At 40.1% G+C, this 72089-nt stretch overlaps 1 protein-coding gene across 1 annotated transcript; it reads left to right on the top strand.

Moving 5' to 3' along the window:
* Window positions 1-39258: 39258 nt before the first annotated feature.
* On the top strand, window positions 39259-43941 carry LOC148013656 (pentatricopeptide repeat-containing protein At2g39620-like). Its single transcript, XM_087668042.1, has one exon. The coding sequence runs from the start codon at window positions 39424-39426 to the stop codon at window positions 42505-42507; it is 3084 nt and encodes a 1027-aa protein (XP_087524168.1). The 5' UTR covers window positions 39259-39423; the 3' UTR covers window positions 42508-43941.
* The last annotated feature ends 28148 nt before the right edge of the window (window positions 43942-72089 follow it).

Raw genomic sequence — 72089 nt, 5'->3', positions numbered from 1 at the left:
AATGTATGGTGGATGCTTTTTAATGAAAAACTCTCTTTTTGGAGGAGTCATTCAGATGGTTGTGTTGTGTATTCGTGTTTGTGTTGTGAGTTCATTTATGTCAAACGAGCGTGGTGGTTTTCTATTGGATTGGATTTCGTGTGCGAGCTACATTTTGGAGAATTGTGGTGTTGAGGTCGTGGTTGCGGAGTTGAAGCTGATGCCGATGAAGAAGACGAAAAAACTTATATCCTTTACAAATTTGTTGTGATTTTCTAGTTTGATAACAGGTGTTAATGTATCAAGGGTTTTCCTTTCTTTGTATTTTTATATTAGAAACAGGTTCTAAGTTGGGGTCGTAAGGGATGGATTCTTTTTTAAGAGATATTGAAGATTACAGTTGAGCTTTTCCTTGACCTTGTATTCCCTTTTTCCTGGGTCGTGAGGACGCTTCCTTCTTAAGTGTGGGGATATGTTGAGTGTTGAAATGACTTGTTTTTTTTGGCTGATTTTTGTTGTTTTTGAGAGCTGAATGGTTGATTTTATGAGATGATTGATTGGTTTGGAAGTGGTTTGAGAGTGTTTTGGATTATATTGATTGTGTTTTGGAAGTTCATAATGTTTATTAGTGGTTCTGTGATGTTCTGATAGGTTCTGATTGGTTCTGTATACCTTCTGTTTTGCTCTGTTTTGCTCTGTTTTGTTCTGATTGTCTTCTGTAAGGAGGGATGGAGTATTGATTGATGAAGATTGAGATCTTGAGAAATCTTATTGAATGGTTTGTGAGAGTTTGGCATGGTTTGAGAATGAGTTATGTGGTTTTGATGATCTTCTGTAACCTTCTGTAGGTCTTCTGTAGAGCCTCTGTCTCTGTTCTGTTCTGTACTGTAGTTGTTCTGGTACTGTTGTGTGACTGTTTTGTATGCTTCTGTATGTGTTCTGATGGATGAGAGTGTAGCTTGGGAAATTTTTCTAGCCTTGGAAAGAGGTGAATACAAGTGCAAAAGAGCTGGAAGAAGTAGCTGCTGAAGACTCAAGTGAAGACTAGAGTGAAGTGACAGTAGTGAGCTATGAAAGGACATTGTAGTGGCTCTGGTGACTCTTCATATCAGACATACCTCTTGGGAGGGGTATCCACGACTTAAGAGGGATTATTGAGAGTGATTTTTGAGAGATTGTAGTGAGGATATGATGTATTATTGATGGAGAGAGAGAGAGAGAGAGTCAGAGATAACCAATTCTACTGAAACAGAGTGATTGTATATGAGAGATTGAGAGAGAAGACTATGAAGATATTGAAGATGAATACTATGTGAGGTATTTCCATTCAAAGATGGTGTATTCCTTTGCTTTCTTTGTTCTATTGATGGATTTTGTGAAGATATTGAAGAATATGGTTGATTCTATCAAATCCGTGGAAGGTCTACATGATGCTGCATGAAGATTTGTTGTGCTTGGTGTTCTTTTCTTCATTGTGATCATATGAAACATGATAAACAAGCTTGTTGATGTTATAAGATAGATTTTCTTGCAAGAGAATTCCCTCCAGACGATGACCCCCTTGTGTTATGTAGGCCCATATAATGTGAGGGCCGGGCCTCAAGATTTTTCAGAAGCCCTCTATCACATTGTGCTATCTAAATCCTATATAGTGGGAGGGCATGGGCTTTAGCTTTTGCAAAACCCTCCCCCCCTCCCCCATGTGCAGCATGCGGATCGAAGACCCACATAGCATGAGGGCAAGGCCTCAAGATTTTCCACCCCCCCATGTTGTGTTGGTCCAAGTCCTACACAATATGTGAAGGTAGGGCCTTCAAATTTTGTAATGGTGCCCCCCGCCCCTCATATTGTGCTAGTCCATGATCCCCACACAACATGAGCACAAAGCCTCAAGGTTTTGCACTAGGACCCTCGTAGGTGTAGGTCCCATACAGTGCAAGGTTAGGGCCTTTAGATTTTCAATAGTCCCCCCTTGCATTGTGCCAATCCAAGACCCACACAATGAGCACGGGACCTCAAGATTTTACAATGCCCCTATGTTGTGTCAGTCTAGGTCCCACACAATGCAAGAGTGAGCCCTAGATTTTGCATTGGCCTCTGTTGTGTTGTGCTGGTGGTCTAAGTCTTGCATAATGCAAGGAAAGGGGATTCCAAAACGTTGAAGCCCTTTCTTGCATTGTGCTAGGTTTGTACATTGAAGACTCACTCTTTTGACACCTTGTTAAGAATATGTGGGCCAAGATGACATGCAATATGTGAAATAAAAATTTGACTCTTGCATGTGGGCTTTATAAGGTGATTACATGTGCTCATGTTAGTCAATACCGTATGATCATTACACATGAAGGCCCACACGTCAAAAACTTTTGCACATTCTTGAGGCTATAAAGGCCTTAGCTATTGTTAAATAGACCTCCCATTTTTCCACACACACACACTCTTAGCACTGATGTATGTAGCAGCTATATGGGGGCCAGGCCTTGCCGATTATGTATGGACATTGATGGAGAGACCTCAGGTGATCATGATATCTAGATTGATTCGCAGCAAGGCCTCAGTCCCACATGACATTGTGCGAGCAGAGCTTGTCACACCGCCCATGCTAGTTGAGGCATTATTTCAGACAGTCTGCTTTCTACACAGATTTCAGGATATGGACAGAGATCGCATTGCATACAGAGCATATATGGCATCTCAAGAGATGGCTCGAGCGGGGGATACCACATCATGGTATGCACAGACTAGAGCTTGGTTTGACAGACATGGGCTGGACATTGATAGACTCCCACCTCTTCTATATGATACTCAGGCTCCCACTTACACCCTCTCTCTCTCTGAGAGGAACAGAGTCATCAGACAGGAGATATGGCATATTTATATACAGAGGACATGGGTCAGCCCTGCACAGCCACTGCCATCGAAGATGGAACATTATTATACACAGTTCTTGAGCATATCAGAGCAGGGATTCATAGAGATTCCGAGATATATGCAGATCTATATGCCACATCGATTGAGAGTTCTTATTGGACAGCTCAGGGTATCATCACATCAGCTTATGATTGAGAGTGGCAGAGCCAGTGGCATCCCACGGGAGGAGAGGATATGCCCCCTTTGCAGATCAGAGGTGGAGAGTGAGGAGCATTTTGTTCTCAAATGCCCGGCATACTCAGAGTTGAGATCTAGATATACATTGAGCAGCTCACTTCAGGGATGTATGACTGATATGGATCAGAGATCATTTGGCCGTTTTCTGGGAGAGGCATGGCACATCAGAGAGCAGAGCACACAACGGGTCCCAGTCAGAGAGGGGCCCACTCAGACGACTATTACACAGTTCTTTCAGACAGACAGAGTGAGAGCTACTATACCAGCCTGCAGCCAGACCTCCGGGCTCACACTACAGCAGGCTGAGGACCAGCGTACCCGACGCCGCATGAGGATCCGTGGGTTTTGGACCCCACAGCCACACCGACAGGAGATCCGGAGGATTCTTGATCTACATCGATAGCAGACTGAGATCCGACGACACTCGACACATTGGATCTCAGATCTCCAGTTTGCTCTTTCTCCATCGCCGATGTACCACATCCTGCATCCAAGAGAGATCACCTACTATTAGCGACTTCGACGACTGCTACTACATCCCAGGATAGTATATCTCCCTGCATCTGTTACATATACACATCGCACCACTTTATCACAGTCGACAGGTGTTCCCCTATCACAACCGACATTTGTTCCCCTTTTGTAGCCATTATCTGGAGTACCAGAGCTACATACACACATACACATACACGACACTTATCACACTCACAGCACCGTATTTTTAGTTTCCAGATTTTAGCTTTTCATTCAGCACTTTTATTTTGGATAGCTGGACCTCATCAGTTGTATCATAGTTTGTCTCATAGGCCAGTTTTGGTCTTTAGAAGACGTTAATATAACTCTCTCTCTCTCTCTCTCTCTCTCTCTCTCTCTCTCTCTCTCTCTCTCTCTCTCTCTCTCTCTCTCTCTCTCTCTCTCTCTCTCTCTCATTGCATAGGAGGATTGAAGCTCCCTCTATCTTAAGGTGCATCCCTCAATTTAGTTCTTTTTCTATCCTCCCATATATTCAATTGGGCCACAACAATGCGAGGGTCAAGCTCTAACGATCTTTCTATTCTATGCCATATTCTATATTTGCTGGTATTCTATGTTGCAAATTTGAGATGTTCATTTTTAATTTCCTACTATTTTCCATGTTCATGCATTCTTTGATGTGTTGGTAGTTTCAAGTGTGTGTGTTGCGGGCATCTATATAATGGGGCCAAAAACTCCTAGTGATCCTACCTTGTTCTATTCCATTGAAGAGATGTAGTTCAAACTTGGACATTGTTGTCGTAATTATGCAGCTATGATGCAATTGCATGTGGTGCAACATAACACCTATCCTAGACTAAGGGTTATGGTAGTTATAGCCTACATGAGTGTATACTAGAGTGCATGTATGATAGAGTAGTTTCCTTTCATGGAAATTGTAATAATTACATGCTCCAATGCTAGGTGTTTGTAAGAGCATGTCAGCAGAAGTTGGGATAAACTCAAGCATGTGTGTGGATCCACTATAATTCAAAAGTGTCAATGTCAACAAATCGATCCTTAGGCACAAACTGAAGGTTCATCAGGGTAGGCTTTAGGCTCTGATACATCTATAAATTATTTTTTGCAAATGGCATTTGATTTTTTGCAACCAAAATAACTTTTTTTAGGTAGTCATATTCTTAATCAAAATTTTCAGACTAGGAGACAATTACATTTTAATCCCTTGCCACCTAAACCACCTAAAAGGCTTGCTACCATGCCTCAACCTCCACCTAATCATGTAGTTAAGTAGACTGAGTTTTGTAGTGGGAAAAAGCAAGATCCTAACTTGCATGTAGCTTAGTTTGAAACTCAATGGATTGCAAGTGGTCATGATGCATTATATCATGACCAAATAAAGATGACTCAATTTGTTGCTAATTTGCATCGGTAAGGTGATGGACTAGTTCAATGCCTACGAGCTAGCTAGGTTTGCTATTTAAAATGATCTGAGGAATGCTTTCTTGCTGAGGTTCCAGGAATTTAAAAACCTATTAAGCACGTTGGACCAAAATCATCAATTGTCTTTGGATATGCAAACTTACTATTTCCTAAAGGGATTAAATTAAAAGATTCGAGAAGCCAATTGCAAATGTGAAAATAGGAGCGCAGCAAACATTGGACACTTTAATTGAATCTCTTGTACATCAAGATGGGAGATTAGTGTAGATTACAACCGTTGGGCATTCTGAAGAATCAATTAATTTGTGTGACTGAAGTTCAGGTGAGCTTTGGAGTTTTTCGTATGGATGATTTTGAGGATTTTTACCATATTCTGTTTGGAGGACCTTGGTTTAAGATGGTCAAGATGAAGCAAGATTGGGGTTTATCCACTTAGAAAAGAGTTTCAAGACATTCTTTAGAGTCTTTTTCTTTGATAAAGTTCACTTTTTGGCTCCAACATTCTTCCTTAGTGTGTCCAACTTGTTGCAATTCTTGCACTTTTATTTTCCTTTGTTCCAACATTCTTGTTCATTATGTCCATTTTTCCCACAGATTTTGCAAATATTTCTTGAATAACTTTTGTTGTAAATTCCAGAGGTTACAGGGTCTCATGTCATCTCTTGGGCCTTCTCTTTTATGTTGCTCTCTTGCTCATACAAGGCACCTTCCAGTAAGTTGAGTTTTCTATTTGGTACATTCCTCAAGGTTGCTCTACCACCTGCTCACATAACCTTTGTTAGGTTTATCTACACTATTGAGAGTAGCATGGTGATGGCTTCATCTTTTTCAATAACTTTACCAATGGAAGATCTTTACGCTTTCAAGCTTTTGAATTTATTATCAGTGAGATCAGGGAGCCATAACTGTTTAGATCCAACCTAAAAAATTCCATTAGAAGATTTATCTTTGAGTTCTTTGCTTGGGAGGTAAAAGTCTTATCTGATTTTTCCCAAACTTCTTTTGATTTTGTAATCCCCAATGTATGGTGAAGAACATCATTTGACAACCCCCATGCTATTATCCAAAGTGCTTTATTGTTTTTTCATTTTTCAATTTGGATCATCAGGCTCCTTAGGTTTGTCAAATATTTCCCAAAGGTCTTTTTACATTACGTGATACATGATTTTCATTTTCCAAGTATAAAAGCCATTTCCATTGAAATTTTTCATTACTTCAATTTCAAACATTTTAGGAATGGAGAGGTCTTACCCATGACTCACGCACTAGTGTCTAGCTTTCATTTACAAGGAAGGGAGGTACATGAAGATTACAATCATATATATCAATGCATTAAAAAATCCATTTTACAATATCCAATTTTGGATCCACAAATGGTGTGAATATGGCTTAGAGAAAACAATTTGGTAAGCCCAATGTGAACAAGATTTATGTTGAATCTATTTGGAGAATTGCAAGTGTGAAACAAGAGTTAGAGGGGGGATGTTTTAACCTTAGTGAAAAGGTTTAGGAAAATAAAAATAAAGGAAATGGAGTCATGGTACCCGCCATGAACAAAAATGGTGCAAACATGGCATGCCTCTTACATGATGTGATTTGGTGCAGTACATCCTCACAGAGTAGCAAGTCAACCGATTTGAACCACATAAGGAAATAATCAATCTTCTTCTCTTCTCTATCTATGTTGAACAAAGAGTAAGTCTCCTTGCTTGACTAATAAGTAGCCCCTCTACTTGTGGCACAAGCTACCCCTTAGCTTGCACCAGGCCCCTACTTAGGTTGCCCCTCTAAGAAGGGTAAGTTGGTCCCTTGCTTTGGAAAACGACCATAAGAACTTGGCAAATTAAGCTTTAAAAGATGCTTCAATGGCTTCCCTTCTTCCTCATTTTGATTATGAAAGCCTTCAAACAAAACTAGAATATAAGCACAATAGAAAGGTATATCTTGCTTGGAAAGATATACTTGGAAAAGCCTCTTCCACACCTCCAATGTACTTGATGTACTTGAGAATCTTCAATCTCAAGCTTTAAGCTTATTTGGGTAGCACCTTCTTTTGGGAAAGTCTCTTCCACACCTCCAATGTACTTGATGTACTTGAGAATCTTAGCTTAAAGCTTATTTGGGCAGCACTTTCTTCCTTGTCTTGAGCTTCTCCGAGCACATGCTGCTATGGATGCCTCCCTACCTCACAAGCCTTGAGGATGAGGCTCTAATACCATGTTGAAAAACATGGTTGAGCAAGAAGATAGGGTAATGTATGGAGCAAGAAGAAGAACAAGTAGGAAACCATGTTGGCATGAAATAGACTTGATTGAGCAAGTACATTTTTTAATAGCTTTTTAGCTAGAACACACTTTCCTCTTTACTTATGGGATACAATTTCTTACATGTGTTTGTAGCACAACTTTTAGCACCATACATTTTAACATAAGTTGGTGTATACAATTTGCATATCTCACCTCCCATTGATTAAGGACTTGTCTCTCACCCCACCCTTTAAATTGCTTATTGATGATACAAAGTGAAGGATGTGAGCCTTGAAGTGGAATCATGGAGCAAAAGCAAGAGCTATGGTGGAAGGAGAGAGAGAGAGAGAAAGAGAGAGAGAGAGAGAGAGAGAGAAGATGTGGAAACTCCAATAGTCACAATGTGTGACCAGCCTTTCCTTTATTCAAATGTCATTGAAAGAATAAAGAATAAAGTGACATTGATGGGTGCTTACCACCTACAGTGTACAAATGTGTGGGTAACTAGTACAATATGCAAATACTGTCAGTGTAACTAATACATAGGTAGCTAGGCACATGCGCCTTTACCCCCAACAACTTCCCACTTAAAGATGTATGTGCCCCTCGTGAGAAGAGAATAAGAAAAAAGTGACAAAGTACAAATGTACATAAGTACAATAGGATGATGAAAAATGTCATCTCATCCAATGCCCCCATCAACTTCCTAAGGAAGGCAAAGTGCTCCACTGAGAGAGTTTTACTGAGAAAATCTACAAGATTTTGGTCAGTTTTGAGATTTTGACATGCTCAATGGACTTGTCCTTAATGACCTCTCGAATAAAATGGTAATGCACCTCAATGTGTTTCATCTTCATATGGAGGACCAAAATCTTGGTCAAATGAATAGCATTCATAGAATCTGAATGCAATATAGGGACCACATCAGCAATGCCAAGGTTTGCAAATAGGTTAACCAGATAGCCTCCTTGCTAGTCCCAGTGAGTGCAACATAATCTGCCTATGTAGTAGAGAGGGCCGTGCATTTTTACACCTTGGATATCCAAGAAACACCACCTCCAGCAAAGGTGAAGACATAGCCAAAGGTGAACTTCCTATTGTCTACATGTCCTGCATAATCAGAGTTAATGTATCCCATGACTCATGTATCCTCGCCACTATAACATATGCACATAGTTGTTGTGCCCTTCAGGCACCACATGATATCTTTGACATCATCCCAATGCCATCAACCAAGTGTAGCCATATAGCATGCCATAACTCCCATTGCAAATGCTATATTGGGGCGAGTGGCTATCATGGCATACATCAGACTACCCACTATAAATGCATAAGGAATATTGGCCATCTTGGCCTTTTTCTCATTAGACTACGCACAATCAACTTGACTAATCTTCATGTGAGAAGGTAAAGGACAACCAATAGGCTTAACATCCTATAGATGAAACTGCTCAAGGAGCTTCTAGTTGTACTCCTTCTTTAACAAGTAAAGGAGCCCCTTAGAGCGACCGCATCGTGTAATGCACATCCCAAGAATATGTGAGGCTTGTCCCATGTCCTTCATCTCAAAACTCTTCTTGAGCTGACCTTTCAAGGCATCCAACTCATCATGAGCACTCCCAGTAATTAACATGTCATCTGTGTAGAGGATCAAAACCATAAGGTTGCCATCACAAGCCTTCTTTATGTATAAACACAAATTCATATCACTATGGGAATATCCATGTGAATACATAAAAGTATCAAACTTGTGGTACTATTCCCTGGGTGCATGCTTAATGCCATAAAAGCTCTTCCTCAATCTGCACACTAGGTGGTCCCCTACCAGGTTTTGCAAAGCCCTTAGGCTACTCCATGTAAATCTCATCATGCAAGTCCCCATGAAGAAAAGTTATCTTGGCATCCATCTCATAAAGATCCAAGTCAAGTTGAGCAACCAAAGCCAATACCAAACGTAGGATAGTCATCTTCACAATAGGAGAAAAGACTTCATCAAAGCCCACACCATGCTCCTAGTTGAAACCCTTAGCAACCAATCTGGCCTTGTATGATGCCAGGAGGCATATTCCACGGTGGATTCCGTGCCACGGTGGATTCCGTGCCACGGTGGATTCCGTGAGGGTTTACGGTGGATTCCGTAAACTTAGATGACCGGGGCTCATACACAAAGAGGATTCTTTGTGCAAGAAGTTGATAGGGACGCCTGTCCTTTTCGGGCGTTTCATTAATTTAGTGTGTACATGGGTGATTCCATAGTGGGTGATTCCACAAAATGCATATTAAATTAATAAACGTTTATGAATTTAGAGTGTGCACTCGTAATAAATTAAGGTTAGGATTTATTTCTAACCATTTGATTTATTTATGTAGCTGAAGACTGCTAGGTATTCACTTTTGTCGGTTTAATTGTATTATTTTACTAACGATTGTGAATGCTTCAGTTGATGTGTAGAGATAACAGCAGTGGCGGAGGAAAGCATTGGAGTTTAGCGGGTATTCGACATTTGGACTATATCTTGATAGGCGCCACGCCTATATTTTGTTATGTCTATAGAGACATTGATTATTGATTATTATTTTGTATGCGCTTATGCGCCCGGATATGTTATTTCTATTTGGACATTGAGATTGGGCGTGCCAGACTCTATGGGCACCGTCCATTAGCTTTATTTTCCTAATTTTGTAGAAAGCAAACTCAAAAGCTAAAAGCTTGTCATATTTTTGTAATTGGGCTATTATTGAGCATGAAGATTGGAAATATACATTAAATACATGCTTTATGAAGCGCTCACACAAGGCATGGGGAAGATTGAACCCAATTTGTCTCTTGCCTCTTGTCGTGCATTCTTTTACATTGTTATTTGTGCAAAAAGGTAGAGTTCTTTGTTCTTGGGGACCTTCCAGGATTCACCACGTGAGCTATTTGCGACCGATCTGCACACCAGTGGTATCAGAGCGGAGCAGAGATCAAGAGCTTCCAATCGCTACCAATCTCGGGCGAAGGCGGAGCTCCAGGAACAAACAGGCTCTACAGTCAATCTCGTCGCAAACTGTCGATACAGGCAGACTTCTGGCGATCAAGAATCTCTGTTTCCACTGTCAGATCGCGAAGGACCAAGCTCTGCAGGCGGAGGACCATGCATACACTTCCATCAACAAGTCGTTGAAAACCAGTGAGAAAATTCTTAATCTTCTCAATTAAAAGCTTAATTACAAAGCTTTAAAAGCTTCAAGGAAGCTTAAGACTCCTTCAAATCATCTCGACGTGTGAGAGAGTGGCCCGAAATTTCCGCGTGAAAAAAAAAACGGACCCCCCCCTCACGAAATCTGACGACGGCCTGTTAGTCCTTCCTTAAGCTTCATAAGCTTAAGCTTAATCACTTAAGCTTAAGGCTTTCTGCAAGTTACACAGGTCAGACAAGTCGGCAAACTCCGGGTCTCGCACTTCTGAAGTTAAGTTCCGCAAGTCGACAGTAATCAAGTTCTGTAAGTTCTGCAAGTCGGCTTAAGTTCAGCAAGTCAACAACTCTGCAAGTCTGCTAAGTCTGCAACTCTGCAAGTCATACTAAATCAGAACTGACTAGTGCTTAAAACTCCTAGAAGACTTGTTCGTATGCAAAAACTCTGAACTGGAAAGTTGTTCGCAGCAAGCTGTTCTACCTATCTACAAGTTCGTTGAAGTACTTTCAGCAAACGGATACAGAAATATTGCAGAATTTCTGAAAATTGAAGAAGAAATACCCAAAAATACATAGCCTTGTAACCCCAAATTTGAGCTACGCTCATCCCGCTAACCTAATTTTGAGTGAGAAAGGTTTGTTGAGTTTTACAGGATGACTACCCCACACATGGATGATCCTATGACTGAAGACGACCTACCTGAGCCTACCATGGAACAAAAGTTGGATCTAATCATGCTACAATTGGAAGAAGAGCGAAGGGCTAGGCAAGCATTGCAAGCGCAATTGACAAAACTTCAAAGAGCATCCACCGACAAAGAAGAACCACAAGCTGAAGATTTGATTCGACGTACCATCGACGCCACTCTTGAAGCACAAACTATTCGCAAGGAATCCAAGATAAGTAAACGAAGTTTCAAGTTCCGCACTTTCAATGGCATAAGAGAAGGAAAGACTGTTTTATCATTCATTAGCCAGTTTGATGACTATTTCCATGAGGAAACTTATCCCGAAAAAGATAAAATCAAGTGTGTTACTAATCATCTGATAGACAGAGCATCACTTTGGTGGACTGTAGTCCGCAAGAGCATAGAATGTCCTACTACTTGGGAAAATTTCAAGAAGAAGTTCATGCAAAATTTCCTTCCACCGCAATTTCATGAGAAGGCTATCAAGCAATGGGATTTACTTCAACAGCGAGATCGTGAGCCTATTCCACAGTATACAGAGCGTTTTTGGAATGCACTCCTACAGCTACGCATGCTTGAAGACGTACCAGAGACGACACATAAGCGGAAGTATATGTCTGGACTTCTTGGGCATTACTACGCTGAAGTGAACATGTTCAAGCCTGCTACCCTTGAAGACGCCATCTCCTTAGCTCACGACACTGAAGATAAGTTACGCGGAAGAGATCGACGACCACAACCATTCCAAGCTAACGGTAATTATGGAACTAAACAATTCAATTCCAATTTTAGAAGGTTTAATCCAGGTCGTTTCTCATCACCATCTTTCCGCAAGAATTGGCCTAAACCACCTGCATTACCATCCACTGTCAATCCAAATCCAAAGCCTATTCCACAAGCAAATCCAAATGTACCCAGACTCCCAGCCATTGCAAATAATGTGACCAAAGCCAAGCCAATAGTATGCTACAAGTGTCACCAGCCAGGGCATCTCGCAGCAAATTGTCATTCAAAGAAGCCACCAGGACATATCAACTACCTTGGAGCTATGGATGAAGACGAGCATGAGGATATGCCGGATTTTACTGAAGAAGAGGATGATATTACTACTACTTCCGACACTTTACCAGGTATGCCTACTTCACATTCATTGTTGACTATGAAATGTATGGTGCATGGAAAAGAAAGAACTATATTGCATGATGACGGTAGTACCCATGACTTTATTTCAGCAAAATTGGTAAAGGAATTGAAATTGCATACAGTACCTACGCATTATCGCATAAAAGCTGCATTTTTAGGCACTAGGTACAATGGCACACAAGAAGTACAAGATTTAGAAATTCAAATTGGTCCATATATTGAAAGAAGAAATTTCTTAGTTGTCCCATTACAGTCAAGCGACATTATTCTAGGAATGCCATGGAGACACCAGCATAATCCAAATATAGATTATTCTACGCACACAATGAATATTAATTTTCAAGGAAAATCTATTACATTATATGGTATGCATGCATCTCATATTTTTCCACTGCTTTCGCATACTCAAGCAAAACGTGCACTACGCAAGAATACTAAATCATATCTCATTTGGGTGAATGAATTGCAAGCAAAGGAAAATCATATGCACCCTAGGCATAAGGAATTTCTTGCATATTTTAAGGACTGTTTTGCAGAAGACCTACCACCAGGTTTACCACCATCACGTCCAGAAGACCATAAGATTGATCTAATACCTGGCACACAACCACCTTGCAAAGCACCATATAGGCACAATCAAATAGAGCAAAAAGAAATCCAGAGTCAAGTTGAAGAATTACTAAATAGAGGCCTAATTTGACCTAGCAGTTCTCCATTCGTTGCACCTATGCTCTTAGTCAAGAAAAAGAATAATACCTATCGTATGTGTATTGACTACCGAGCATTAAATAAGATCACTGTTAAGAATAGGTATCCTATACCTAGAGTTGATGACCTTATGGACAAACTGCAAGGATCTTCTATATTTAGTAAAATTGACCTTAAGTCTGGATATCATCAGGTGAGGCTAGATAGATCTGACATATTTAAGACTGCATTCAGGACACAGTTTGGCCATTACGAATTCTTAGTCATGCCATTCGGATTAACTAATGCACCTGCTACTTTGAGTAGAATGATGAACCGTATTTTTCTGAAATATCAATATTGTGTGATTGTTTTCTTTGATGATATTTTGGTGTTCAGTCAAAGTGAAAAAGACCATTATGAGCATTTATCATTAGTTTTTCAATTACTGAAAGAAAATCAATTGTTTGCAAATCCTGAAAAGAGTGAATTCTTTAAGACAGAAATAGAATATTTAGGTCATATTGTATCAAAAGAAGGAATTAAAGTTGATCCTAAGAAAATTGATGCAATATTGCATTGGCCTGTTCCTAAAAATGTACATGAAATACGCTCATTCCTTGGTCTTGCTAGTTTCTATAAGAAGTTTGTACGTAATTTCTCATTACTTGCTTTACCATTAACCAAACTTCTTAAGAAAGGAATTGTTTATCAATGGACTGAAACTCAGCAGAAATCCTTTGATTTACTAAAACGTGCATTAACCAATGCCCCTGTTTTACAATTGCCTGACTTTAATAGACCATTCTTTCTAGTTGTGACCGATGCTAGCGGATCAGGAATAGGAGCCGTATTAATGCAAGACAACCATCCAATAGCATATTCTAGTTCTAAGCTAAAACCCTCTGAGCTTAAATATTCCACTTATGACAAAGAACTATTAGCAGTTGTACAAGCATTAAAACAATGGAAGCATTATTTAATGGGTTCAGAATTCATGATAAAGACCGACCAGCAAAGCATTAGACATCTACTTAGCCAACCCCAAATTTCTGACCGTCATATCAAATGGGCTTCCTTCATTCAAAGTTTTCATCCTATCATTCAATACCAACCTGGAAAAGAAAATGTAGTTGCTGATGCATTGAGTAGAAGACCTGCAATTCATAATATTTCTATCATATCTTTTGATTCTTTGATTGCTATGAAAGACACATATCACCAGGATATTACTTTTCATTCTAATTGGCAAAAATTAGTTCAAAATAATTTCATTCCTGTTGATTCATTATCATATAATGATGGATTTATGTTCTTTGAAAAGAGACAGTCTGTTACTATTCCATTCCAATCTTTTGTTTTGAATGAAATTCATTGTCCCCCATATCAAGGTCATAGAGGTATCATATCTACATTACGCATGTTAACTGAAGATTTTTATTGGCCGCATATGGATGCAGATGTATCTAATTTCGTTTCTGAATGTTTGATTTGTCAAAGAATAAAGAGACATCATGGTAAACAGTATGGATTATTAATGCCTTTATCTATTCCATCTAAACCTTGGAAACATATATCTATGGATTTCATTACTGGTTTACCAAATACTAAATCTAACCATGACATGATTTGGACAATTGTAGATAGATTTAGTAAGCAAGCATATTTCATTGCATGTAAGAAAACTTTAACAGCATCACAAGCAGCACAGTTATTTTTGAAAATTGTTTTTACTAACCATGGATTGCCAAAAGTGATTATTTCAGATCGAGATTCTAGATTTTGTAATAATTTTTGGATTACACTGTTTGCAAATCTAGGCACAAAGATTGATTTCTCATCTGCATTTCATCCAAAAACAAATGGACAAACAGAAGCCACAAATAGCACCATTTTAGATCTTTTACGTGCATATACTATCTCTAAACCTCAGACATGGGATACTCATTTACATTTATTACAGTTTGCATACAACAATACACCGCACACATCTACAAAGAAAGCACCTTTTGAAGTCATTTATGGATATAGATTATCTACACCTGTTGCATCTTTGTCTAATAGAATTCAGAGTGCTGATGATATTGCTGTTATGCATAATAGTATTTTTGATGAGGTTAAGGATATGATTGCTAAAGCCCAACAATCATATACCAAACAAGCCAACAAGAAAAGACAAGCTATGAATTTCAAAGTTGATGATTATGTTTGGCTTAGAATAGAAAAGCGTAGACTGCAAAGTGTAGATAGACACCCAGTTGTCAAGTTAGCTCCTAGATTCTATGGACCATTTAGAATCATTTATAAGATTAATGATAATGCATTCAAGTTAGAATTGTCATCTCATTGGAAAATTCATAATACAATTCATATTAGTTTATTGAGACCATTTAGAGGCCAATTACCTATCCACCCTGTCTATGAAAATCCACCTTTACTAGAAGAAGAGACTGAAATACTTGAACCAGAAGCCATCATAGACACTGACTACATGACCACTAGAACTGGCCGAAGGTATTCTAGATATCTAGTGAAATTTAAGAACCATCCTGTAGAGGAAGCACAATGGATGCACGCTAGAGACTTAAATGCTTTCCCCACTCTGTTACCTCCACATTGAGCTAATAGCAATTGAGATCAATTGCTATCCCACCCGGGGGTATGATGCCAGGAGGCATATTCCACGGTGGATTCCGTGCCACGGTGGATTCCGTGAGGGTTTACAGTGGATTCCGTAAACTTAGATGACCGGGGCTCATACACAAAGAGGATTCTTTGTACGAGAAGTTGATGGGGACGCCTGTCCTTTTCGGGTGTTTCATTAATTTAGTGTGTACATGGGTGATTCCATGGCGGGTGATTCCGCAAAATGCATATTAAATTAATAAACGTTTATGAGTTTAGAGTGCGCACTCGTAATAAATTAAGGTTAGGATTTATTTCTAACCATTTGATTTATTTATGTAGCTGAAGACTGCTAGGTATTCACTTTTGTCGGTTTAATTGTATTATTTTACTAACGATTGTGAATGCTTCAGTTGATGTGTAGAGATAACAGCAGTGGCGGAGGAAAGCATTGGAGTTTAGCGGGTATTCGACATTTGGACTATATCTTGATAGGCGCCACGCCTATATTTTGTTATGTCTATAGAGACATTGATTATTGATTATTATTTTGTATGCGCTTATGCGCCCGGATATGTTATTTCTATTTGGACATTGACATTGGGCGTGCCAGACTCTATGGGCACCGTCCATTAGCTTTATTTTCCTAATTTTGCAGAAAGCAAACTCAAAAGCTAAAAGCTTGTCATATTTTTGTAATTGGGCTATTATTGAGCATGAAGATTGGAAATATACATTAAATACATGCTTTGTGAAGCGCTCACACAAGGCATGGGGGAGATTGAACCCAATTTGTCTCTTGCCTCTTGTCGTGCATGCTTTTACATTGTTATTTGTGCAAAAAGGTAGAGTTCTTTGTTCTTGGGGACCTTCCGGGATTCACCACGTGAGCTATCTGCGACCGATCTGCGCACCATTGTAGGCCAACTTGGGGCATCCAGGGGTACTTTTCAACTTGTATACCCACTTACATGGCAAAGCACACTTTAGTAGGCAAAGAAACCAAATCCCACGTATTGATTTTTTTACAGTGAGTCATACTCTGACTATATGGCCCTCTCCCAAGAGTGACTATCATCTCTACACATGGCCTTATCATAAGTAAGAGACTCACTAGCATCTGTCACCATAACATAATCCATAGAGGGATCAAATCGCGCAGGTTGTCGTCTATCTCTAGTAGACAATTGTGGGGCTAGGATATTTGATTGAGCATCAGGGATCTAGGCCACTAGAGCATCAGCCACACTATTGCAGGCTATCTAGCTATCTATACAGTAGCATGATGCTCCTCTTGAAATATCACCCTACATACCTAAATGGCACGCTTATGTTGCTTATGCATTTTCTCCTCACTTGGTATGGCAGTAGTAAGTGCCTCAAGCCAAAATTGCTATGGTTAGCCTAGTTGGTTATGAACTTGCTCCTAAATTGTCCTATTCATGTGCTAAGCCATACCATTCTGGGGTGGGATGTACAGGGTGGTCAATTGATGCTTAATACCCCTTTCATCACAAAATTGCTCAAAGACTTTAGAGACATACTCACCCCCATTATCTAACCTTAGGTATTTCAACATGTACCTAGACTGGTTCCCAACTAAAGTAAGCCAATGCTTAAATGTAGCCAAGACTTTTGATTTCTACTTAATAGGGTATGCCCATACTTTATGCATATAGTCATCAATGAAGGTAACAAAGCCACCTAATGCCTTACATGGCATGGGACTATATACATCTAAATGAATGAGAGCCAATGGCTCACCCATGTGTGTCATACTAGACTTTTTATATGTGGTATGTGTAGGCCTACCATATAAACAATATCATAAGACTCAAAGCACTTATAATCAAGGGGTAAAAGATACTACAAATAGGTAAGAATTTTTGTTTATTTCAAAAATATATGCCCAAGGCGATGATGCCAAAGAGATACATGTAGAACTGCATCCACTGCCAAAATATGGTCAATTGTCCCAAATATAAGCAAGGGGTAGAGAGTATTGGACTTAGCACCACATGCAATGTCAAGATTCCCATGGGTAATCTTCCATGAGGAATCACCAAAAGAAACTACATAACCTACATCATCCAAATGCCAGTAGAGATAAGGCTCTTTGCTTGTGAGAGCCAATATATGATGTACATCATGAAGAGTAAACATGCAACCTGAATCAAAGTGGACACACATCACCAATACCAACTATCTCTAGTGCTAGCTCATTACCCAAATGGACAGATCTAGTCAAATTAAAAAGGAGTGAAACCACTCTCTATAAGGGGTCACATGAAAGGAAGCCCCTGAGTCTATCACAACCACCACTGAGCATACCTTGACAAAGTATCAATTAGCTATGAAGCATCAAGAGAGGAAGTTGCAAGTATAAAATCATGATTAGAATCAGTCTAGAAGACATTAGTCTCTTTAATATTAATGCCTAACTTACTAAGGACAACGTTGTGATCATCATTTTTGCCTGTACTTTACCCTTGCCCTTATCTTTGCGCTTGTTCTTATGCATTTTATGGCACTATGGCTAAATATGCCCTACTTTCCCATAGTAATGACAAGCTAATGAGGACTTACAGTCGTGGGATTTACTACGAGACTATCCACATGACTACTAAGAGTCTCTCCCACAACTGTCATTATCGCTCCTACCATTATTGCCTCTAACTGTCAAAGCATGTGAGGTGAGGAGCATCGACATTTTGTCCGTTAACTTCTTCATTCAAGCATGCACCTTCTACACCCAACAAATCTAGCCCATCTCAATAGGCATGGTAACATAGATAGCAATATGAAATGTATCCCATGATTCAGGCAGTGTAACCAAGAGGAACAAAGCGGGGAGATTGCCCTTGAATTCAGTCCCCTGTGAAGACAAATGGATGAGAATCAAATGAAACTCATTTAAGTGGGCTATCATGAAAGTTCCCTCCTTCATGCAAAGGTCCATGAGTTGCTTTAGCCAATACATCTAAGAAGCAGGGCTCTCCTTATTGTCATAGACATTGCGAGTCTTTTCCCATAAGTCCCATGCGGACTATCCATCAAAGACAACATTATAGAACACATGCTTAGAGAGGGACAATATGATGGTGGACTTCCACAGCTCATCTAATTCAGCCCAATCATATGGATCAATATATTTGGGCTTGATAGCCTCATATTTCAAAGGCTTAACCTGCATTTTTTGCACTAAAACTTGCCAGATTTGGGCCTTCCAATAGCTATAGTTCTTGCCATCCAACTTATTGATGTTAGAGATAACACTATCATTGGAACCATAAGCCATACTGAGACCAAGTAAATGCACAGAAAGGGAAAAATAGGTTGTTGTAACAAATTGCAAATTAGCCCCAAAACCATTGCCAGATCAAGCTAAAAACAAGGGGTGCTGACCAAGTAATTAATTGTACATATACTTAATGCAAAGAAATATCAAATGGAGGTGACTGTTCACATAAAGAGTAATAATCTACAATTACAACATGCTAAAAATGAAGTACATTAGTACGAAATCAATGCCAAATAGGGGTAATCATTGGTATAAGTCAAACTGTAACTACCGAGGAATAGCTCCAACTAGCAATGAGTGAATATGCAACGGGCACTGAGAACTATCAAAGAATCAATGTGTCAGAGACTTAGATACATCCCATAGGCATAACCATCATGCATAGAGTGGGTCCCACCTGTAACAAAAGAGACCAACCAAAGGCACAATGGACTGAGCAATGTAATGGAAGCTCAATACATAACCAACCGAGATGCATACATCACTAACAACATCGTGATAGAGATACGTGCCAGCCTAAAAATAATGTCAAATTAGCCCACTAAGCATCAACTACATACATAAAGCATGACAAGAGCATGTACATGTCACCAAGTCCCACAGTCTCACTAGAAGGCCCTCAAGCTCAATTGCATAACTGAATGCTCAATGTAATATCCAAGTGTCAAGTAGCAGCTCCCATTGAAACAAAAGTCAAATGCCAAACAAGTAAACAAAGCTTAAAACATCATGTGGAAGACATCCATACATCCAAGATCCAAGTAGCATATATCCGGGAGTATTTAACCCAAGTAACTTGCAAAGCTCTTACTAGAGCATCAAATAGCCATACATAATAGTTAATGATAGCCAATGTCAAGATTCAAAGATCCAATCTCAGATCAAAAGCATTTTGAAAACATAACCAAGCATGTATGTTCAATGGTATATCCTAGTGTAGCATCCAAAATGCTCAGGAAGCATCTTAGAGCAATGTGCATACAAGGTCTCTGATAAAATAGTATGTTGCCCTGTTATTCTAGCAATGAAACAACTTTTGTAAACTAATCCAAATGAGCTCAATAGAAGCCCAAGAAGTATTCCAAGCATCAAACTAACATATCGGCATCCATGTCAAGCCTCAGGGGAGCATCAAATAGATAGAGATAAGCACAATACTTGCTATCCCTAGGAAGTATACATAGTAGACCACTGTAAATACACAGTCAAAAATGAAATAGGAAGGCTCAAGTCCAATTCTAGGAGATATTAACCAATGTTGGGGTGCCAAAGGGTGAATGTCCAAGAGTTTGCCAAGGAGTAGAGGCCAAATGGGAGGCGAGAGAAGTGCCAGATGAGGCAGGAAGAGAGGAAAGGATGCCAAGTGCAAACACACTACTTGCAACCCCTCTTGTTGTAGCTACTACTACTGCCCACAATGGACCCCAAGGCAATGATTACTAGGGCCAAGGGCAGGCTTGGAGCAAGCCTCAACAAGTTTTCTATCACCGGGAAGAAGAAGAGCCCTAAATCATGCCTCTCCAAGTTGAGCCATGGTTGCCATAAAAAATTTGTGAACTAAAGCTTTTCTCCACACAAACTGAGGCAATGTCAAGTTGCTCCTCAATGCTAGTGCAATGGCTCTAATACCGGTAGAAGGGAGTGATCCCTGAAGTGGAAGCATGGAGCAGAAGCAAGAGCCATGATGGAGAGAGAGAGAGAGAGAGAGAGAGAGAGAGAGAGAGAGAGAGAGAGAGAGAGAGAGAGAGAGAGAGAGAGAGAGAGAGAGAGAGAGAGAGAGAAGATGTGGGAACTCCAACAGTCACAATGTGTGATAGGCCTTCCCCTTATTCAAATGTCATTGAAAGAATAAAGAATAAAGTGACAGTGATGGGCACTCGCCACCTGCAGTGTACATGTGTAATACATAGGCGGCTACACACAGGAACCTTTACCTCCAACACAAAGGAAAATCCATAACTCTTTCCTCATCCCATTATTAGGATGAAATATTATGTCAATTAGTTGGTTATTGATGCAAACATTGTCACGGACAAGAGAAAGTAATCAAGGGAAACATACCTATGGAGCTAAACTAGGAATTAGGGAGTTCAAGGTATTACTTTCCAAAGCCCTTTGTAGGGTAGTAGTCCATGGAAGATGTATAGTGTAGTAAGGGAGATATAGAAGGATTCAATCGGTGACAATAATATTAAGTGCACCAAGAGAGGCGGCTAAGGGGTCATATTTGATGTTACTACTAAAATATAGTAACACTAGGAAAGTGAACCATATATTTAATAGGAAAAGACATCATGGGAAATTGTGTAAGGGTTTGAACTAAGGGACATTACCACTTTTTCTTAGTTAGCTTTTCATATTTAAAAATTTTAAATGTTGGATTGGTTGAAACTAAATGGGGTGGTCAAAGCTTGTCTCCCCCATAAATATTTATTTTGCCTTATCATTTGTCTTTTTTGCAACACAACCATTAAAGCCATATGTGCCATGATTGAAACATTGAGGGAGAGGCACTGGGACTAAGAAGGGTGCTAAAGGTGACATACTAAAGGTATCGTGAGGCTCTACTTCCTAATCTCAAAGACACCATACGAACCATCATAAGGATTAGCAAACATGCCTGTGGATTAGGGATACAAATGACTATGATTGTCAAGAATTTGAGGGGTATATTACCTCTTCAAGTGACATTTGTTGATTAAGAATGGGTCCTTAGAGGCATCTAATACTTGGACTTTGATAGAAGAATTAGGTTTAGCTTTTAGAATTCCATCAACCTATGGTGTGGCTATGCAACTTTTCTCATTCCAAGATGGTCTCTTAAAGAAAAATATCAAGGTTGCTTTCCATTTGCTTGTGGATTCATAGCACAATGAATCTTCATCATCATGTCTAGGAAATGGTTCAATAGGACAACAAAAATCATTATTGAAATTATGCTTAGTTGGATCAACAAGTGCTTATACATCCAATGCATGCTATGAGGGCTATTGATCATATCAAATGGGACTGTCATTATTTTATTAATGGGTTTTGGATCATACTCTTGGATCTTTGTGGTTGTTGCTGTAGGCTTTGCAATATCTAACTCAGTATATAGTCTCCAATTGGATCATACTCTTGGGTATTTGTGGTTGTTGCTATAGGCTTTGCAATATCTAACTCACTATATAGTCTCTAATTGGAAATGATACCTCACATCATGTTCTGCATCTAGTAATTCCTCTTCATGACTTTGTGGGTCATCATTATCATTATCCCATGTTACTTCATCCTTTGGTTGGGCTTTGTAAGAGAAGCATAGGCTCTCTAGTTTTGGATCTTCCTCAATCCCTACATCTAGGATAATAGGGAGAGCAATGCAACCATGCCTCACTTACAATGTGGAAATTGATCTTAGAGGTAACCAAGTAATATGACTATTGATCACCATCACCATCATCATCCAATGTTACTTCATCTTTTGGTTGGGTCTTGTAAGAGAAGAATAGGCTGTCTATGGTGCGCAAATCGGATGCTGGATGTGTACATAGAGAGCACCAAAAGGTCCCCAAGAACAAAGAGCAAGGAAGAAGATTTGCACAACGTGAGGGAAAAAGACAAATTGGGTACAATCTTCCCCCATGCCTTGTGTGAGCACTTCACAAGGCGTGTATTTATAAATTTTATTCATCTCAAAACTAAAAAATAGTCCAATTTTACAATAAGCATGCTTTAGCTTTTGTGTTTACTTTTGTCCAATTAAATAATAAGGCAATTGGGCACCCCAAAAGTTGGACTATGCCCAAATACAATGTCCAATAATGAAATATTTAAACTGTGCGCCCATGCGCATACAAAATAATAAATATTTGTCAAGTGCTTCAATAAATAAGCATGCCTAAATAAATATTAGCGCAACGCCTTTAATGATAAGATGTGCGTTCATAAAAAATGATAATTTCTTCTAGGTAATTTGAATACACGCTATCTCCCAGTGCTTCCCAACGCCACCGCTGCTTGCTCTACACATCAAACTGAAGCATTCACAATTGTTAGAAAATAATAAAATTAAACCGACAAAAGTGAATACCTAGCAGTCTTCAGCTACAAAATAAATAAATAGGTTGGAACTTTGTCCTAACCTTAATTTAATACGAGTGCACTCTAAACTCATAAACGTCCATTAATTTAAATATGTATTTTGCGAAAACACTCGCTATGGAATCACCCATGTACACATTAGATTAACATGATGCTTGAAAAGGACAGGCGTCCCCATCAACTTCTCACACAAGGAATCCACCTTGTGTACAAGCCCAGGTAAATAAATATAGTTTTACGGAATCCACCGCAAAACCTCACAAAATCCACCGTGGAATAAAAAACTCACAAAATCCACCATGGAATATGCCTCATGGCATCAATCTAGTTTGGTTAGCTCTAGGATGAAAGGGAGAGCACTGCAGCCATGCCTTACTTTCAATGTGGAAATTGATTTTAGAGGTGAATGAGGAATATGGCTACTATTGATTCATTATCTAATGTTACTTCATCTTTGGGTTGGGCCTTGTAAGAGATGAATAGACTCTCTAGTTTTAGATTTTCCTTGGTCCCTAACTGTAGGATGATATGGAGAGTAGTGTAACCATGCCTCACTTTCAATGTGCAAGTTTGTCTATCCCAAAGTTAGGGTTCTTTGGAGCTAATTTACATCAATAATCCTTTTAGTGAATATATATCTTAATTATGTTTTTTCTTATGTAATACAAACATAAGGCACTTGGTAATGTTGAATTTTGGAGATGCGAAGTAGCTAAATGTTCTACTCGATGATATTTTCCACACAACATATTTTACCTTAAAGCATCTCAAGGTAATCTTGTCACATTTGTTGTATTGATAGTGTTCACTTTAGGATTCTTTCACTATATTGTTAACGCACACATCAACTTTTTCTTGATATTTGCCATTAGATTAGAAAAATAGTCTTCCAGAATTTCATGACCTAATCCACTTTTTGAAAGGGAGCGACGGATCGAAGGTTGGACTCGAGAGCTATGGCGGGAGAGCAAGAGCAAGAAAGGGAGAGACTAGAAATGGGAACTCCAACAGTCACAATGTGTGACCGGGCCTTCCTTTATTCAAACTATCACTAAAAGAATAAAGAATAAAGTGACAGTGATGGGCGCCCGCCACCTGTAGTGTGCAATGGCGGTGACTGTGAGTGTAGTAATACGCGGGTGGCTAGGCAGAGATGCCTTTACCCCCAACAACCTCCCACTTAAAGGAGAATCTGCCCCAGTGAGGAGTGAAAAGAAAAAGAAAAAAGACAGTACAACATGTACACATGTACAACAGGATGAGGAAAGGCATCATCTCATCCCACACCCATCAACCTCCTGAGGAAGGCAAAGCACTCTGTAGAGAGGCTTTTTGTGAGCAGATCTGCAGGATTCTTGTCAGTCGAGATCTTGACAAGATCAACAGACTTGTCCTCAACGACCCCACGTATGAAGTGATACCTCACCTCAATGTGTTTCGTCTTTGCATGGAAGACCGGATTCTTGGCTAACTGAATAGCACTCATAGAATCCAAATGCAATGTAGGGATAGCATCAATACCAAGGTCAGTAACTAAATGACCCAACCAAATGGCCTCCTTGCAAGCCTCAGTGGTTGCAACATACTCGGCCTCTGTAGTAGAAAGGGTCGTGCATTTCTGCACCCTGGACATCCAAGAAACAGCACCTCCAGCATAGGTGAATGCATAGCCAGAAGTGGACTTCCTACTATCTGCATGTCCTGCATAATCAGAGTTAGTGTACCCTATGACTCTTGTATCCTGGCTGCCATAGCATATGCACATATCTGCAGTGCCCTTCAGGTAGCTCATGATACCCTTCACGACATCCCAATGCTTCTTGCCAGGTGTAGCCATATCGCGTGCCACAACACCACAATATCTAGACGAGTGGCTATCATGGCGTACATAAGACTGCCCACTGTGGATGCATAGGGAATCTTGGCCATCTCGGCCCTCTGCTCATCTATCTGCGGACAATCAGCCTGTGATACCTTCACATAAGAAGGCAATGGATAGCCAATAGGCTTTACGTCCTGCATGCGAAAGCGCTCAAGGACTTTATGAATGTACTTCCTCTGTGACAAGTAGAGGAGTCCCTGATGCCTATCGCGTCTAATGCGCATACCAAGTATGTGAGCGGCTTGTCCTAGATCTTTCATCTCAAAGCTCTTCTTGAGCTGAGCCTTAAGAGCATCTAGCTCATCATGAGCTTTCCTTGCTATCAGCATATCATCCACATAGAATACCAAAATCAATAAAAAACCATCACAGGCTTTCTTCGTGTAAAGACAAGAATCCATAGCACTCTGGTTGTAGCCCTGTGACTACATAAAGGCATCAAACTTATAATACCACTCCCTAGGTGCCTGCTTCAAGCCATAAAGACTTTTCTTCAATTTGCACACTAGGTGCTACCTGCTAGGTTCTGTAAAGCCCTTAGGCTACTCCATATAAATCTCATAATGCAAGTCCCCATGTAAGAAAGCAGTCTTGACATCCATTTGGTATAAATCCAAGTCAAGCTGAGCAACCAAAGCCAAGACTAAGCACAGGGTGGTCATCTTAACCACAGGAGAAAAGACCTTGTCAAAGTCCACACCATGCTCCTGCTTAAAACCCTTTGCTACCAATCTAGCCTTGTATGCCGACTTGGGGTGTCCAGGGGTACTTTTTAGCTTGTACACCCACTTGCATGGCAAAGCCTTTTTGCCCATAGGCAAGGAAACCAAATCCCAAGTATCATTCTTATGCAGGGAGTCTATCTCAGACTGCATAGCCCTCTCCCAGGAGTGAGTGTCACCTCTGCACATAGCCTCATCATAGGTGAAAGGCTCTCTTGCATCTGTAACCAAGACATAATGCATCGAGGGCTAAAATCTATCAGGTGGATGTCTGTCTCTAGTAAACCATCTCACGGCAGGCTCTGCTGTCTGCCCAGCTGCATGTCCAACACCCTGGCCATGAGCATCTGCTCTACAGTTGTAGGCTGTCCAACTGGCTGTGCGGGAGCTCTCGGCTCCTCTTGAAATATGACCCTGCAGATCTCAACAACTCTCTCAGGCTACCTATGCATTTTGTCTTCATAGAAGACTACATCATGACTGCGGATGACTTTTTGTGCCTGCGAATCCCAAAGATGGTAACCCATCTTGCTTGCGAATCTTAGAGACGGTAACCCATCTCGCATGCATCCCCATAACCAAGGAAAATGCATTTGACACTCTTGGGATCCAGCTTACTTCTCTTGTCCTTGGGCACATGGCAAAATGCCTCACATCCAAAGACACGAAGATGTGCATAAGAGGGAGGTTTTCTAGTCCATACCTCCTCTGCAACCTGGAAATCCAAACCACTAGAGGGTGATCTGTTTATGACATGCACAGCTGTACTAACTGCCTCAGCCCAAAAGCTCTGTGGTAGGCCTGCATGGCTAAGCATACTGCGTACACACTCCTGGATGGTTCTATTCATCCGCTCAACCAAACCATTTTGGGGGGGGGGGGGTGTAGGGGGCAGTCAATTGACACTTAATACCCCTCTCATCACATAACTGCTCAAAAGCACGTGAGACATACTCACCCCCATTATCTGTCCTTAGGCATTTTAGCCTATACCCAGACTGGTTCTCAACCAATGCAAGCCATCTCTGAAACACAGCCAAGACATCGGATTTCAGCTTAATGGGATAAGCCCAAATTTTCCGTGAAAAATCATCTATGAACGTAACAAAATACTTTGCACCACCCATAGACTGACAAGGCATGGGCCCACAGACATCCGAATGTACCAATGCCAAGGGCTCACTCATGCGTGGCCTACCAGACTTCTTATGCGTAGACCTAGTCTGCCTACAATAAAGACAATGCTCACATAAATCAAAACATGCATAATCAAGGGGTGGTAAGTACTGCAAACCAGAAAGCATTTTCATTCCCTTCAAAGACATATGGCCCAAATGGGTATGCCAAAGAGATACATATGGGATAGAACCCACAGACAAAACATGATCAAGGGAAGACGCTGATACAATCAAGGGGTAGAGACTGCCAGCCTTGGCACCTCTTGCAATCACAAGTCTGTCCACGAGTGATCTTCCATGCAGAGTCTGTTAGAAGTCAAGCTCTCTCGTCTGTCTGTCTTTATATATGACCGACATCTGTGACAGCTAGTGTGCAGCTGTCTGCATATGACTATATTGAATAAGTCGGCTTAGCTAGTCGGTGACCTGACTAGAGTTAGTCAGTGAGTTAGTCAGTCTAGTTACACTTACACTAGGTTATCCTTTTGTAGTGTGAGTATTGCTTTAGTATTGAATAATGGAAGAGATTAATCTCGGTCTCTCTCTCTTCTCCTTCAACATGGTATCAGAGCCTCATCCATGAGGCTGTGGGAGAATGGGGATGACTATTTGCATTGCAAAGAGATAAAGTAAGGAATGAAGAAGAAGCTGGACACTTGCAAATGAAGCCATAGTCAAAGGGAAGGTATGTATCAATGTCTGTATGCATACTGACAGGAGGTCATCAAGGCTTGAAGGAAGGGTTGAAGAGCTTGATTTGAATCATGCTATGCAACAGTTTATGACCAGCATTGGAAGCATTAAATAGTGAAATATATATCAAAAAAATCAGCGCCTGGAAATTAGTGTGGACTGTCTGAAAATCTGCACCTCTTTGTCTGAAAATCTGCGCGCCTGTTCTTGATGGTCAACGTGATGAAGCATTCACTTATATGCTTGACATCAATGATGGCATTTCACTTGGTAGCTGAAGAATAGTGAGCACTGATGAGTGCTTGGCATCTCCCATACCTGAGACAGCAGTAAAAACGTGAGTACATTCAGCATGTAGTCCACACGATTCCCAGGAAAATGCACCTGATGTATGGACAAATAGGTAGTACCATACCTCCTCAAGACAATACACAAGGGCATGTTAGTTGAAGGTTATTGAGATTATGCAATAAGTCAGTGCTATGGGCAGCATTAGCAGCTCCATGTTCAGCCTGCATACAGACATGGACTGTATGTAAGGTTGTGACAGATCTGTAATATACCAACAGACAGTTCTTATCATTAGATAGTAGAGTTGGCATACACAAACTTCATGGGATGCCTTATATTCATCATGGCTGGAATGAAATGCCTTTGAAGAGTTAAACTCTCAGACTTGTAGAGAGTTAACTGGCTGAAAATAGTTTTTTAATCTTATGACAGTTTACATTTCGAAGTTGAGAGCCTACAGATGCTTACTTGGTCACAGTAAATGCTAGGAGGGTCTTCATAAATGCAAAGTACTTGTGAAGTACAGAGAGCATTGGATGCTCAAATCTGGACTAATTTAAAGCCGAATAGAAACTGTCATTTGTGCTCATTGACTGTGGGGGCTGGTTACAAATAGTTGATGCAACTCTCGACTTGCCTCTCCCAGGATGGGTTTGACTCCTTGAAGAGGGTTGTCTTTGGTTGACCGAATGCTCATGTATTAAGTTTGTCATCAAGCAGTGAATGGATGGAATGTATTTGCAGTTCTTGGACTGAAATACACTGTGATTGAATGTCTTTGGTGGCTGATTGAGATCTGTAGCCAGATTACTATGTTTTGGTACTTGCAGTACATGCATAAAGTGTCAGATTGACTTGTTTGGAACCTCGTATGCAGAGGTCAACATCTGGACTGCTGTAGGTGCATTTTTGGACTACAAAGAAGCTACTAGTCACTCAAGTTTTATGCCTACAGATTGCATGTCTGATCATAAATAGGTTGCTTGAATACATGCTGGCTTTGCATTGATTACAGTCCATACACACAGGTTGAAATATCTTAGTGATTGCCCAGTGTCAGGGGGAGCATGTACCAATGTTTTTTTTAGACTGAAATACTGCGTATCTGAGCATAGAATAACCAGCAAACTGTCATAAACAGCCAAGGGCTGAAGTCAGTCAAGTGACTTATTGACTTGCAGGGAGTCAGGCATTTGACATACAGTCTGTTGCATCATGGCTAATGCACATGGGACTGATAATATCACTCAAATAGTTGGAGAAAAGCTAGACAACAAAAACTTTGCATTATGGAAATTCAGAATGAAAAATTTTCTGGTTGGCAGAGGATATTGGGACTTATGCACAGGAGATGAAGTAGCTCCTGAATTACCAGAAGTAAATGCAACAAATGACAAAAGAGAGCTCACAGGTTATGGAGTGAAAGAGCATGTAAGGTATTGCATTGGTTTTCACTATGTATATCCGATGCTATGGCTATTCAAATCACTGGTTGTGAGTCTCCAAAGGATGCTTGGGATATACTGATGAGAAATTATGGAACCATGACACATGCACGGAAGATTCAGTTGAAACAGCAGTTCAATAATATGTCTAGAAATGGCAGGAGCATCCAGGTGTATACCACGGAGATCAAGACCATAGCTGATCAGTTAGCTACCATTGGTTCAAGGGTATTAGAAGATGATATGATTGCTGTTGCATTGAATGGTTTAGGGAAAGAATACAAAGCATTTGACACTTCCATCTCAGTCAGAGCAGATCTCCCTGACTAGGAAGAACTGGTTGCATTGTTGCTGCATGAGGAGGTCAAACTTGGTCTAAGTACAGGTTCCAGTGCCTCTCAGAGCAGAGACACTATGCTATACTCTAGCCAGCGTGGCAGAGGAGGCAGAGGCCGTGGTTCATATCGAGGTTGTGGCGACACTCGTAATGCCTATGGACAGCAGCAACAGCAAGGAAATTGGCATGGTGCCAATACACAAGGCCAGCGAGGATCTGGTGGTTTTAGAGGTAGGGGGAGATCACCTCGAGGAAGAGGAGGTGGATCTGGATCTTGGCAGTCTACTGATCAGTCCAACAAGGACAAAGATTGTCATTATTGTGGTAAGTATGGGCACATAGCGAAGGAATGTTACAAAAAGCAGAATGACATGAAGACAAAAGGGAAACAACATGGGCATTATGCATCCTCTAGTGGTGGTCAAGATGATCAGGTTAATAGACTCTTTGCCATCCAGCATGTGTCCAAGACTGCGTCAAGGCAGAACAGAGATGACAGGTGGTACATTGACTCTGGTGCGTCAAACCACATGACTCCATGTGGAGAGTGGTTTGATGAGATGGTTGCAAGTACACATGATCATGTATGTACTGGGGAAGACACCCAACATGACATAAAGCATAAAGGGATTGTTCCATTGATGATGCCTAATGGCAAGAAGAAAGGCATGCATGATGTCTTACATGTACAACCATAACGAAGAATTTGTTGTCTGTGGGTCAAATGGCAGAATAGAATCTGCAAGTGAGGTTTAACAAGGATGGATGTTTCATTGAGGAGTATGGAAATGGCTGCAAGCTAATTGCCAAGGGCAGAAGGGATGGCAAGATGTTTACTTTGGAAGCGACCATTCCTGAACTTAAAGCAGCTATGTTTTCTCATGATGAGAGTGCCATCAGAGATGTAGAGATCTGGCACAAGAGAATCGGACATGTAAATATACAAAAGCTGAAATCCATGCAGCAGAAGGCAGTCGTAGTTGGATTACCAAAATTCAAGTATAATGACTTTGGGCATGTGTGTCCTGAATGTCAGTTTGGGAAGCAGGCACGATTTCCTTTCATGAGACATGTACAAAACAGCACTAGGCCTTTGCAGTTGGTGCACTTCGATGTCTGGGTACCGTCGCATAATGCGTCTTTTGGAGGTGCACGGTACTATGTCTCATTTATTGATGATTTTAGCAGGTACACTTCATTGTACATTTTGAAGCATAAAGATGAGGTGTTTGAAGTCTTTAGAGACTTTAAAAAACATGCTGAAAATGAACTTGGTTGCTACATATCATGTTTGAGATCAGATGGAGGAGGTGAATATGTATCCAAAGAATTTGACAGATATCTTGCCAAGTATGGGATCAAAAGGCAGCTCACGTGTAGCTATACACCGCAGCAGAACGGTGTTGCAGAACGGAAGAACAGAGTCTTAATGGAGTCAGCAAGAGCTATGCTAAATGAGAAGTGTTTGCCTAATGCCTATTGGGCTGAAGCAGTAGTGACTGCAGTTTATGTGCTGAATCGCACTCCTATAGCAGGAATACATGCAGTCACCCCTTATGAGAAACTGTATGGTCATAGACCTGATATCAGGCACTTGAAAGTCTTTGGATGCATTGCGTATGTGCATATACCGGATGAGAAGAGGAAGAAATTGGATCCTAAGCCAGTGAAGAGTGTGTTTTTGGGATATGCACAGGAACGGAAAGCATACAAGTATTATGTACCTTCTAAGCATGAGACACTCATCAGCAGAGATGTAGTCTTTGATGAGTTAGCATCGTGGTATGGGAATCCTGTTGCAGTGCCTACTGATGGCTCACCTAGTATGAATCATGCTGAAAATACTCCTGCAGAGAGTACTTCTATGAGTGGTCAAACAACAGATGTATCTTCCATAGTGAGTCCTTGGTCCAGACGCTTACGAAACCATAATTCTATGTCCATTGACACGGACATGTTAGTGAGGGGGAGAAATGACAAGGGAAAAGGAAAAGAAAAGGTTTTTGAGGATGTGACAGGACCACTCACAGCAGGCTATGAGTCATCGAGCAGTGACAGCATAGACAGCGAATTGGGGATTCCGTCTGTTATGACGCCAGGTGCTAGGCAGAGCCGTTATGTGCTGCCTCATGAGAGGCAAGCTCAGAGTGAGCCACCGCTCAGGAGATTAGAGAGGATTAGGAGACCTGTTGACAAGTTTACGTACACTGGTTATGCTGCAAAGCACTATGCTTACATGACAAAAGTGATGGAGATCAAAGAACCAAGTACTTATGCTGAAGTAGTAAATGATGAAAATTGGTGCAATGCTATGGATGAAGAGATGAATGCCTTGGCTAAAAATCAGACTTGGGATCTGATGCCACTGCCTGATGGGAAAAAGACCATTGGCTGCAAATGGGTCTATAAAATCAAATGTAAGTCTGATGGTAGTGTGGAAAGATACAAAGCTAGACTGGTTGCTAAAGGATATGCTCAACAATATGGATTGGATTATGATGAAACATTCAGCCCGGTTGCAAAGATGGCAACCATACGTACAGTAATTGCCTTGGCTGCTACAAAAGGCTGGAAATTGCAGCAGATGGATGTCAAGAATGCATTCCTCAATGGTGATTTAACAGAGGATGTATACATGATTCAGCCGGAAGGGTATGAGCACCCTGACTTTCAGCATTATGTGTGCAGGCTGAAAAAGGCACTATATGGGCTGAAGCAGGCTCCGAGAGCCTGGCATGCTAGGATCAACAGCTACTTGCAGAGCCTTGGATTTGTTGTTGGCAGGGCTGATCACAGCCTTTTCACAAAGAAGACTGACAGTGGCTTGGTAGTGCTGGTCATATATGTTGATGACCTAATAATTACTGGAGATGATGACATGGGAATTCAGCATGCAATGAAGATGCTGAAATTTGAATTTGACATGAAAGATCTAGGAGATCTGAAGTATTTCTTGGGTATTGAGGTTGTACCAGCTGAAAATGGTTTATGGCTGATGCAGAAGCACTACGCCATGGAAATGCTTATGAAGTATGGCATGGCTGAATGCAAACCACTCGATATACCTCTGGATCAGAATGTAAAGCTAGACATGAACACTGGGGCTGAAGTTGAAGATGTGACTATGTACAGGCAGATGGTGGGCAGTCTGATTTACTTAACCATCACTAGGCCTGACTTGAGCTATGCTGTAGGGCTGATAAGCCAGTTTATATAGAAGCCGAGGAAGCCACACTTAGATGTAGTTAGACGCATCATGAGATATGTTAAGTCCACTGTAGACTATGAGCTGTTCTATGTCAGAGATAAGCCCTTGACACTGATTGGATACACAGATGCAGATTGGGCAGGATGCTCATTCGACAGACGGTCTACGAGTGGCTATGCTTTTGGCTTTGGTAGCAGCTTGATCAGCTGGAGCAGCAAGAAGCAGCCTACAATTGCTTTATCCAGTACTGAGGCTGAGTACAGAGGAGCTGCATTGGCAGCATGTGAGATTGCATGACTGCTCAAGCTTATGGCTGACTTGGATATACAGGTTGATACTCCAATGACACTGTTATGCGACAATCTCAGTAGTGTACTCCTGGCCATGAATCCAGTTTACCATGCCAGGACAAAACACATACAGGTACACTACCACTTCATTCGAGAGATGGTCCTTGCAGGAAAGGTTGATTTCATGCATGTGAGGACTGATGAGCAAGTTGTAGATATCTTTACCAAGTCTCTAGGTAAAGATAAGTTTTGTGGTTTTAGACAGCTACTTGGTGTGCAGATGCTGTCTTGAGCTTGAGGGGGAGTGTTAGAAGTCAAGCTCTCTCGTCTGTCTGTCTTTATGTATGACCGAAATCTGTGACAGCTAGTGTGCAGCTGTCTGCATATGACTATATTGAATAAGTCGGTTTAGCTAGTCGGCGACCTGACTAGAGTTAGCCAGTGAGTTAGTCAGTCTAGTTACACTTACACTAGGTTATCCTTTTGTAGTGTGAGTATTGCTTTAGCATTGAATAATGGAAGAGATCAATCTCGGTCTCTCTCTCTTCTCCTTCAACAGAGTCTCCAAAACATACATGATATCCTGCAACATCAAGCTGTCCAGGTGACATGAGACTGCATGTCAAAGCAGGTACATGACGTACATCTTGCATAATAAAACTACTGCCAGAAGAAAATTGCAGCCTAACATCACCAATGCCCACAATATCAAGAGAGCTGTCATCACCCAAGCGCACAGAACCCGAAACAGTATGGTATGAATGAAACCACTCTCGGCAAGGTGTCACATGAAAGGACGCACCTAAGTCCAAGAGCCAACACTGTGCATACATAGAGTGTATCTCTGTCATCTGCGAAGCACTAGAAGAAGCTGCTAGGATATAATCATCATCATCAACATTCTCAGGCTGCATAACATTGATCTCTTCAATTTTAACACTGGACTTTGCAGATACTATACTGCGTTCAGAAGACTTATCCTGCACTTTGTCTTTCCCCTTATCTTTGCGCCTTTCATTGCACAATTCATGGCATTGTGGCCTAATATGGCCCTTTTTCTCACAATGGTGACAAGTAACATTTGCATTCCTACCATGGGATTTGCTACGTGACTTCCCATGAGACTTGGACTGAGATTTTTGAGAATCCCATCCACGGCCACTGGCACTGCCATGCTTTCCATATCCATCATTCCTGCCTCTAACTGTCATAGAATGTGACACACAAGAGGCATCCAAATTCTTACGGTTAACCTCTTCTTACAGAAGAGCACTCTCAACATCAAATAATTTCAAGGTAGCAATAGAGGCACATAATGCAGTGCGGAATACATCCCATGACTCATTAAGAGTACCAAGCAAGAAAAGAGGAGTGACATCCTCTGCAAAAGTGATGTCTTGCGATGTCAAGTTCTTGAGTATAGCATGGAACTGGCTCAAGTAAACAGACATAGTCACATTCTCCTTCATGTGCAGATCCATAAGCTACTTCAGCCAATACATTTGACTCGCTGGACTTTTCTTATCATAGAGATTCTTGATTTTATCCCACAACTACCATGCACTCTATTCTTCCTCAAATACATTGTAGTGAACCTATTTTGTGAGAGACAATATAATGGTGGACTTGCATAACTCATCAAGCTCAAGCCATTCCTCATCTAGTATAGTTGCAGGCAGATGTCCGCTTAACCTAAAAGGTTTGATCTGCGATTTCTGCACCAACACCTGCCAAATTTGGCTCTTCCAATAAGAGTAATTCGTATCATCAAGCTTAGTGATGTTGAAAATAGCATGATCAGTGGATGAACTCGCCATAATGCAAGCTGGAAGACTATAGAATGTTCAAAAATGCTTGCTGTTTACTGCAGAAAATGACAAAAAGAATCACTAAAATCGAGGAAAAATGGCAAAGAAAGTGGAACCAAAGCTGCTATCCACCAAGTACCAGTGAAAGTACATCATTTCAGAGTGTTTCAGCATGAAAAATCCATGTCAGTCCATACATATATGCTTGTTGTAATAAATTTTAGATTTCAGTAAAAGAGAGCTAACAGTACCAAAATCGGATCCCAAGGCAATCAGATACTGTCAAGACCAAAGCTGGCATCATGCGGGCATAGCATAAGCATATGACAATAAATAAGCATGAATCCAACACCCAAGTATGTCATACAAACATTTGCCAATAAGTAGGCACACCCCCCATGCAACGGGGCAAAGTGTTTCTACCACTACCAAAACTTGACACAAGTAGGTGTCAGTTCACAAAGATACGGATCCAAAACTGAGACTTAGCTCATAAGCATACAGTGAACGAAGACATATGATGTATCATCCCAAAAGGTAAGAAGTCCCAAAGTCTCAAGTGTCTGTAACTACTCAATGGCATGTAACGGCTCAATGCATAAAAGTATTGCCTGCTCAATGTCTGATAAGCATTCAAGAATGCTCCCACTGGCACAAAAGTTGTATGTACGAGCTCAAGAGCTCAAGCCAAGGCAAGACACAGTGCCAATAACATAAGTCCAAGACAATACATCAATAGTACATCCCGAACATGTAGGCGGTAGAGCATCCGTATGTAGCATCCGTAAGCATGTAAGACATCAAATACATCCCAATCCAAACTCTGACAGGCCAAGTAATATCGAAGACTACTCCAAATAATCCAAAATGCATCCAAGGTGGAGCTTCAATGAGCACTCAAGCTCAACGTATGCATAGGGTAATCAACCGTGACATGAGCATCAAGCTGTAGGCAACGGGTATGCATAAACCCAAGAAGCATCATTGTCAAAGCATATACCAATGTCAATACGTGCAAGCTGAAATAAGCTCAAGCTTCCAAAAGCATCCGGATTCAATGACAAGCTCAAAGTCACCCCTCGATGATCAATACATCATAGCATAACCCAAGTCATACATCCGGAACCAATAGGCATATGTCAAAGCATGAAAGATAGCTTCAGTCCAAGAGTATTCGGCATGCATTTACTATTATAAACTATGTATTTCTAGCTCCAAAATCAGGTCAAAATCATAGCATTACATGTAGCTTCAATCTCCCAATCAATCGGGATGCAATAGGCATCAAATCGGTTATGTAGTCATGCCCAAACAAGCATAGGCATACAAATACATACTGTCTCAAACCTGGAATCTGTTGCAGAAGATTCTATCATCAGAATTTGGAAAATCCAACATCACCATCGCGTCCGAGCATGCAAAAACCCCAACTTAGACTCTTACCTTGCTTGAATCAAGTTCCGAATGCCCAATATATGACAAAAAGAGTGATTTTTGGGCCAGATTTTGAAACAGGCGTAAAAAAAAACGTGAGCTGGCTGGAAGGGGGTCTGCTGTCCCACGTGTCAACAATGGGGCCCAAAGGGAGCACAAATGAGGGCCAAAGAAGGCCTACACCAAGCCTCAACAAGCCTTGATAGGCTGGAAGCAAGATCCAGGTGAAGGAAGCTCCAAGAGGTGTGAGCTATGGCTGCCCACAACTTATTTACAGCCTATGAGACCTGAGAACTGAAGTAAACCCTAAAGAAAATGATCAAATACCTCTGATGTAATGCCCTGAAGGTGCCCAATAATGCCAGGAAGGTGCTCGAGAAGCCGGGGAGTGACAGGAGCTCAGAGTTGGATATGGCTATCGGGAAGGAGACCTAGTGCAAGTAGGGAGTCGATGGGATGTTGAGAATGCCACGAACCAAGCTCAACAGTCGGAAAGCAAAGCTCTGATACCAGTTGAAAGGGAGCGATGGATCGAAGGTTGGACTCGAGAGCTATGGCGGGAGAGCAAGAGCAAGAAAGGGAGAGACTAGAAATGGGAACTCCAACAGTCATAATGTGTGACCGGGCCTTCCTTTATTCAAACTGTCACTAAAAGAATAAAGAATAAAGTGATGGTGACGGGCGCTCGCCACCTGCAATGTGCAGTGGTCGTGACTGTCAGTATAGTAATACACATGCTAGATGCGCTTTTACCCCCAACACTTTTGAGGGGATTTCTAGAGCATCTCAATTACGATAGCATACATAAGTTGAGTCCTAGGAAGAGGGGCTTTACTCTTGTTTAGGTGTCCAAGTTGAAATATTCTTTAATTTGGTTTCCATTGCTACTTTGCTTGTTCATGACTAGTGGTATTGATTAAGGCCACTATTGCTGTTAATGATTCATCATTGGTGGCATTACTTGAGACCCTATTGGATTATACCATTGTATTGAGGTACTATTGGTATCTATTGGTAAGAGCAGGAGACTACCTAAAAAGGGACTTGTTTGTTGTATTCCTCCTAGAAATGAGGAGAAAAGGCTCCTCTTCCTTATTCCCTATTAAGTTTAACTTCCACTTTATTGTACAATTGGGCACAATCTATTGCTTCTAGAAATTCGTAGTTCTCCTCAATTCACAAACTTCCTTACCTTTGAGGAATACTTTGTTCTAGAATCCATTATCTAGGTTATGGGTTGACCACTTCAAAGGAGGATTCACTCTAAAAATAAAGGAGTAAACTCTTTCTCCAATCAACAAACTTACATTTGTGAGCTCCTCTTGCATTCACTCTTCAAATCTTTTCCACTTGAACTTGGTGAGGAAGGCCTACTTTAGTTCATCCCATATGATTGATAGTCTACTTGTTTGTCTTTCATACCATTGGAACACATGTTACCATGAATAGATGGTTGGCTATGTGATGTTTTTTACCATTCGTACTACAACAAGATAATCAAAATTGAGCAACAAAAGCCAATTCGTCTCATCACACACAAGGCTTGTTGACAAGGAAGAGTAGTGATATTCAATGGGAAATGTGAATGGTGTAGCCAATCGGTAGTGGCAAAACTTTCTTAGGCCTTCCTTCTCATTGGTTGAATAGTGCATTTTTCATTACGTAAGCAATGAGTACAAGTGATGTCTACACTAGTATTGAGCTTGGATGTGTTCAATGTTGGGCTTTTGGAAAAGCTTAATGTGGATGCCATCAATAGCACCACAAATAATGGGAAACAAAGTGATGGTCTAAAAGTAAGCAATGAAGTTTCTTAGATGCTTATTCAAAGGAATGGAGATGTAGGGTGACTTAAGATTAGTGGCCAAAATGCCAATAGCAATGTGACAATATTTGCACAATGTGGACTCACCAATGCCAAAAGTGTCAAAATGTGGTTGGTGGAGTCATTGTGAGAAAGTTGAATTAGGGCACCATTCAATGCTCTCTCAGTCTTAATGGGTTTGCGAATGAAATATCTGTCGCATTTTGTGGGCCTTTGAGGATGTAATTGTTGCAAAAACTATTGGATGGTAATGTAATGAAATTTGAATCTTATGGGTGTGCCCTTCTATAGCCATTGAGGATGTAATTGTTGTAAAAAATGTTGGATGGTACTGTGATTAAGGCTCAATCTTTTGTAGTTGCTCTCCTAGTCCCACGGGTCAGTGCAAGGAAACTCGCACAAGAAACATGGTTCGCGGGCACGCAGCACCCCGTCGCGTCTTGAACATGCATCAGAAGCCAACTAGCAAGACATGTCAAGTTGACGCTGTTGTATCACAGCATGACCGCGGCGCGTCACGGGCCGTTATGCCCTTGATATCCTTCCCGTGTCGCGGCTCGCTCACAACACGCATAACATGTTTGTCTAGCTCGCACAAGGGTAACTTGGCGCTTGGAGTTGTCGGATCACGCCACGGAAGAGTTTGGGCTCACAAGGATCCACAATCAACCATCTTGGACCACGTCGTACAGGGGTGATACGGGTCGAATCCCACCTATTCTAAAAAAAGTCATTTCGACTTGAACTCGAAGCAAGGGGCCTGTGCCTTGCTCCAAATGAGAACCCTGCACATCGGGAGGCAAAAATGATGGTTGCTCCATGAGGCAGGGCTTACATGGAGGGCCTACATGGAGGGGAGGAGACATGGGGTTGCCCAATTGCCCAAGCCTCACACTCCCTTCCCTTTTAACTCTTGTAGCTCCCTTACCCCATGGTGTCAAGTCGTGTTGATGCACTCTGATAGCTCTACCCTCCACCTTTGGCAAGGTCTCTTGTTGTGCCTTCGACGATCATGTACATACATTCTTGATATGAATATGACTTTTTACCCTCAAGATGAGCCATTCTCCAAACACGTGAGGATGTTCTGAACCATATCACGTTCCGCGTCGTGTTAGGGTGTCCCGTGACGGGTTGAGTTGGTGTTATCCTTGGGTTGGGGAATGGGTCTAGTGCTTCTCTAGAACGTACACGGCGTCAAGGGAGGGCCCCGCGTGGGTATCCGACTCCCGAGGGCCGTGGACCATTACATCTGCAATCCATGGCAAGGGCAGGACAAAATCGAAACAGTAAAATGATATCTATCATGGTTCTCGTTTTCTCGCCCCTGGCCTTCTTGCCCGCTCATGCCTCATGGCAGCGCCTGTGGTTTCCATACCTGTCGACGTTTCTCCTTATGAGAGTGCATGCGGCCATTCTGTTATAGAAGGCCCACACTTCAAGCACACCTTAAGGGGGGCGTCCCTGTGTAGCATCCATGGCTGGCACATTCCATGCTCGGTCCAAGAAGAGTTGAGAAGAAAGGGAGTGCAACCTCTCAGGAGACCAGCAGAACCAGAGAATGGAGTAGCTGATCAACAGCTTCATGAAGAAAATGGAGAGCTTGGTCAAGGTAAGACGCAGACGACTGGAAAATTCCATCACAAAGCATACGAAGATCGGGAAGAAGAGTTGAGAAGAAAGGGAGTGCAACCTCTCAGGAGACCATCAGAAGCAGAGAATGGAGTTGCTGATCATCAGCTTCATGAAGGAAATGGAGAGCTTGGTGACGGTAAGACGTGGAAAACAAGAAAATTCCATCACAAAGCATACAAAGATGAGGAAGAAGAGGAGGAGGAGGAGAAGGAAGAGGAGGAGATATTGACTATCAGCATTAGTAGCCGCAATCAAACGCAACAGGAAGCTAGTCAGCCTCGCACTCTTGTGGCTTTATTGAAGCATTGTGCCAAGCAAAAGGATCTGCAGAGAGGTAGTATTATACATGCTGATATTGCCAGGATGGGATTGCTGGACAAGAATCTCTTTGTTGGTAACGCTTTAGTCCATATGTATGCCAAATGTGGCTTTCTTGCAAAAGCACAAGACGTGTGTGAAAAGCTTCCCGTTCGGGATGTAGTATCATGGAATGGTCTTATTGCAGGATATGTTGAATGTGGCCATGGTGAGCAAGCTTTGAATTGCTTTGAACGACTGAAACTTGAGGGCATCTCTCCAAATGCAGTCACCTTCCTTAGCGTCTTGAAAGCATGTGGCCAACTAGGGGCCATAGACAAGGGCCAGGTGATACATGCTGAGATCCTTAGAGAAGGTTTACTGGAAAAGGATGTTGTTGTTGGTACTGCTTTGGTAGACATGTATGCTAAATGTGGTTTTCTTGGAGAAGCACAAGAAGTATTTGACCAGCTTCCAGCCCGAGATGTAGTGTCATGGAATGTACTAATCACTAGTTATGCTCAACGTGGACATGGTGAGCAGGCACTAAATTTGTTTAAACAGATGCAACTCAAGGGCCCCTCGCCAGATGAGGTAACCTTTCTTTGCATTTTGAAAGCATGTGGTAACATGAAGGCTGCAGATCAGGGACGAAGTATACATGCTGAGATCGTCAAAGAGGGACTGCTAGAAAAGCATGCCAATCTCGGCAATGCACTCATAGACATGTATCTAAAATGCAGCCTGCTAGCAGAAGCGTGGGATGTGTTTCACATGCTTCCAGCACGGGATGAAGTCTCCTGGAACACGCTCATCTCAGGGTATGCCCAACATGGGGATAATGAGAGAGCACTGCAGTGTTTTGAATGGATGCAATCAGAAGGATTCCCTCCAGACACTGTTACCTTTGGCTGCATCCTAAAGGCCTGCAGCAGCCTAGGAGCCAAAGCTAAGGGCCAAGCAATACATGCTGATATTATCAGAGCAGGCTTGCTGGGAAAAGATATCATTGCTGGCAATGCTTTGGTGGATATGTATGCCAAATGTGGCCTCCTTGAACAAGCACAAGAAGTGTTTGAAAATCTTGCAACAAGGGATGTTGTCACATGGAATATACTTATCACAGGGTTTTTGCAACATGGGTATGTGAAGCAAGCAATGAAGTGCGTGGAATCAATGCAACTAGAGGGTTTTTCTCCTGACACAGTCACACTACTTGGCATCTTGAAAGCCTGTGGAAGCATGAGAGCTTTAGGAATGATTGGGAAAGTGCAGATGGAAATAATTAGAAAAGGGTTTTTTGAAGAGGATTTTGTTGTTGCCACTGCACTGATTGATTCATTTGTGCAATGTGGCCTGCTTGCAAAGGCACAAGAACTGTTTGACAAGCTTGCAGTAAGGAATGTATTTTCATGGAATGCATTAATTGCAGGGTATGCCCAACAAGGGTACAGTGAGCAAGCATTGGACCTTTTTGGGCAGATGAAACTGGAGGGCCTTTCTCCTGATGCTGTTACGTTTCTGTATGCCTTGAAAGCCTGTGGTAGCATCAGAGATATAGACAAGGGCCAAGAAATACATGCTGAAATTGTCAACAAAGGCCTATTGGAAAATGATATCACTATTGGCACTACATTAATAGATATGTATGCCAAATGTGGCCACCTTTCAAAAGCACAAGAAGTTTTTGATAAGCTTTCAGTTAGGGATGCAATCTCATGGAGTGTACTAATAGCAGGTTATGCTGAGCATGGGCCTGCTGTCCAAGCATTGCATTGTTTTGAATGCATGCAGCTTGAGGGTTTCTCACTGGATGCAGCATTGGCTGTTTGCATCTTGAAAGCTTGTGGCACCATGGGAGCTGCAGACAAGGGCCAAGAAATACATACTATGATTGCTCGAGAAGGTTATATTGAAAATGATACTGTTGTTGGCACTGCATTGGTAGATATGTATGTCAAGTGTGGCCTGCTTGTGAAAGCAAAGGAGGTATTTGACAAACTTTGTGGGCAGGATTTAGTGTCGTGGAATGTGCTACTGACTGGGCATGCCTTGCATGGAAAGGCTGAACATGTTTTTGAGACATTCGATAAAATGGTAGGAGAAGGTATACAGCCAGATGTGGCTACATTCACTATTATGCTTAATGCCTGCAGTCATGCAGGTCTGCTGGAAAAGGGTCAATATTACTTTGACATCATGAGTGCACAACATGGCCTTGCCCCAACTTTGGAGCACCACGCTTGTCTGGTTGATCTCTTAGCCCGTGCAGGGCATTTAGAAAAGGCTGTAGCTATGATCAAGCAGATGCCATTTTCTGCCACTACAACAGTGTGGCATACTGTGTTAGCTGCTTGTCAAAAATGGGGCAATGTGAAGGTTGGAAGGCTGGCATATGAAGCACTAGTTCAACTGGATGAAAATAATGCTTCAGCTCATGTCTGTATGAGTAATATATATGTAGATTCTGGCAGGCAAGAGGATGTGAATAAGGAGCTATTATAAATTTTGGAGAGCAAGTCTGGAAGAAGTGAGCACATTTCCAAAGATGCCAAAAAGAATTGGGTACAGAATGAATCTATGTAGTAGTACATGGATGCCAAAGAAATCCTCTGGCCTAGATTTGGTGTCATGGCAATGCTTGAAACGATGTGTACTAAAAAGTCACATTTGTTTGTGCCCTTGAGCACATTCAACAGACCTCTGATGCATGCTGAAAACACCCATTAATGGTAACTAAGATTCCCTACATTCCTATTACCTAAAATAGAATGACACAGACTACTTATCAAGGATGATTACAAGAATGGATCCTAAAAAAATGAAAGTATAGTCATTATCACTAAAGTGGATGAGATACGTGGTAGTAAGATGCGAAAAACTCGATACAAAACCATGATGATGTTGAAGCAAGAATAGCTCTGACAGTGGACAATGTGGAAGTTGTCCAGCAGGCACAGTATGCTCAGTGCTATAAAAAATGATGACCGGGCTGGTAGTAAAGATGCTAGCTTTGAGAAGTGAGCTTAGTGTCTTCATGGTTTTCAATGTTAGTGGAACATGAGTGATACCAATCACAAGGAATTGAATGTCATCTCTCTGGCTGGGAGTATGGCAGCTACTACCAATCACAAGGAATTGAACGTCATCTATCTGGCTGGGAGTGTGGCAGCTACTAGCAACCTTTCGATTGGTCCATAAAATTTCAACATGCGCAAAAGATCTCATCTCTACCCTTATCACTCCAATACGAGGAACACTAAGTGAGTTTGATCAAATTGTGATGCTGTATGAGTTGTCGGAAGATGGATTTGTGAATGCAGAAAATTGCCTGTGAAGCGGGGCAGCAGGCGAGGATACAGAAGGAAATGCTTGCGAGGCCCCCTGCCGAGTTCCGACCAATGTGCAAATGGCATGGTATGTTGGTCACAACCGCTTCACCCACAGATCTGCCATAGAAGTGTGTTCCCTTGGCAATAAGGAAATGCGACATTATGGGGGCAGCCTTCTTATACTTACATTTGAGTGTTTGGCCTACCGAAGGCAAGTGCCAAGGCCATTGCATGCATTCTTGGGGTTTGCGATTTTTCATCACATGCAAGGTATTGTTAAAATGAAAGTAGCAAAAAGCTCTATTGGTTGGATATACAGCATATACAAGTGTTTGTTAATGACGTTCTCCCATTTATCAGTGGAAGCTCTCGTTTCTTCATTTATGTGTAACTCCTTGGTTCTTGTGTACACTCTTACACTTGGCAAACACTTCCTTTCCCCTTCATAACTTGTACTGCCTGCACCAGATATCCTTATCACAATGCTTTGATCATCCTATTAAGTGATGCACTAGGGATATTGGTCTCTAAATGGTCTCATGGCCATGCTAGATCATCATCAACACTTAAAGACATGTGAGTCATTAATTTATTGACATAAATTTACTAAATAGAGAATGCATAATAAGCAATCAATTTAGTAATACCCACACATAAATAGCTATAGAGTTCAATCCAACAAATGATGAAACTACTAGTGGGTTATTGGCAAAAAGCTAGGTGCTAAAAATTGTAACTAAAATTTAATTTTCATGCTAGTGGAAATACCAATGCTATGCTATATATGATTATGAAATACTATTATGGCGATCAATAATTCCTTCAAAATTCTATGAACCTTTAGACACTAGATTATGATGACAGTGAAGTGCAAGTTCAATCTAAAGAGTGCTTGTGTGATGTGTACATTCATGTTCTATAAGAATTAAAAGCATCGATGATGAAGAGCACCCATTCAATATGTAGAGAACCATGGTGAGTTTAACAATGAAGAGTATCCTATTAACATTTAGAGAAACATCAAAAGCATCAATGACTAAGACTAATTTAACATGTAGAGAAGTATGATGAGCTTATTAATGCATTCAACAAAGGTTGGATAAATTAAACTTTGATATTTGAGGTATCCAGCCCTACTTAACATGAATTTGTGAAAGCGTGTGATTGTGTTGCACAATATATATTAATATGAAACGTATTTGTTACTTATTTTGCATGACTTCGAGGAGATAAGAGTTTCTAATATACAAGAGGTAATGTGGATATAACACCACATCTAAGGGTACAAAGAAAAATTATGCAATGAGTGAAAATATGAGAAATAAAGAGGGCTAATTTGAGTGAAGAGAATGTAATTGATCAATTTTTATTAAGAAAATACTGATCATGGTCATGAGGAAGTGCTACTTTTTGAGGAGGCTATGGATGAGAGTAATGGATGCATCAGTCCACTATTGTTATGTATGATCTAGTTGATGCACACCACTTAAGGGAGGGATATATAGAGGGTAATGAAGAAAGATCATATTTATTGTTAATTGAAAGGGACTTTGTAGAATGATGCTCATGTTTGCAAGCTCAAAGTACTTCTAAGCTTATTGGCCTTGCAACATCATTTGGATGGAACATGTCATCTATGCTAAATGCCCCACACTTGTAAGATGCTACCAATGATCCATGTTTGCAAAATTGTAGGGCCCCCATTATGAGTAGAAACCATGTGTGATCTTGGATATTGGTAGGGGTTAGATTGAATAGTTAAGTTGGTATTGGGGGTTATACTTTACTATGGAATAATAAAGGGAAGCTAGGCCACACATTGTCATTGTTGAAGTTCGCACATACGAATATTGCTCTCTTATTTCTTCTTGTGCTTCTTTATCACTCTCACTCATGCTCACCTTTTCAACTGGTATTAGAGTGGACACTCGAGGAGCTTAATGATTCTACTTTGAGCCCAAGAAGGAAAACTTCAATCGAGATTCTATGGTAGCCATTCCTTCTTTTGTTTGAGGTACACATCAGTTACCCCACCTTCTTGGCTTTCTCGTCAACTTCCAAGGGACCATTGATTAGTGCAAGAGCATACAAGGGCATCAACTACCACAATGGGAAAGAACCCAAGAGTAGTCTCATAGTTTTTGATGCATTTTGAGGGGGCTACCTTGCTATTTATACATTTCACAGCTGCTCTGGCCTGTGTCTCCTCTACTTTTTCTAACATTTGGGAATCTTTTTTGGCCTATTCAACTTTGTCTCGGGCATTATTTGGGAAGATAATGATTAGCCTTTGATTCATTGTTGTGGATAGACCTATTGTTCACAATTTGGGGCATCAAAATTTTGAATATTTATGCTTCTTTAATACTCATTCCCCAAAGGTTCAATGTTGGGATGATGTATTAATGCTTAGGAATACTCTATGGATCGATTAGAGCTTGTTTTGCTCAGCCACCATTGGAAGGTTTATTTCTATCATAAAATGTGGACGTGAAGCTTATGTATTAAAGATTAGTGAAAAACATGATTTTATGCTAGTTGGGAATGCTCTTGGATTATATGCATGCTTACCACTGTTAGTTATGTTGGATATGCTCTTGTTTGAGCTTTGAGCTTTCATTTTTAAGCTCCTTTACATTCATCTTTAGTAGAGGTGGCATTGGTAATAAGTACTTTATCACTTATGTGCTTGGATATTTATGTCATTTATATGCTCTCAGACGTATTACTTGGCATTATTGGGCTTTTAGATGTGATGCATATGCATTGAGCTTGCTTTTCTCTCAGATACTCCAGTTTTCTTCCAATGGGGGTATTTTTCAATTTTGTATAAGAGGGCTCGGCCTTTGGAGCATGTGGAATCTCTCTACATGCTCATTGGTTTATGCATAGCTTTGTCCTTGCAATCATTGATCATCACTATGGGATGATCTTTGTTTGGTATTTGGATACCCGATACTTCCTCCTGTTAGATGTGTTGTCACTCATGGATACATGCTTCATTATGTATTGAGCTTCATTGTTCATGAGCAATAAGCTAGTTGTAGTTTGGTAGATCTCACTATTGCTTGGAGATCTCTTATGCACACAGCTTATGTACTTGGTTATCCCATGCTTGGGATACATATGTATTTGACACTTTTGGATTCTTTGATAGTATTTGGTACTTGGAGTTGTATGCTCTTTATTGGACATTGCTAGTTGTATTTTAAGTCAAGTTGCTATCCAAACTTTCCTAGTATTGGGAGCATATTCTCTTGGACATTTGCTCATAGTTGACCTCTCATTTATTGTAGTTTTATGGACGACATTACTCAAATACAATTTTGAGCTATTTTACCGATATCAAATATTTGGATTAGGCATTATAGTGCTTCTACTTTGTTTATGGAGATGTTCTTCTCATGTTGCATTTATTTTTGGCTCAATTTTGGGCCGTTTTACTATTATTGCATAGCTCATGCTCTCTTTATTTGGCATTCATAATGATAGGTGCTTTTAGTGCCTTTGGGGATAGTACCATATTTAATATTTATAAGTTGGATGGAAATAACTTTAACTATTGGAAGACCTAGATATGGCAAGCTTTGGTGCAAAAGAAGTAGGCCAAGCCATTGAGATACAAAGCCATAAAGCTAGAAGATATAGATGGTGGCACTTGGGATGACCTTGGTGAGCTATGCAAGTCCACTATCATTTTGTATTTGTTTAAACATGCATATTCCAATGTCAGTGAGTTTGAAGGTGGCACTTGGGATGACCTTGATGAGTTATGTAAGTCCACGATCATTTTATTTTTATCTAAATAGGCATATTTCAATGTCAGTGAGATTGAAGGTGGAACATGGTAGTTATGAGAGAAAGTATATAATCTTTATGATAAGCAAAGCCTTGCTTCATAGTTGCACTAGCTCAAGAAACTTGTGGACCTTTGTATGAAGGAAGGCACTCCTATGTCTACTCATTTGAATGAGTTTCACTCTATTCACAGCTAGCTTACATCATAGAATGTTGATGTAGTTAGTGCCTCTCATGCTCTTACAATTAGAGGCATGAATAATACTAGAGTAGTTATGACTGTCATGGTAGAGACTCATAGCAAGATAGGTCTTAAGTCTAGACCTCGTGGTAGGCAAGGTCGTAGTAAATCCTATGGTTCTAACTCTTCTCTTGTTATTATTGTGGGTAGTAATAGGGACATATATGATCACAATGCCATAAGATGCACTAGAATAAGGATGGGAAAGGCAACAAGAAAGTGTAGGATAATGATGAGACATCTGATGATTAGCATATTACCAAGTCCACTATCAAGATCAAGGAGATTAATGCATCCGAGTATAATGTAGATAATTATATTTTGGCTACTTCTTTAGTTGATGCCATGCAATTGACTGATGGTCACTCTTCGTTCTTTCAGCGCTGTGGTTACTTGATTTGGGTGCTTCCTTTCATGTGACCCCGCATTGCAGTTAATTCTATACTTACTGTACTATTTTTGATTTAGTACACCTATGAGATGATCATGTATGTGATATTGTTGGCATTAGTGATATACATTTGTAGTCTCCTATTGGTACTTCCCTTATTCTCCATGATGTATATCATGTAGTGGCTTTGACCAAAAGCCTCATATTTGGTGGATGATTGGGTGACCTTAAATATCATGTTTCTCTTGGTGATTCTATATGGAAAATCACTCTTAGCCACCACATTTTTGGTATAGGTGCCAAGATTAGTAGTATTGTCTGTGGATCCACTAATCAAGTATTGGTTGTTATTGATCTCCCTTATGTATCTTTGTTACATCACCACCTTCGGCATGCGTCACTCAAAGGAGTGAGTTTTGAATTGTTTAAAGCATCTCTCACTCCTAGTCTATTCATGTTTTGATTCTTGTGAATATTTTTCATATGGTAAGAAGACACATAACACTCATAATAAGTCTAGTTCTACATTCATTAGTGAGTCCCTAGCTCTTATTCATTTGGATGTTTATGGTTCCATGCCTTATTAGTATTTGGGTAGTGCCAAGTACTTTGTCATGCTTATTGATGAATTTTCACATAATGTTTGGGGCTATCCTATAAAGTGAAAGATGGAAGTAAGAGTAGAAGTAAGTAGAATCAGGGGAGAAGCAAAAGCCATGGAAGTTTAAGCAAGGGAGCAAAAGAGAGAGACACATTATGTGAGAACTCCAACAATCACAATGTATGACTAGCCTCCCCTTATTCTATTGTTATGTGAAGAATAAAGAATAAAGTGATAGTGATGAGTGCTTGTCACCTACAATATATAGGTGTGCAAGTACATTGTATAGAGTAAATATAGGGCAACCAAGGCATAGACCCCTTTACTCCCAAAAATCTCCCACTTAAAGGGAAATGCACCTAAGTGAGGAGTAAAAGAATAAAAAGAAAAGTACAACATGTACATAGAGTATAATAGGATGAGGAAAGACGTCGTCTCATCCTATGCCCATCAGAAAGGCATATTATTCCATTGGGATACTTTTAGTGAGCATATTTTTAGGATTCTTGTCAATCCAAGCTTTATCTAATTATCCACTGGATAGTATTCATAGAGTCTGAATACAATTTAGGAGTTATACTAGTGATGCCAAGGATCTGCCACCAAAAAACCTACCTATAGGGCCCCCTTATTACAAGCCTCAATGGCCAAAATATAAGCCTTGGAAGTAGACAAGGCCATGTAATTCTACACCCTAGACATCCAAGAAACATTATCTTCAACAAAAGTGAAGCCATAGCTAGAGATGGACTTCTTATTATCTGTAGCCCACGGCTCTAATATCTTGGCCACCATATCAAATACACATATATGCAATGCTCTTAAGATATCTCATGGTACTCTTTATAGCATCCCAATGTCAATGGCCATGTGTCACCATATAACGAGCCACAACTCCCATTGCAAATGCTATGTTAGGTCGAGTGGCTATCATTGCATTTATCAAATTTCCCATTGCTAATGCATATATCCACTAGTAGATCTTTTGTCTGACGTGCTACCAGCCCAATCTGCATCTAACACAATATTAGTGAGTTTGGGAATCTCCTAATTCCCATTTTTTGAATACTAAAACGTGGCACCTGGATAACATCCCTATAAGTTTCTCAAAACCCTATGATGTGACCTATCATTGGAAAGCGTTTGAAAAATGGAATCTATTGAGCTATAGAGCACTCGATTTGGAGTTATAATGTTCAAGTTATGAAAAATCCAAAGATTTGACCATGTGTCCCAAACTTATGGGAAATTTCCATATTCCCCAATATGGTGTTATCTATGTATCCAAACACATGTACATCCTTACTCTGCCTCATAAAAAGTCTATAATGTAAAGTGGATTGCACATACCTCAATATGCATTTAATTGCATCCAAACGAGGCTTTCTAGGCATATGCATAAACTGACTGACAAGGCCAACATCATAGCTCAAGTATGATACTCATGTAAATGAGACTCTCTAATATCGTCTTGAACATAGTAGAATCTTCTATCTCATTTCTAACATCAGCACTCAACTTCACATTTTGCTCCAATGGTACTAAAAGAGGTTTATATGCTGTCATACCATACTTGGATAACATATCTAATCTATACTGCCTTTACTTGGGATAGCTATATACCATCATTACATCTGATCACCTCAATACCAAGAAAGTATCTTAGCTTACCCAAATCCTTTGGGATAGCTATATACCATCATCATATCTAATCACCTCAATACCAAGAAAGTATCTCAGTTTACCCAAATCCTTCATCTCAAACTTCTTCTTCAAAAAGTCCTTAACTTTAGCAATCCCATTGTCACTGTCACCTGTAATAATCAAGTCATCCACGTAGATGACTATGATGACCAAACCTGCATCTTCCTTTCTCACATAAATTGAGTGATTAGCATAAGAAATATAAAAGCCAATATTGACAAGATACTCTCCAATCTTATTAGATTATGCTCTAGGTGCTTGCTTTAGCCCATAGAGCCATGCTGGATGTACGAAACATGTGATTTATGTGGAGGATAAGCGAAAAGTGTCTAAGAAAATTTTAAGGTATGGTTTGCCCTTGTAAGTCCTGTCGATACCTGTGAGCACTACACTTTGGACATGTCTCCATAGTCTCGTATTCTCCTCGAAACAATACACAATCATTGATACATGCATGAATGCAATTGTAATCCATGCCAAGCTTTCGTAAAACATGTCGCACATCATCACAAGACTCAAAAATGGTATTTGCAAGTTGTAATATATGAGACTTTAGAGGTACCTAAACAACTTGGTCACAATCGCATCGCTCCATTCGTATTTTACTTGCACACTTAGGAGTGCAAGCAATACCTTTAGGTGAGATGCTCGGCACCCATCATATAATGGTATGGATGCTTTCTCTCTAAGCAAATTAGATGTCTCGACATCCATGGGTATCAATGCATCAATCATTGCCTCCATCTCAAGCTCCAAGATTGTAGGAAAGTCTGGAAGGCTGCCTGTCTTCTCTGGTATTGACGGTATAGATTGGGTAGTACCTGAGATTGGCTGAGGTACTCGATCCATCGCATGCCCACGAACTCTTCTAACTCGCCACAAAGGGTGCACTCCTCCTTGGGATGAGACATCACCTCCTTGTAATAAATTTACCAACCACATCCAATGTTTTTGTATATGATATTTAATTAGTTTGCGAATACAATGCACATTTTCTATACACTTTTCTTACTGTTTGCTCAAAATATGAGATTGCCTGATCAATGATCCTTTAACCTATACACATATGTGGGATTCTCTAAATCCTCATAACCTATTGGTTACTCCATATATACCTCTTCTTGCAATTCACCATGGAAGAAGGCATTCTTAACATCCATTAGCTACAAACTCCAACCTTTAGCTTCTACTGCCAGAGTAATCATGCAACTAATAGTTGCCATTCTAGCAATTGGACTAATTGTCTCTTCATAATCTATGCCATATGTTTGAGCATAACCTTTTGCAACTAGCCTAGCACCTGCTAACTAAACCATGTGTATCATTATGCTTGATTTTGTAAACCCACTTACAGCCAATAGCTTTCTTACCCTTAGGCAAGGGTACCAAATCCCAAGTCTTATTGGCTTCTAATGCAACCATCTCCTCATCTATTGTTGCATCCCAATAAGCATGATCAACAACATCCTCAAAACGAGTGGGCTCAACATCCTCAACTACCTTCACCATATAAGCATAATAGTGAGCTGTATAAGCTTCAAAACCAAATCCTTTAATAGGGTATTTGACCTTGCTAGACTTGTGTATCACTAGAATACTCAGTGGAGCCTTTACATTACTATGTGCTCTCTGTACACCTTGGGTCCTGATCTGAAGGAATACCAAGCTCATCATTCAAACTCTCTGAGCCACTAGAATCTCCATAAAATCTCAAATGATTAGTAGATGCATCATTACTATCCAACACTTTCTTCTTTCCTTTGTCTTTACCTACTTGTAGATCCACTTGAAGATGTGGAGCTACTCCTTAGTCTCCCAGACCAAGGGCTAACTATAGATGTAGTACCGGATGATGTTTTTGGTCCACTAATGCTCTTTGATTCTTACTTTTCTTTCTACACATAGCTACGATGATCATTATTATCATCTAGTACATCACCAATAGGTGCATACCAACTTCTCATCTCATAGAAGATAACATCCCTGCTCACTATGAACTCACATGTGACATGGTTATAACAATGATATTCTTTCTACTTTAAAGAGTATCCAACAAAAATACATTTTTCAGCCTTTGGATCAAGCTTCTTTTGTAGCTCATCTAGCATATGAACATATGTAATATAGCCAAACGCTTTTAAGTGTGACACATCAGACTTTTTACCTGTAAAGCATTCTTCGGGGGTCATCCCATGAACGATAGTCATGGGAGTTCTGCTCATAATATAGATAGTAGTATGAACAGCTTCTTCAGACAAAAAATGTTTTGGCATATTTTTTTAGCCATCAATGCTCATGCAACTTCTGCAATATGCCTATTTTTTCTTTCTATAACCCCATTTTGCTATGGAGTATACTTGCAAGTAAAGTGTCTCTTTATCCCATGAGACCTCAAGAAGCCACTAAACTAATTAGAGAGGTACTCTTCCCCTCCATCTAATCTCAAGCACTTAACTTTCATGCTTGTTTCTCTTTCAATAACTGCCTTGAAAGATTTGAAGTGCTCAAATACATCACTCTTTTCCTTCGTAAAATATACCCCTAGCTTCCTTGAACAATAATAAACGCGACAAAGTGTTTGTTGCCACACTAAGAGCTACATTTTGTGTAGACCCCCAAACATCTGTATGCACAACATCAAGTATATTTCTACTTACATCTCTGTCATGCGAAAAGGGTTGTCTTTCCTACTTACAAACTGGCATGCTTCACACACTTTATGAAATTATGCAATTCTAAAAGTAGGCAACCCTATAACCAATCCTTTGGACTGCATTAATTTTAGCCTTTGCACATTTGCATGTCTAATACATTTATACTATATTTCAATGTCTTTTTCCACTTCTTTTTCTTTTGGCATATAGAATAGCATTCATTATAGGAATTCTAACATCTAAAGTGAATATGCAGCCAACTTTGCTTCCTTTTGCGACCAACTTACACTTATCATTAAAGTCTTCTATAAAATAACCTTTTACATTAAATCCAAATTGCAATCCTTGCTCTACCATTTGGCGTATTGACACTAAATTCTTTGTGATCGATGGCACATACAATACATCTAACAGTCCTGAGACTTGTATTTCACCAATTGCTGATTTAACTTGATTGGACCACGGCCTCTCGAAGAGGATCTGCCACGTTCCCTTCCTGAACTTGAGTAAAATGCTTGCAATTTTTCACCATTGTGGGAGCTCATGCTCAATCACCAAGACCTACTAACTGCTTATTATTTTAGGCATTTCAAGCCAAGTGCAATGGCTACCTCTCACATAGCCGTACACGCTCTCGCACCTATGAGTGTATTGAGCATACCTCCATGCATGATCGAGTAACCTCCTCCTTCAAGCACTCTACTAGCTCCATGATCCAAGTGCAAGCTTCAAGCGAGCTCAATCCTCAAGCTCTAAGCTCCATGATCCATTTTCGCACATGCGAGACAAGAGAAAATAAGAGAAAATAAGAAGATAGGAGAAGATGGAGAGCTTCTCCACCATGGTCCCTCACACACATTCACACTCCTTGTCTCAAGCACAAGCACAAGTAAGCAAGAGCAAGAAGAAGAGGAGAGCCACTTTTGGCAACACACAAGAATGAGCTTCTTCATTTATGTTTTGTCTTTTATACAAAACCCTTATCCTAATCCCCTTGGGCACCCATCCATTTTAGCCTAGGTCTTCTTCTCCTATTTCCTTCCTATTTGCATTGTGCCTTCACCCATGCCCGTCTACATTTACAAATTGCATAGGAGAAAGCCTAGTGCTCTTTTACAAGGATTCAGAGTGTGCTTTTGGTACTCCCCTTCTCTGCTGTTTTAGATGCTTAAGTCTTAGCCTCTACATCCACCACTTGCTTCCCTCTCTTTAGTGTGGTCATACTGTCTATTTATAGTGTCACTTTGGTGTCAATCCTCTTTTTCTTCCTTCAGTGAGTCTTCTTTTCTATTGAGGCTACATCTAGATTGCTCGATCCTAAAAATGAAATATCGGCTTGCTTCGTTTGTGCTCTAGTCATGATGTTCAAGGAGATGGGAGTGGCCTCACCAAGTTTTGACTCCAAATAGTCCCAAAGGCACAGATGGTATGATAGTTGAACTAGTGGATGCTTTCTGTCTAGGGCACTCGGCATACAAATGAATGATTCCACAGTCAGGGAATTTTAGGACAGCCTTTTGTCGATTAGCTTGCTCTTGTTTAGGGAAACAAGAGGAGATGTGTCTTGGGTGACCGCAAGTCCAACATGCGATAGGTTCTTGGTTTTGACCTCCTAGGCCTCTACCCCTTTCCCGACCTAACTCCACCACCAGTAATGGTCTAAAATCCATTAGAATGGGATTACCCTCTTTGTCATAGGAGACATAAGGGTTTACGTATGTCTCTTCCTCATTTGGCTCCTCGACATAATGCACTAGAGCGTTGCTTGATGGGTGGGTCATGAAGGGTCGAGGCAGTCTAAGTATGCTTGTAGGGTTGATGTCCATTCTAGGAACAATTGGCTTGGCATCATTAGGCTCTAAGAGAGCTAATGGAGCTCCCCTTCCAAATTGTGGTAGTCTATTCCCCAAGTATTATGGCTAGTTGTAAAGCTACAGATATGGTATTTACCTTGGTAATAAGCAATGCATAGCATCATGACCAAACCTACCATAGTTGGCACAAGGTCCATCGGGTCTAGGATCCGTGCAGTTGGCCGGGAGGTGGTTTCCTCCACAATAGACACATTGCACGTGAGACCGCGCATGCCTTCTAATAATTTCCTGGAGCTTGGCCAGCTCTAGCTTTACGTTTTCCAATTCTTGGCTCAGGTTAACACTCCTTCCTTTTTCTTGGTTGCTTTAACTAGATCTCTCACTAGTGGTGGTAGCTCTCTTTGAGGCTCTAGAGCCTGCACTATCTCGACTTGTGACTCTCGAACTTCTCTCCTTGAGTAGGTCATCTACACGTATGACTTCCTCAAAGATCCTAGTTAGTACATCCCTTTGCAAGTACAAGTTGCCTACCAAGGTCTTGTAGAGGTCTTCACTCCTAATTCCTCTTATGAATACAGTGGAGACCGCTCGAGGTCGCTCTATAGCGACTAGGATTCTCTTAAAGAGACTCCACATGTGGGTGACATAATCTCTAATGTTCTTATTGTCCTTTTGACTGACATTCATCAGTCAAACAATAAGGTTATCTGAGCACCCCACCTCACATAATCTCTTGATGAAGAGACTCTTGAGAGTATTGAGGTTGTTGTGTTTGGTGTTATCTAGACTAGTGTACCACGTCCATCCTTTATCTTTGAGACAAAAACTGAAAGATTGTGCATGTTGAGTAGGGCCTGCTAGGCCATTTGCTGCACACCTACTCCAACTACTCTACAAAACTATATGGGTTAGTTAGTACTTGTCAAGTTGCTTGGCAACTACAGGTATCTTTGTTTGGCTCTTCGAATTTGGAGTAATTCCTAGTCTTGTTACCAATGAAGTTGCTAGGGTCGCTCTACTCTGCTTTGCAGCCGTGTTGTGTATGAGTCACTTTGTGAGAAGCTCGCTCAATGTGAGATTGGTTTCTAGCACTCTTTCCCTCTCTACATTGGGTCCTGTCCTATTCCGATTGGCAAGTGCTAAAACTCATTGGACCTCTCGTATTTCTATCTCTTGCCTCAGCCTTTGAGCTTGATGTTCCTGGTTGTGAGCAGCTATGCCCTGCAACATCTTCTTGGCCAATCTCCACTCTTTCTCAAGATTAGCTATGCCTTGCAACACCTTCTATCTCAGCCTTTGAGCTTGATGTTCCTGGTTGTGAGCAGTTATGCCCCGTAGCACTTTCTTGGCCAATCTCCACTCTTTCTCAAGGTCAGCTATGAGATCCTCAACCGACCTACCATGATGCTCCATCTTGGTTTGTAAATCAGGTTGAGTCTCTAATTGTGTAAGTCTTCTTGCTCAGTGAGACGTTTGATTTTGATACTTGGTATCTTTGGCCGCACATTTGAGATTTGAGGGTCTTCTCCTATTAGTGGGTTCATTTAGTCACTTATATTACATATGAGTTCCTTGTTATTTCAAATAGTTCTCAATTTTAAGTGCACTCAGGTGCTTGTGGGGTGCTTCCTTTCATGTGCATTGCGAAATCAGGCTTTCAACTTTCTAGATGCGCTTCAAGTGATTATTTTTGCAATGTGTGATTATGATGAAAACAATGTGGTGCAACACACACTTTTCTAGTTTGCTCTTGTACGTGGTGATCACTCTAACAAGTTCATCTGGATCCTCTAAGACATCTTGGGCGGGTGGTCTAAGAGGTTGCGCTCGTAGTCGCTCCCTAGGCCGCTAAGTCACGATTTTTGGAGTCTAGAGGCTCTATAAGCCTTTCGAGGTATCTAGAGGCCTACGTGGGTGTTGCTCAACTCCGGAGATTGGGCTCTGCCTGGTCTAGGGCATGTTAATTTTGTCGAATTTCAAGTTCTATTCTCAGTGTTCGAGTCTTAGGTGTCTGATTCCTAACTTCAATTTTGGCCCCTATTCAAGTGGTCGGCTCGAATGATTTGACTCTAAGTGGTCGAGTTGGACGGTCTGAGTTCGAGTACTCTCAGATAGATGATTGTGTCCGAGTGATCTGAGTCCAAGTGTCCAAGTTTGTTGACTCGAACAAGGAGAGGTGTGTCTGAGTGGACACAGACGGTCCGGTTAGGTCACTCAGACCTTGTGGTCAGCGTCTGAGTGCAGCAGTGAATTATCAAAAGATGAAAAATATTTAAAAACCCTACTTACGCCTTATTAATGATGGCACCCAAGGAATCAACACTGATCATTGAGTACCAAGCGATGCCTAAAACATACATGGAGGGCAGAAGTGCACCGCAATGAAGATGAGAGTGTGCACGATCTCTTCTCTTGTATGTAGCTCTCTCTCTCTTAAGTTTCTCTCTTTCTCTCTCTCAACTGAGTAAATGAGCTCTCCCACCTATTCATGGCCTACTAAGGCCCTTCTCTACTTAGTTATGATATTCCTCCTTTCTTCCTTATGATGCATTACACATTAGAGCTCTTTTTCTCTCCCCTTTTCCATGTTTGGCCTGTTCACAGCAAAAACCCTACTCTGCATAACCTTCTTTTTCTTGTTTTTTTCTTAATCCCAATGCATTCAAATCACAAGAAAATGCCTACACTAATCCAATCTACTCATCTAGATCCAAAAAATCAGAAAACTTACTTGTTAAGGAGATCGAATACCTCTTTAAACTCCCTCGCTTCCTACCAATCTACCTCAAGCACTAGTTCGGGGGGAAAACCCCGCTTCAATGCTCAATTTGAAGCATGCAAGTACTCAAAGCTTGAATTTTTTTGTCCCAACAATGGAAGCAAAATGTGGGAGCTCACGCTTGATTGCTAAGACCCACAGACTGTTTATTGTTTCAAGTGTTTCAAGCCAAGTGCAATGACTACCTCTCAAATAACTGTTTAGACTCTCGCACCTATGAGTGTAGTGAGCTTACCTCCATGCCTGATTGAGTAACCTCCTCCTTCAAGCACTCTAGTAGCTCCATGATCCAAGTGCAAGCTTCAAATCCTCAAGCTCCAAACTCCATGCTCCATTGTTGCACACGGGAAACAAGAGAAAAGAAGAGAACACAAGAAGAGAGGAGAAGATGGAGAGTTTCTCCACCACAGTCCCTCACCCTCACACACACACACACTCCCTCTCTCAAGCACAAGCACAAGCAAGAAAGAGCAAGAAGAAGAAGAAGAAGAAGATGAGAGCTACTTTTGGCCACACACAAGAATAAGCTTATTCATTCACTTTTTTCCTTTTATACAAAATCCTAACTCTAATCCCCTTTGGAAATCTATCCCTTTTTTACATGACTGGCCATTTTAGCCTAGGTCCTCTTCTCCTATTTCCTTCCTATTTACATTGTGCCTTCACCCATACCCGTCTACATATACAAATTGCACAGGAGGGAGCCTGGTGCTCTTTTACAAGGATTTGTGTGCTTTTATATTTAAAATGCACATTTTCTCTTTGAGCTTGCCTTGAACCTTTAAGGTTGTCCTTATGATTTTTTCATTTTTTCCTCTTATTTCTTCAAACCAGGCTACCTTTTTCTGCTTTGCCCTGCGTCTTTTAAATTTTCTTTTTACTTTCTTTGCACTGGGGTTAATAACCATTTTTTTCAGTTGAGTCACTATGCATACTCTTTGATAATCATGAGAGAGACCAAATGACTTTCATATATATATAGAAGTGACAAATGATTTCCATGCCTTCTCATTATTAAGGCCATCCAAAGTAGATGAAACCAAATCATCATTATCAAGCATTGCATCAATTGCTGTTAAAGCATTTGCAATGCTCCTTATATTTAAAACATACTCATTGACATACATTTTCCCTTTCTTCAAGGTATTCAACTCTTGCTTGAGTTGAATCTTTCGTGCCCTTGTGTTTACTCAAAACATGTTCTCAAAAATTGTCCAAGCTGCATGTGAAGTTTTTGCGTTCTTGATATGTCCTAGCATAGTATTATCAATGACTACAGATAGCCAATACATCACATTTTTATCTTTTGCATTGCATTCTTTCCACACCTTTAATTCATATATAGTCATAGGGATACTCAGATCTGGCTCATTTCTTTACCTGAAATGAACTCATAAAGACACTTTCCAATGAGGAAGTTCATCACATGGAACTTCCATGAATGATAGTCGTTCTTGTCTAGCTTCTCAATGTTGGATACTCAAAAAAGGGTCTGAAATGGTCCAAAATGGTCTCAGATACCCAAAAAAGCAACAAGAAAGATGTAAAGGGATTATTTGTAGAATATACAGTGCTTTGCTCATATGCCAAATCTCACAATAATCTAAGATTTTCACTTTGCCTTGCTTCCGGTGTCTCCACAGGCACTATCCACCAAGAGAAAGAGTGGAAGAATGGGAGAGCTCCTTACCCATTGCTTGCTTGCTCGAATCCTTGCTTCTTCTCCTTCATTTCAACCTTCAAAAGTAGCCTCTCTTAGTGGCACCACTTTGATACCATGTTAAGAATCACATGATGGGGGCACTTGCTTGAGCTGCTGCGCCAACACATACCATATACAAAAGGGGAAGCTCACTCAATGACACAAGAAGAGAGATGGAGGCCAAAATTTTTTCTTACTAGTTTTTTCTTTTTCTTCCACATATAATACAATGTACACAAAGTGTAGATAAGATATAACATAAAGGAAAGTGGCCTACTAAGTCAAACAATGCATAACTGACTATACCAATTGACTAGCGCTATAACTATGCCAGTTGTAGGTAGATGTAATAACCTAAATATAACAAGTAATATGTCAATGGCCATGCGAGGATCATAATGACCACCAACATGCTAAGTGTAGACGTGCGGGCCCATCTAGCTAGGCGGTCAACCCGTCATCAATGTCCGCATGTGTTGAGCTTGCCATCTCGACATTACATAATGTTTTTTAAAACCATGTTTTCTTTAAGACTTAACTTATAACTTTATAAAAGTAAAATAGTAATATAAAAAACACATAAATATGCTATAGAATCAGCATGCACGTAGAAGAGCTAGCATTAGTCTTTTCATTGTGTTATAATTATGAGGAAAGGTGCTATTTCCCTATCTTTTGAGAAGGTATGGACTTTTCTTTGCTTTTTTTTACTTTCCTTTATTGTTGATGGTCACAAAAAGGAGAAACGATAGAATCTAACCTTGTAAAAAATTGTATGTATCAAGATTATAGTTATCTTTCCTAAACTAGGGCCTACCATAATCAAATAAAAACAACTAAGAAAACTACATCAACTATAAGTAAAACCATTATTAGTTTCATATTGAAAGATAACAATAACATGAATACTAAAATTACTAGTAACTATATCCATATTTATATTAGGATTATAAGTACAAAAATTGTTACTTCTATATTTAAATAAGTTTTCAATTTTAGTTTAAAAGAAATTACCACATCCATCCCCCTATTTGTTAGTCCTTCTTGCCAATGCTCTTATAATTAGATTAATTTAATTAAAATTAATATTAATTTTCTTGATAATTAAGCCTCTTATTTAAAATAATTAGAAGTAATAATATCTAACTTAATTGCTATAACACCAAACTAACACCTATATTTAACAGCAACACTATTGTTTCAAATTTGTATTTATTTATAATTGTCATCTATCGTGTTACTAAGTACATACACATTCTAATTTCTTAATAAAGCTAACTACTTAAAACTAACACCTAACTAATCTTGATATAACTTTTACGAACTAATTATTTTAATTAAAACTAATCCTTAGAGCCACAAATGCATACTAACTAATGGGATTATTTCTATACACCTAAACTTACTAATACATAGTCCACAAGACTAAATAACATACTAACCATAAAATTAACACCTAATTAATCCCTATATAACCTAATTAGTTCATATCAACTAACCCTTAGAGCCACAAAAAAATACTTATTAATGGGATTATTTCTATATACCTAAACTAAGTAATACATAGGCCACAAGCCAAAAATACATAACCCACCACAAGTCAAAATAAGATACTAATTAATAAGACTAACTAATAAGGAAGGTAAGTATTCTTATTCCAATATTATAAACAATGCATGGGGGAGGTGCTCATTCATGCATGGTGGGAGATTGTACCCATTCTTATGTTGTGAAAGTATTTGGAATTCACTTCTCTCATGCTATTTATTCTCTTCTTTTTTATTATCAATTATTAACTATTGTATGATGAAGGCAAGCAAAATTGGTAATAGAGTGAGTTGATTGGTTTGCATGTCAACATCAAGAAGGGAGTCATCCATTTAGTCTTGAAGACTACATCCTCATATCCACATCAAGCATCACTTGAATAACCAATGAATGATGCTTTACACAAAGACTTCTGCCTAAAGTTTGGGTTCTTCAAGGGTGATTCAATTTCCAAGGCTCAAACATTGAAAGAGACTTCACAAAGGTCTTAATCAAAAGTCACTTTCTTCCCATCCTTTCTTAAAAACATGAGGTCTGCATCAAAACCACTCTTATTAGTGGTTTTATGCATATAAATGGTTTTACCATAGAGAGAGGGAGGTTACGATTAGCCATCATCGATTGGCTTGTACCACCCCACACTATTCAAAACTACTTGCTTGCCACCATAAGTTTGCTATCTCCTCTGCTTCATCAACGGAGGACTGGTACCTTGTTTCTACTTGCTATGCTTACTACATTATTATGGGCCATTGAGAGACATGGATTAAGCTTCTCAAAAGCTTAACTCTTTTTAAGATTTAAAACTCAAAAACTTTAAAGTTTTACTAATGGGAGTCCATTTGAATTTCTTTTCAAAAGGGAGGGGGGGGGGGGACATTCTTATTAACCCTATGGCCACTATTGAATACCCATTTCTATTAACTCTCTTCTTCTAAATTTATCTTTAAAGGTATGTCTCGATGAAGGGGTTTACCATCGATTATCACCACTATATACCTTAGTTCATATGTGGGTTTGGCTCCACATTATATTATATTCACATGTAGATAATTTTATTCTACGGGTTCTTTAGAGACTTATTCGTACATAGTGGATTCTATTCAAGGCTATTTCTTGTGCATCAAGTTATTTCTACCATATCAAATACTTACAAAGTTAATATGCAGAATATGGAGTCACCTCTTCTATAATGGTATCACATGGGAGCTTCATGAGTGTAACATGCCCATTTGTCCGAACGTGTCTTAGCTGCCCATCGGGAGGAGGGTCTAGAAGGCTCCACCTGGCACTCGCAGGGAATGACATAGGGTTTACGATCTAGGTCTTCCCGAGTCTGCCCCGAGTGGAAGAGTTCAGCCGTTCCCACTTGGGATCGACCTGAGGTCGGGGCTCCTTTCCTACCGGCAAGACTCTAGGTCTTGATTGTCTTATCATCTCATCATTTGAGAAAAGTTTCCAGCTAACCGGGACCACCCTTCCGTAGGACGGACCTGAGTCATGTCCACCACACTTTCCTTAGTTTGCTTTAGTTATCTAATTACCTAACACATTACGTTTTGACAAGCAAAATGAGCTCCCTTAATTAAACAATTTTAATCACGGGTCCTTCATGTAACTTAGGCATTGACACAAAAACAATGTCAAGAAAGTTCCTTCTTCTCAAGCATCTGTTCTTTATTTATCAAAATTCCGCGTTACATTCAACATCATGCCGAAGGCCATCCCAGCAATCAACAAGATCGTTGTTCCAAGTTCCGCCCGTAGACTAGTACACGGGCCTCGAGATCCCATCTCGAGTCATGTCGGTCTCTTGTAGGGGATCCGGAGGCAAGGGATTTATAGCCAGAGTCTCCCCTGGCACCCAAGTGTCCTCCCACTCCAAGCAGTACCCACGAAGAGACCTCTCGCGGTAGTTTAGGTCCATATACCCGGCGCGGCTAACAACCCCCTTGGATAGGGCCAGGCAGACAGTCAGAGGTAATTGTTCCTACCTCTCCCTCTAGGCTTTCAACTTGAAGTATTTAAGTGTATTTCTTGAATTAGTTCCTTGAGCAAAGAAATCAATTACTATATTTAAGGACAAGCATGAACATTTCGGAGGTCGTTTGTGCGACCCACTGCTAAGGTGTGACTCCTTTTTCCCGGATGCCCATCACCCGATCTTGGGCCTTTCTGCAACTTGGCGAAATTCCAATAATTTGAACAAGAGCAAATGGATCTTGGTAAGTTGACTTATACTCTCTTAGGGTATCCTAGTCCCTAACTCAAGCATTACCTGGTCTGTCAAGGCAATGGATATGCCTTATTCGCAACCCAACCAAGGGTCTTATAATCTCTAATTCAGCTAAGCTCAGTTTACACACATGGCAACCCATGATTTCTCATTTAAACTTTCAAGATGCGGTTTAGATGCATGCAATCCTTCCAATTCTCTTTGTGCAGTTCAATGCAGGAGTTCCCAAACATCATGCATGTTGTGCATTTTAGTATAGTTGTCCCCTAAATAGCTTTTATCTCCTTTATTCTTGGCAATGAGTACTTATTTCCAATGAACCGGATCACTTGTGACTTGCATCTATGGAAGTCTAGGGTTTTATTTTCCATTGATGCGGGTGTAACCTATGAACATAAGTTAACATTTCATGTGTTTTCTTTAACCATGATTGCGAAACGTGAATTTCCAAGGACTATTCATGTATTGAACTGGTTAAAAAACTATCATTTTATGTGGAATAAGGCAATAACCCTATCATTTTATGTGTGTAGAAGTTATCATTTCATGTGAAATAAGGTGATATCCTTATCATATTAGACGAGTAAAACTTATGCGAGTTCAACCCTACCATTGCATGCAACTTAGTATAAAAGACCCTTATGCACGACACTATCCTCTCCATGAGAACTAAGTTCTAAATTAATTTTTTTATTGCTTGGAACCTGGGCTTGATTCGTGTGTATTGCCTTGGTCGTTTCGCTCGTCCCTCCAGCATTTCCGGTGGCTTGGGCGCCTATGCTTCCCACGACTTTCTTCTTGGGAGCCATTCACCCCGCAGAGATTGGGCAGTCCGGGTTTGGGGTAGATATGTTTGGTTTGAGAAAAACCCACTGAATGGGGTTCGTTGTCGAGGGAGTGGTTCGGATGGCTCGTTCTGCTCCTTCCTCTACCACTTCTCACCTCTCTTCCTTCACCTCTTCTTCTTGTTCCTCTACCTCTCCTTCTTGTTCCTCTTCCTCTCTCCTTTCCCTTCTTCTTCTTCTCCTCTCCTCCTTCTTGCTCCTCTACCTCCTTCTCTTTCTCTACCCACTTCTCTTTTCCTCTTCTTTTTCTTCCCTCCTCCTTCTTCTCTCCTCCTTCTTCTCTCCTCCTTCTACCTCTTATCCTCTCCTTCATCTGCTTCTTATCCTCCCCTTTCTCTGCTTCTTATCCTCCCCTTCCTCTACTTCTTACCTCTCCTCCCTCTTCTTTCTCTTTACTTCCTCACCTTCTCTTCTTCCCCTCCCTCCTTCTTGCTCTTCCACCACCTCCTTCTTTTCTCACTCTTTCTTCCACTCCTTCCTCTCACCGTCTTCTCTTTATCCTCCTCCTCCTCCTCTTCTCTCTCTCTCTCTCTCTCTCTCTCTCTCTCACCTTCTTTCTCTTCTCCCACCTCTTCTTCTTATCCTCTACTTCTCCTTCTCTCTTCTTCCTCCTCCCTTCTCTTACTCCTTCTTCTTTTCACCTCCTTCGTTTCCTTCTCTCTCTCTCCTCTTCCCTTCTTCCACCTCCTCCTTCTTTTCTTTCCACTCCTCCTCCTTTTCTTTTCACTCCTCCTCCTCCTCTCTCCCTCTTCCCTTCTCTTCTCTCTCTCTCTCTCTTCCCTTCTTCCACCTCCTCCTTCTTTTCTTTCCACTCCTCCTCCTCCTCTCTCCCTCTTCCCTTCTCTTCTCTCTCTCTCACCCTCTCCTTCTTATCCTCACCTTTTTCCTTTCCATCGACTTGCCTGGGCCCAGGGTGGTGGTTCGTTTGGGGCCCAGGGGGGGTTTCACTAGGACTAAAGGCCTAGATGGCCTGTGCCGAGTGGTCGAGGGGGGGGAAAAGAAAACCACGTGGGGAGGGAAAGATTGGGTGGCAGAGTGGGCTTGGCAGTGTTCTGTTGTTGTTTCAGATAGTCACACCAGGGGGGGAGGGAGAAGACCCATTCGAAAGGCTGCAGGGAGGTGGTGACGCCTGGAGTCCTGGCGAGGGGGGGGATGGCGTGCGGACGAGGCCCAGGGTGGGGTTGTGCAGCAGGACGGTGGCCGGGTGATGACGACGGCGTAGCCCCTCTTCTTCTCGAGAGGGGAGAAGCCAAGGGGAGGGGAGGGAAGAGTTGGCATGGTCACCCTCCACCTGGAGGGTGCATGCTTTCCCCACCACTCCCACTCCCTCTCTCCTTCCCCGACTGCTGTCGGCGGGGAGAGAGGGGATAATAAAAATTTGAGTTGGAAGAATTTTTTTTTTCCCCTTTTCCTTTAATATAATAGGGAGTTTCCTATGCCCCTTACAATGAGCATGAACATCAACACAATTCTATGGCTCAAGTCAAAGATGAATGCATTGCCTAGACCCTAAAGGGTGTTTTCACAACTCAAGAAGCAAAATAGGACTAGAAAATAAGTCGTAAGTCTTTCTAGTTTTCTAAATTTGATGGAAAAAAGGATGGATTTTTTTTTTTTGGTCTTAGTTGGGCTAGTTTGATGGTAATTCCTTTGATGAAGAATCTTTTCCTAAGAAGAATAAAATCAATTGTGTAACTAATTATTTAATGGATAAAGCTTTGCTTTGGTGGAATGTCTTATGCCATAGCACTGACCAACCAAGGACATGGGATGATTTTCAAGAAAAAATTAAAGGATATTTTCTTCCACCCAATTTAATTCTCAAGCAAGGAGTGATTGCTTTGGTGGAATGTCTTATGCCATAGCACTGACCAACCAAGGACATGGGTTGATTTTCAAGAAAAAATTAAAGGATCTTTTCTTTTGCCCAATTTCATTCTCAAGCAAGGAGTGATTGGTCTAATTTATATTGGCATGAAGGTGATAATGTTTCTATCTATACCAAAAGTTTTCGGCAAAGGCTTTTGCTATTGGACATGCTTGAGGAATATCCTGAGGGTGCACGACAACGCAAATACAAAGATGGTCTTCGATTTGGCATCCAAGCTAAATTGAATTCTCTTAAATCCACTTCTCTTCATGAAGCTATCTCTTATACCCATGATGTTGGTAAGAAAAAATTCCAATCGATTCCCCGAGAGATGCTACGCAGTCAACAATCTAAATATGCACATTCTTCCTTCAAGCATAACTACAACCCAAAGAGACCTTTGTACTTTATCACCCTAACTCTTTTCCATTTAATAAGTCTTTCAATTTTCGACCATGAACTGGCAACATGTAAAGATATTCAAAAAACAATCCAAATAACAAGGCAAAGTCAAATTTATTTTCAATTATTATGGAAAATTTGGATACCATCAAGTGGATTACCAAGTTCTATCATCATCAAATGACCTTGGGGGATTCACTATACTTATATCCTCTATATTACGTGTGTTCAATAATTGTTTATTAAATATCATTATCTATGACTTTTCTTTGAACAAAACACAATTCTTTTTAATTAAATATATAAATAACCCCTTTATATGACACCCTTCTGTATGTAAAAAATGTATAAAAATTATATTTTAAAAACCACTTATTTTTAATCCACGTGATATATACATATATTCATGAGTAAACCCCTCAGAGCCAACAACAACTAAAGCACATATCAATTGCAAAACATTGAAGGGGGAACTTGACTATGCTCATGGTTGGACTACCAACTCCCTATATCAAAAAGTAATGATTGAAGAAAAATCAAGTATGCATGTCTCTTACATGCTTTACTGAAGATGAAAGATTTTATGCATGATTCAGATGTGACTATTTTGCATGACGATGGTAGTTCTCATGACTTTATTTTGAAAAAAATTGGGTAGAGTTTGCAATTAGAAACTAATCCTTCATCGTACAAGGTTAAATTTGTATTTCAAGGCATTAGATATAATGGAACATAAAAAATTAAGGAATTTGAAATTTCTATGAAAAAATACAAAGAAAAATGTGATTTCTTAGTTGCACCTCGTCAATCATCATACATTATCCTTTTGATAGGCCTTTCAGAAATCGATTTAATCCTAACATTGATTATCATACTCACACAATAACTTTTAAATTCCAAGGACAAATAATATCTTTGACTAGTAATTTTGAAATTGAACTATTTTTATTAGTCAGTCATATGCAAAAGCTAAGTGAGCACTTAGGAAGCAACACAATGTATGCATGATTTTTGTGATTGAAGTTGAAAAGTCCAAATCTTTTGCATTGTCACCTTCACTGAAAAAGTATTTAGATACATATAAACATTACTTTATGGATGACCATCCACTTGAGTTGCCACCATCACAAGGAGAATTAGATCACAAAATTAAGTTGTTTCTTGGTGTTACTTTACCATACAAAGCTCCATATAGACACAATCATATGCATAAAAAAGAAATTCAAAGACAAGTGACTAAATTGTTGGATAACGGTTTAATTCACCTTAGTTCTTCTTCTTCTTTGGTGCACCTATCTTGTTGGTTGAAAAAAAAATGAAACATACATGATGTGTATTGATTATTGAGCTTTAGACAAAGTCAATGTTAAAAATTTATATTTGATTCCTAGAGTTGATGATTTGCTTGATAAACTTAAAGGAGCTAAAATTTTTAGCAAGATAGATCTTAAACCGAAATATCATAAAATTCACATGGATTCAGTTGATGTATTTAAGGCTATATTTAAGGCATAGTTTGGACACTATGAATTTATTATTACGCCTTTTGGTATTACTCACCTATTAATTCTAGTACTTCAGACTTTTGCTATTCCTCCTTGAGTGGTATGTTGAAGAATATTAGTGGTGCACTTATTTCACTTTTCTATTCCTTGTCATAGGCTAAACAACTCGATGGATATGTTAGTTAACTCTTGACATGTTGTTATTCTCCTAGGTAAGTAATTTCTTCTCACTATGCATGTCTTGGCATGTTCAATCCTCTTTTCTCTCTAGGGTTCTTCATATGATTTTTTTCTTTATTCTATTCTTAAATCTTACTCAAGTACTAGTTGAGCTAGAGTCTCTTTATCCTTTTTTTCCTACACTTGAGTTGGCTTGAGTCATAGAACCACTCAAGTGCAACCATTGGGTGTTAAACAGAGAGCATGCATTTTTTTTCTTGTTTCCTAGAGATTTATTCCAAGTTTTGCAAAATGCTCACTAAGCCATAGATGAAGGAATCCCAATACAATGCTCTACTACTTAGTCAATTATTTTATATATATTCAAACAGAAATTTCAACATTCATTCCACATGTAATATGCCATAGTCACTTCCTTCCTATCCTAACCATACATGTTAATGGGGCAAGTAACAAGCATGCAAGGATTGATTTCTCACCAATTTTCTGCTTGTACATTTCTACAAGCTTACTATTCATAAGCACATGATAGCACCTTTATTGGTTGATTCTAATCAAGTCCTGGAAATAAAACAAGAAATATCAAGGCTTTTATGTACTTAATATTAGGGCATGAGTTGAACTCTTATTCTTTCAAGAGCTCAACCACCTTGGTAGACTAGCTCTCACCAAGTTGCTCACCTCTCACTATTAAGCTCTCTCTCTATGAGAAGTTGGGAAGACTTATATTTTAGTGACAGATTATTGATAATACATTATCATAATAATACAAGTATAAACACCATGAAATGCGTAATTTTAATCACTTTTTGAAAATAATACAATTATTGTCTCTCATCTCACCTTCTTGTTTACAACTCCAATGGCTTCTCTCTCTTCTGTCCTATCTTTCTAGCCTTTCTCTCTCCTCATCACTCATTCTCTCTTTTCTTTTCTCTATCTTTTGCTCTCCTTTCTCTCACCTCTCACCTCTCACCTCTCTTCTTAACAAGTGGTATTAGAGTCTTGGTTTTTGATCCATTGTTACATTCTTTCCATAGATTTCCTTCTCAGACTAGTTACATTCCAGTTTCTCATGAATAGGGTGTCAGCTTGGAAGTACATAGGTGCAAAGACCAAGGAGACCAAGAATGGCCTATTGAGAGCTAAATGGAGTACATGGAGACCAAGTTGGAGTCATCATGGAAAAAATGGTAAGTTGTGGACAAGATAAGCTCATGTAGAGAGCTAGTCATGCCATTTTATCCCTCCCACCTCATGTAGTGTGAGTGGAGATATTGAAGACCCAAAAATTTCAACTAAAGAGAATTGATCAAGGTCTCATTGATGTGTTTACAGGGATTATACAAGGATCATAGGTTATTTCAGTCCATTTTAGCCGTCATTCACATGGTACAAGTACATGCAAGAGTAGAAGGGCAGTTGAAGGCATTGATTGGGACTAATATTCAACCATTTTCAAGTGCTAGAGTTTATTCCAAGTCTATTACAAGTTGTTCACAGGGTATTTCAGTCAAATTGGGAATTGGTACCCATTTTGGAGTACTTTCTACTTGGTTTTAAGTATTGTAGAGCAATTTAGAATTTATCCAATGATGATATAGGAAATTGCAGATCATATCTAGTCCCTATAGGTCACATCCAAGGTGCTACATGGTTTGGAGACCTTAGTTTGGACCTAAGGGATGTGGAAATGCCAAAATAGTGTTTTTATAGGGTGTTGAAATATTCTATATAGCAAGAAAAGAATATTTCTAAAATATTTTGTTTCATTTTTATGTCAAATACTATAGCTTATTTTGAATATATGTTAATTGGCTTTGTTTTGAATTAAAGATTTCATGATTTTGATATTGTACTAAAAAGTTATAGCCATTTTAGTGACAGGTGGTCTACTTGGACTGCATATGAGGCATGTGAGGAAATACATGAGGCACATCATGATGAGGAAGAATCCCAAGAATATGGCTTGTATAGCACTCTCAATGCTATGTTTTGTAACCATGAAACTAGGCATTCCATTAGACACATGGGGTTGGTCTCTAAATTGGATCAAGTTGTTGAGAAAATGGTTCAATTCAAAATTCAAACCAAGGAAGCTATGGAATAGATGTCCCACTCTACTAAATATTCCTTGGAGAAGTTTGTCTCTTCCACTAGAGAGTCTTTGGATAAACTTAGTGCTCATATTTCTAATCTTGCGGTTGGCAGCACAAATGATAGATAAAGAGAGTAGATGCAAAGAGTCATTTTGGCCCTTGAATAATAATCGACAACCAAGTATCATTAACAAGAAGGATATACCACATATTGGTTATGAGATTGGGGAGACATATTTTAGGACCAATGAGCCTATTTTGAGCATTCATGCATCTAATTCTCCTCTAAGATCTAGAAGTTAGCCACCTATTTCTCTAGGTAGGTTTCAAATCAATGATCAAAATAGTGCCTCTAATTGTTCAGCCCCCATTGGCAATTATATGGATATGTAGTCCCAAGAATCAAATGGGTAGCAAGGTTTTATTAAGAGGGAGCTATGTGATAAATTTTTTTAAACCAAATATAGTAGCCATTCATCATCACCAGTTGATTTGGAGGAATGAATTGCAAAGTTAGAGTCCTATTTTGACATTTTCCCTAGGTTTGATGACCAAAAGCTTCATTTTACTATAGTTTACATTGAGGACTTTGCTCATACATAGTGGAGATACATATAGAGGGAAAATCAGTAGGTTGACAGTTGGGAGGATTTCAAAGTTAAGATGACTCAAGTATTCATCTCTCCCATTGAGAAAGAAAAGTTCTCTAGGAAATGGTATCAATTGGACCAAAGAAGCCTATCAATTAGAGAGTATACCAATCAATTTTTGAAACTTACTATGTATGTAGAGAGTATGAGCGATGATGCAAAGTTGCATAAGTACATCTATGGTCTAGAGCCTAACTTGTTAATTGATGTTATGGCCTGGAAATCCACCATGCTATTCCAAGCTATTGAGCTAGCAGAGAGGTATGCTCACAAGTGCAGGAAGGGTATTTCCATGTAGGGTTCTTTTGGACACCAAAGGGTTGTTCGTAAATTGGGCAACTTTGGTAGCAATTATGGTGGGTTTAGTACTTCATTTGGTAGTCTCAAAGTCCTTACATAGTCTACATTTAATACTTCAAGACATAAAATTGCTCAAAGTCAACAATCAGCCATAAAGTTGAGCCTAAGTAAGGTGATAACAGACCTAAAAATATTTCATCAAATAAGGGAAAATTTATATCTATGGATCTTTTTAAAGAGCATAAAGAGAAGGGTCTATGCTTCAAATGTGGTGAAAAGTATACACTCGATCATGCATCTAAGTACACTTACAAGAATGTCAAAGTTAAGAATAGCAATATGAAAATAAGAATGGTGATGAAGAAGTCATTGAAGAACCAATCGTGAGTGTGCAAGCTAAATTTGAAGAGGATGATGATGATCTTGGGCCAGATCAGTCTTATGAGCTAGTTGATGGATTTCCATTTTATCCTGGTAGGTATATTCCCTTTAACCCTCATGGGGATAGATTTTCATACTACTACCACTACCCTTTGTTTTATTTTCATGGATTCTTGGACAAGTTCTAGGAGTCCTAATACACTCCCTATGAAGGGTACCATTCATAGGAAGGATGTGTTTATCTTGATAGTAGACAATGGTAGTAATTTTGTGAATAAGTCAATTGGTGGACATGTTGCATTGTTTTCCCACAAATTTATAGTAGTCCATAAGAGTTTAGGGAGCCAATGGTAAATAGAAAATCATCACCCAAATATATCCCCAAGTTCCCATACAATTGGCTGAAAATTATATAGCAAAGCTGAATCTAATTACTTTGGAAATGGGACCCATGGATATTGTACTTGGGTGTGATTGGATGATGAGCTTAGGGAGGATTGCTATGGATTTCTCGCAGTTTTACATGGAGTTTGCATTGATCGATAGCCTATCCATCTACAAGGAATTCCTAGTAAATCTATTTTTCAGCTTTATCACCATAAAGCAGCTTAAGAAGGAGTATAAGAAGTGCTCTTATATTTTTGTTTTAGACTTGAGGAGTATAAGGATTTGTTCGAGGTACCTACTTCATTACCTCATAAGAGAGAAGTGGAGCACCCTGCTATAGATTTAGAGCAACATTCAAAGCCAACCAATAAGCCATTCTACAGATTGCCTAAATGTGAGCACAAAGAAGTTGCCGAGAAAATCAAGGAGCTTCTAGAGACGAGGCTCATTGAGTCTAGTTCTTCATCGTATGCTTCACCAATCTTGTTAGTGAAGAAGAAAGATGGATCTTTTAGGATGTGTATTGATTACATGGATGTAAACAAGATCATAGTGGAGAATATGTATTTAATTCCTAGAGTAGATGATTTGCTTGATGAGCTCAAGGGGGTTAAGTTCTTTACCACAATTGACTTGAGATCAGAATATCATCAGATCCGTATATGCAA

This window comes from Lygodium microphyllum, chromosome 26, assembly GCF_053477565.2.
Source record: "Lygodium microphyllum isolate KBCC chromosome 26, Lygodium_microphyllum_v1.1.10, whole genome shotgun sequence".
Classification (NCBI taxonomy): Eukaryota; Viridiplantae; Streptophyta; class Polypodiopsida; order Schizaeales; family Lygodiaceae; genus Lygodium; species Lygodium microphyllum.
Note: the sequence above shows the minus strand (reverse complement) of the source record. Positions and strands in the feature narration are given on the sequence as shown.

What these genes read in the sequence shown, in the direction of transcription:
- LOC148013656 (XM_087668042.1), top strand. Translation starts at nt 39,424, where the DNA reads ATGGCAGCGCCTGTGGTTTCCATACCTGTCGACGTTTCTCCTTATGAG.